The following is a 70,498-nucleotide window of genomic DNA, read 5'->3' as shown; positions in this document are numbered from 1 at the left end:
CCTCTTGGAGAGTGGGTTCCCTGGGCCTCTCCTCCCCCCCCTGTCGCACAGCAGCCCTCCGAGTTGCCCTGTTTCCCTGGGCCTCTGTCCCCTGGACGGTGTGCCCACTCCCACTGCCCCCAGGTCCCTGTTGTTGTTGGGTTGGTGGGTTACCCTGGGGGCCCTGTAGTGGTAGACACACCGCTGCTTGACCTGTCCTAGAGACAGAGGCATGGGCCCGCTGGGTGGGAGCTGTGCTGTTGTTCCCAGAGGGGGTTGGGTCTGCAGTGGCCTGTGTCTGGGTGAGGGGAACCGACTGCCCAGAGATCCCCGATGGTCCGGGCTGGTCGTCAGGTTCCAGGTCGACAGAGCTGCTGTCATCACTAGGGGCCTGTTCCGGGGGTGGGATGGACATTTCTGGTCCCTCCTGACCGGTGTGTTGTCGTTCGGGTCCTGCATGGGGTAAGAGGGTATGGTTATTGTTTCTGTGTGTGCATTAGCTTGCGTTTCATGGGTGCCCTTGTCCCCCAGTGCTGGCATTCCCTTGGGGGAGGTGTTGTGAGGGTGTTTTGTGGGGGGGGGGGATGGGTATGTGCAGTGGTCATGCTTAGGTGATGGGTGTCCATAGTTTGGGGGTGGCATGCAGGGGTTGGTGTTGGGTGGGTTGTGCTGGGGAGACATTCTCAGGGAGGATGTGTGCTGGGGGGTTGGGGGTGAGGGTGGGGGTTAGCATGCTGGGGGGGGGGGTGAAGTGGTTGGCCTTGTACTTACCAGAGTCCATTCCTCCGTGTACTCCAGCGAGGCCATCAGGATGCAGGATGTTTAGTACCTCTTGCTCCCATGTTGTGAATTCGGGTGGAGTGGGTGGGGGTCCCCCGCCAGACTTCTGGACTGCGATGTTGTGTCGCGAGACCATCGAGCGCACCTTCCCCCGTAGTTCGTTCCATCGTTTGCGGATGTCCTCTCGATTTCTGGGATGCTGTCCCACCGCGTTGACCCTGTCCACGATCCGCTGCCAGAGCTCCGCCTTCCTTGCTATGGTGGTGTGCTGGACCTGTGAGCCGAAGAGCTGGGGTTCCACTCTTATGATCTCCTCCACCATGACCCGGAGTTCTTGGTCCGAAAAGCGTGGGTGCCTTTGTGGTGCCATGGGGTGGTGTGTATGAGGTGTGGGGTGGTGTATGTGATGATGTGTGTGTTGGTGTGTGGTGCTTTGTGCTTCTATGTGGTGTGTGTGATGTTGTGGTGTGCCTCTGTGTGTCTGGCTATCTATTCTCTGATGTGTCTCTCTCTCCTTCGTCTCTGGTTTTTGTTGGTAGGGGTTTGTGGGTGATGTGGGTGTGTGTTTTATATGGTATTGGATGTGTGGGAGTGGTGTGTGTATGTGTTTCAGGTGTGTGCCTTTCAAATTGTCCAATGTGGTAGGGGTTTGTAAAGGTGTGTGTATTTTGACCGCGGCGGTGTATACCGCCAATGGAATACCGCGGTTGAATGACCGCCGCGTCGATTTGCGGGTCATAATGGGATGGGCGTATTTCTGTTGGCGTGGCGGTGGAGGTTTGGTCTTCTCCAGTTTACCGCTGGCCGCTGATGTGGCGGACTGCAGTGGAGGGCGGATTTTCGGAGGTTTTGCAGTTGTGGGTCAGAATGTCCGTGGCGGCTGACCGCGGCCGCGGCGGTATTGTGGCGGCCTTCTGACCGGCGGTAAGCGGCTTTTACCGCCGAGGTCAGAATGACCCCCTATGTATTCAAACTAGGGACTGTTTTTATGATTGCATTTACATGGCTTAAAAGTCTCCAGAAGAACACCAACATGGCTTGCTCATTTACATAATAATGCTAACAGTGTTTATTGATCACAGTGCACATGTTTTATTGACATTCATAAGTGCATTTACTCCTGATGATAATTATTGATAATTACATTAACCTAAAAAATGATGTCTTTAACATTTGGTTTGTTTATCTTGAACCATTGGCCAAGCCAATAGACTTGCCTCACATGTTTGCATGACCTCTTTAGGGAGGTCAAAGGTGATTATGTAATGTCATCTATGGCATTTTCCATCTGTATATTTGTAAATTACTGCATAGTATTTAGTAATGTGTCCATTATAAATGTACTTTTCTACTTCTAAAGAAAAAGCACTGACTATACAATCAGTTATCGAGTGTTATTACTGTGAGTCAGTGAATGATGATTACTAGCCAATGCCATCTCCACTGAGTAGTCTTTGGACTGCTCTTCTTAGCTACCCTGAGAGAGACAAGTGGATCAATGGGGAGCTTGGTTCTCAGTAAGAAGAATTGTGGACCTATTACTGTGCAGACCAAACAACTAATAACCCAAACTCCTACAGTGCATAATTGTATAATTACCAGTAGGTTATCATAATGGTCATATACTACCTAATAATATTGTTCCCACTAAACACTGGCTATTAATGTCTAAAAAGTCAGAAATCGCTTCCAGTGCCACTACAATTGCCCATTCTCCGCACACACTATAATACTGCCAACACAAGTCCTTCACTGGGCTAAGGTTGCAGCCCCATGCATCAACCGTCAAAGCATATGCTGTCTATCACAGGCATACTAGTCAAGAATGCTTGTACTGCCTGGCTGCTCCAGCCACTGAGCAGCTCACCCATCAGCAAGCCACTGACAGCCAGGGCCGGTACAAAACATGGTGCTATATATCCTTGATGGAGTTCAACAGAAGAATTACAAATCAGAGCCCTTTTTTAATATGATTACAAACTGCCACATGGCAGGCAACTTTGTGTGACATGCGCTGATAATTATTTTAACATAGAGAGCCATGTTTACTACTGCTTTCTCTGACTGCATTTTAAGGTATTATGTTACTTTAACTAATGCCAGCTCTACTGGTTTTACAGGTGAAATGAGAAGGCCACAGAATTCCAAAGGTTTTTTAACACATAGGCCCATATTTAAGAAAAGTGGCGCTTCACGTCGTGAAGCGCCACTTTTCTTGTGCCCCCCTAATGCAACCATGTGTGCACCGTATTTAAGATACGGCACGCCATGGCGTTATTAGGAACAATAGCATCATATTTTGGACGCTATTGTGGCGCTTTGCTCCACTAGCGTCAAAAAGTCTAACATTAGTAGAGCAAAGTTCAAGGAGGCCCATTGATTCCAATGGGTGCATCCTGTTAATGACTGCTTTCAGCAGGTGATAAAAATGATGCCAAAGATGTACATTTCATTGCACCATTTTCGTGGGCCACCTTGCGCCGGAACGCCCCCTTTGCATACATTATGCATGTTACCTACTGGCGGTTGCCAGTAGGTAGTTGTAGTTAGGACCAGGTTTTGATAGGAAAAGCATCTTTTGACTTGCCTATATCTTTGGCACCGTTTGACGAATCTTCCCAATGTTTCCCCAAAAAGTGTTGCAGTGATTCTTGTTGCACATGGAAATTTTCAGGGTGATCCATCAGGCGGGGGGCAAGAAAAAGGGGGCTCAAAAAATGTTGCGTTTCCCATGTTAATTTCCATAGGAGTATTTAAACACAATTACCAGGCGAACCACTGGACGGAATTACACCAAATTTGGCAGAAAGCTAGCTATCGGTACGCAGAGTATGCTTTCGCTTATTTGGAGTAAATCCATTTAGTAGTTTTTGAGAAATGTAGGGAAATTTAAAATTTGCATATTTCTGGCCATGAAGTATTCGCAAACAAAGATGAGCTCGTGCAGGGAAATGCACAGCTCTGATTGGCTGCCTACACTTTAAACCTGGAAGTGTTGGCAGTCATCATGGGACTTGGCTTGAGCTGAGTCCCAGAAAAAAAGTAAAAATAAAATAAAAGGGGCCAGGGTAGGCACACACCCCCCAGAGCAAAAAAAACATTTTTTTTATTATTTTTTTGCCGCAAGTTCACAAGATTCGTGGCATAAAAATGAAAAAAACAAGAGCGGGCTCCTGCACTTGTTTTTTTAATAGGCCCCTGGCTCCTTTCTTTTTTATGTGAAGAGGGACCCGTGCCCCCTCCCCCCGCTGCCCTGGGGAACGACACCTCTCCAGGACTTCAATTATTATATATGGGGGGCCTGCAACCCACCGGCGTCCCGGGGACCATCACCCCTGGGGGTTCTATTGATTGATATGCGCGGGCCCGTGGTCCCCCCGCTGTCCTGGAAACTACCACCTCCCAAGGGCTTCAATTTTTATATATGGGGACCCGCCCCCCCACTCCCAGGGGAGCACCACCCCGGGGTTTTTATTGTATCATATACAGGGGCCTGTGGCCCCTCCTCTGCTCCAGGGACCACCAATCCCCAGGCAAAGTGTAAAAAAAAGAGAAAGGGGGTCCCTAGGGGACCCCGTGCCCCAGGGAACACTACCCCAAGGACTATGCTCTGTTGGAGGAAGGCCCCTCTAGTGGAGCCACTGATGGCCCTATGGACCACCACTCCCCACTCCTCCTGCTATTTTCTTGGGTGCTCACCCCCAGGACATAGCTGTTTGCAGTGGATTGGCTGCAGCCAATTCATCTCTGTCCCCTGCACACGTGCAGGAGACAGAGATTTAATGGTTCAGCAAGCACAGAGATGCTGTCAAAGCAGCTCTGTGCTTGCTGAATCAATGTCACTGCTGGGGAAGCCTCAAGGCTTTCCCTGCAGTGCCAGATAGCCCGTAAAGGGCATTTTACTTTTTTTTAAAACTAATTTAATTAAAACTACACATAGGGACTGCCTGGGAAGCCCTTGGGGCTTCCCACTTGGTGCCAAATTGCCCGTAAGGGGATTTTGATTAATTTCTTTTTAATTTTCAATAAATAATATGAAAACCCATAAAGGTCTAGAAAAAAAAGAAAAAAAAAACATATCTCAAGTGTGAAGGTCACAGACTTTCACACTGAGCCATGGGGGTTCGAGTCCAGCTGGTCTCAGTTCCATTTCTTTTTTTTTTTATAAAAAAATAATATATTAAAAAAACAAAACTTTTTTTTATTTTAAATTGGAGACAAATAACAAATTCAAAGTATATCAGACATCGAAGCCAAAAAAACTTTATTTTTCTCCCTCTCATTTTCTTTCTGTCTCTCTGTCTCTCTTTCAATTAATTCTCCCACTCACACACCCATGCAGACACTTACGCACCCACTCACACACCCACTCACTCACGCACCCACTCACAGACCCACTCAGACCCTCATGCACTCACTCAGTCACTCAGTCACTTCCAGTCAGTCCCTCATGCACCCACTCAGACCCACTCAGTTACGCACTCACTCACACACCCACTCTGACGTCAAACACCTACTCCCAGACCCACCAACACCCTGATGCACCCACTCACAGAACCAAGCACATACTGATGCACCCACTAAAACACTGATGTACGCACTCTTACACCCAGACACTCTGACAGCCACTTTTACCTCCAGATACAGCCTCTCACACCTATTTTCACACCCACAGAGCCCACAGCTGACTTCCGCTGTGCATGTGCAAAGGGCCGCAGGCCATGCTCGGCAGTGGTTGGATTCACGTCTAGCAATTTAAATTACTATGCGTTAAAAAAAAAATAGAAATTCACTGAAAAAAAACAAGGTTACAGGGACGTTATAGTTAGTTTCTGAATTTGCTCATACAAAACCATAGAAATTCAGCAGTTAGAGTTCTTTCAAGTAAGTAAAACTTGCGCCTAAGGAACTATAGCTTGCGCCTTTGCACCCACATACCATAGACACATTTACATATATATACATATTATATAATTGATGACATATTCTATGCCATCTTTCATAATCTCACTGCAATATTTGCAATAAACTTACTCTAACCACGCAGCGGAAGCGTAGGGAAGACTGGGGGTTGTGCGTAAAAGAATGGTGCAAGTCAGGTTAGATTAAAAAAAATAAAATTACTCTAACCTGACGAGCATCATTTTTTGATGCACAAACCCAATGGAAATGACTCCTGTCTTAGCAAAGACAGGAGTCAAGCCCCCCTGCCCATTGGCCCCTGGGCATGGCCATTGGGCACAGTGGCATGTAGGGGGGCCCAAGTTAGCCCCCCCATGCCACTTAAAATAATTTAAAAAAAATACGTACCTGCACTTACATGCACTCACCATGGATGGGTCCCCCATCCATGGGTGTCCTCCAGGGGTGGGCTAGGGTGGCAGGGGGTGTACCTGGGTGCAGGGAAGGGCACCTGTGGACTGCTTCCATTGTCTCCCACGATGGGAAAGAGCCCACAGGACCCTTAATGCCTGCCCTGACCCAGGCGTTAATTTTTTACACAAATTGGGATTTACAGCATTTTACGGCTCCGCCTTCCTGCCGTGTGCAATTTTTGCCCGGTTGGATAAATATGGCGCACGGGTGTTTAAGTCATTTTTGGGACGGGAACACCTACCTTGCATGTCATTAATGCAAGGCCGTTTCACGCATCCAGAAAATGACGCACACGGAGATATTTTGACGTTAGCGGGGTCTAGCGTCAAAGTATAAATATGGTCTTAGTTTTGCTCCGAATTTGCGTAAGTAAAAAACGATGCAAATCTGGCACAAGCAGAGTATAAATTTGGGCCTTAGTTTCTTGAAAGAACTCTAACAATAACTTCTGAATTTCTATGGTTTTCTAAAGGGAGAGCTGCTACGTTTTTGCAGCAACAGTTGTAATGCAACATGAAGTTCTGCCTGAACTGAAGCCTCTTATCAAACACCTGACTTCTGCGTCAAGTGGACTATATCCCGATCTTTACCCTTGTGCTTCAGTAGACAGTGAAAAAAAGTCCAGCTATCATCCTCATTGCCGATGTGACACTTGTGTACAGTAAACATTATGTTGCAGCCTTCACTTGTCCAGTATTTTAGGACATGCTGTACTTGGGTTAGCTTTATAGCTTTGTTAGCTTTACACTCTGTTCCATTTAAGACAACTATAACCATCCTAACCAACATACTTATGTTCACATCCAACAAATGCTGTTTTTTACAATCCTTACAGCAAATGTAAAGGGGGCAAAAACATACATGTTGGCAATTTGTGGTGTAATTCAGGTTTTCATATATTGTGTGATATACTTTTTCTAGATTTTGAAATTTGATAATTTCCTTACTATCTTTATCAGCACGTCAATGTTGTCGAGCGACGGTTCTTTGCCTATGCCTGTGTTATCATTTAATAAGGCTTGAAAAAACAAATACATGTTTAATCAACAAAACACACTGATGAAAAGTCCTGAGGAATGTGTTTCACTTGAGTTGCTGTAATACTCACTGAAACTAGTCTGCTTTATATGTTTGAGGATCACTAAATGGCAGTTGAGGTCTGCGGTTTGACGAATTTGATTTTACGTATGCCATTTGTCAGGAATCGTCACCGAGTAATCATTTGCATTACAAAGAGTGCCCCCATCAATCACTGGAAATGATGTCTCTTTGAAGACTTGTCTAGTCCCAGTAGAAACGAATCAAATCCGAGCCTTAATTTGTAAAGTTTGGGTTTCTCCCATTTAATTTCCTTAAAAGAAATTGAATTCAGGGATTCACAGAGTGTGAAACTCGCATTCAGTCAGGTGGCTTGATTAATGACATGCGTGTTCTTTGAAGTTCAAGCCCCTCCAGTTTGGAAGGTCTTGAGAGGCTTGAAATCTCAGTGGCCATTTTGGATTGCTTTATTATAATATGTGCCATTCAGGTTCTCGGATCTTCGCATTAATGGAGGGGAAAGAAGTTGGGTGCAGGCCTCCCCAGTTGTGGGTTCCAGTTGTCTATGGGTTCTAGGCTTAAGCATCAATTCCCAGCAATGAGCAACAGCTAAATTAAACCCTTTATGTTTTCACTCTAAAGGATGGTAATCATTTCTGATACTCGGCAAAAAGCTTGTTTGGTAGTATTGCAAGGTGAATGCGTGATGTGCATTGTTTTACCCAGAGGGGTGATGACTCTTTTTGAAAAAAATTATCCTGAAAACTACTAACCAGTGATGTCCAGGAAAGTTCAGTCCAAGAGATTTAAGACTAACCCTCAGATTGTAGTGTGAAGTGAAAGCTGAATTTGATTGTGGGGTTTTAAATGACAAAAGCAACCTTACGATTTTGAGAAATGTAAAAGGAAAATATTGAGCATAATGGACAATTTTAGGTTAAAGCTGAAAGCGCATGTCATTGTAAAGCAACATGTAAAGTGTTGTTATAGTTCTTTCTGCACATGGGAGCCTTTAGCGTGAAGAAACATCCAGGGAAGAGTAAAGTCAGAAAATGCAAAGAGAACGAGAAAAATGTTGGTGAAGCTCTTTGCTATCTCCTTGAACGAGTAGACATTCACCGGTGAAAATGTAAAGATGGTTATCAAAGGTAAGCTAAGTGATAACCTCGACCCCCACCCCTCGAATATTGTTGTTTAAACGGGAGGTTATCTAGCAGAAATCCAAAAAATACAGGGCGGAAGCTGGTCCTCGGTCCCAGAATAACTCATTCGTGGGAAAGGAGAGAGTTAGCACCAGTGCTTAATTTGTAAATAAAGAGGTGCCGGTGCTCAAAGCCCTTCTCTTAAACACGAGACTGCTGTAATTCAATCTGCCAGCACTGAATACTGAGGCAGCGTAATCCTGAAGCCATCTCGGGCCTCTTCAATCCATTTACGGCCACCCCTGCCCCTTCAGCTCATCCTGCAACTTTCTACTTTCTCCCTCTATGACGCTTTTTAGTTTTTTCTTCTTCCGTCTTTCCCATATGTGTCTTTTGCTCGCAGCAAATGCTTGAGGCATAAGAATAAATCCGGGCCCTCACAAGTAAATCCCAGTGCTCAGCACCGGAAACAACAAGCACAAATTAAGCACTGGTTAGCACAAGTAAATAGGCAATCGAGAATGACGCCCTGAAATACTGAAGTAACAGCACCTATTCTTCTTTCACTTGGAGACGAAGGGTCCATGCTGCCTCGGAGACAACAACGATACTGACACCATCACACAGATATCATAGCAACTATGTAGTGTGAATTGATTGCCATTTTTATAGTTTGTGCTTGTTCCAGGTCTTTATATATTTGTTAGCATATTGTAATTGGTCTGGATAGTTAGGAGTCACCCTGGATCGCTATGTAACACAAGCAGCAAAACAAACAACACACACAATACTTCACAATAGGGTCGAAGGAGATACTAAGAGTTGATTATGCACAACCTATAAAATAATGTGTGGGGCAAGATCTGTGGGAAAGAGATTAATTGGTATGTATAACATTTTCCCATCCAAGATTTGAGGGGGCCATTACAACTTTTCTGTGTGAAGGTATATTCTCTAGTCTGTTATTTCATCGTTTTCTGACTAAATATATGAGTCTATTAGTGGAATGAAGGAATACATATTCACCTTTGTATGGAAAAAAACGTTCTTGGGAGACATTGACTGTGTCTGTTCTGTATCTCTGTGTTATACCAGCTGTTAGATTTTCTCACATGATATTCTGTCGTATCCTTTCGTGGTTAATAATTCTCTGTGGGAATGTGTCAGGGTGTGTTCACATGGCCAGGATAGGAATAAAATACTACGATGCGGTTCGGAGTCAGTAGGGAATGGCGAGGTGTGGGTGTGAGAGTGGGGTGCTCAGTGGGATACAGAGACTTGTTTGAGGAAGTCTCGGATCCTCTAGGAGTGGTGCAGGCTGCTGGAAAACCTGGGTTTAAGACTTGTGGTCAATGCAACATTTGATGTATTTCTCAAGGCTTTGATCCACCTGTTACTGCTTTGCGGACCATATCACTCAAGAGGAATCATGCATACTTCTGACGAAGATTTACAGAGTGAAACGTCTGGCAGAGTCAATGCTTGATTTTTTTTTTATTTAGGCATTCAGATTAATGTTGTTTATCCTTGTTCATTACAATGTTGATTAATAGTGAAACGTAGAATTCAGCACGCAGGTCTGCCTCCCTTGCAAGTAAAATTTGGCTTAAATGTGTATTTCCAATTATAGCTTTTCCTGTTTGCCTTGAAGCAAAGTGCCGCTGTCTTGTCACATTCACAAGCTTTTCGTCCACAGTTATTTGAGGAGCCTCCTGCAGAAAGCAAAACAACAAAAAGTAATTCTGAACCTTGCTGCGAAAGTTCAAGTGATTGAAAACATCAGCAAATAGGGAACTATGCGGCTCCTAAGGAAACAGTTATACATTAGGGGTATATTTTTGAGGGGTGTGCACCATGCTTACAGCAGGCAATATGGCACATGTGTTGCACAAACCACTGAGTCAGATTTTTGAAGCCACGCAGAGCCACTTTGCATGGCTTTTAATGGCTTCAAAAATAAGGAGTAAGGCAATGTAGCTCAATTCACTACATTCCCTTACTCTGTGCTGGTAAAGTTGGCAATGTTACCTTACACAAAAAGAGAGAGGAAAAGTGAGTCCTCCACACATCCCCATAACATCAAAGCAATACAAAAAAAGATGTAGTGGAGATAAGCTCAATTGCTATGGTCACAACCGCTTTGATTATGATCCTAATGATGCTCATGATCTCTTCTTGAAACTGCTGTGTTGATATCTATGCAGGGAATTCCTCCTTCTAGAATAGATGGTCTCACACTCTTAATCGTGTCATGCTTCATCACAGACCACCTATCCCGACCCTGGTAGGACTGTGCCACCAGGGCGGACTCGACCTCACAGTCGACTACACCAAGAGGGAGTTCTTAGAAAAAGTTTGCTGGATAGTAATGGAATGCAGTTCGTGTTTAAAAATACCTAGCAGACTACCAGCGTGGTACAACTTTAGGATTATTTTTGTGCAGCAAGAAGCCCCTTCTACACAAAACAGGTCTGCATGCACTGCAGGCACTCTTGCAGCATGGTACAAGGGTCCCTACATTGGTGCTAGGCAGCCAAAAGGACACCAGCACAGGGGGAAAGGACAGGAATGCACCATATTCAATAAAGTTGGTGCATTCTGCCCTTTCCCTGTGACACCTGGCAGCACAGCATGGTGACCTGCTGCGCTGCCCTGCACCACAAAGCCCATAAATCTGGGCCTAAGTTTAAACATACTCATAAAAGCAAGGGAAAAAGTGAGTGCTAAGATATATTTGCCGTTTTCATTGAGGGCACATTATTGCAGATGATGTAGACAGCTACACAAAGTATGGATAATAGTTACTCTGGGTTTAGATAGAAATACACCTTGAAAATCAAAGAAGGTTTACTTAGAATTTGTTTGTTTAAAAAAATAAATGTCAGGTGGAGCTCCTGGCAAATATTTTAGGGGTGATTTCAGACCTCGTAGTGCCTCCTTCCTCCACATTAGCGTAATTTTTTTTTACACTAATGTGTCAAAAATCGCTGCACCAAATTTACAAATTGGCGCAATGCATGCATTGCACCACTTTGTAATCCTTTGCGCTACATTATGCCTGCACCAGGCATCATTTATGCAAAGGGGGCACTCCCCCATTAGGGGGGGGAGGGATATACGCAAAGAAATCTAAAAGATTTCTTTGTAATTTATTTTGGCACTTTTAACGTCTGCTGAGAGCAGACATTAAAAGGGGCCATGTCATTGTTTTCAATGGGCCTCAATGGGCTTTGCAGGATTAGCGTCAACATTTTTTACACTAATCCTGCAAAGCTCCAAACTAGCCTAAAATATTTTGACGCTAGTTCCCTTACTACCGCCGTGGTGCGCCGTATCTTAGGGGTGCAAGGCGTTAGGGGTGCGCTAAGGAGTGCAAGAAAAGTGGTGCTGCACTTGGTGCAGTGCCACTTTTCTTAAATCAGGGCCTTACTTATCAGTTAAACTGGCTAGAATTGTCTATAGAATGGAAAAGCAGGATGGGAAAGTGCTTAGGGCCATATGAACTATGGGTCAGTTTGCACAAAGCGGTCACATGTTGTGCACTGATGTTTTGCAGATCGAATCAGATTTTGCAACTATCCTATGTACTAGTAGATTGGTTTACATAACAGTGGGTCACAGAATGACCTGCACTACTAATATTAGGCAATTCACCATTTGCCACCCCCTATGGCTGGCTGCAGTCGAAAAGGGGGTTGGTTGCAAGAGATAACCCCTGTGATTACATTCCAAAACAGAAAACTTCTATTTTAAAGCGGCCCGTGATTCCTAAAGGAATGAGGCTGTTTTGAAAAAAACTTTTCTGTTTTTTTAAACTTTATTGGGAGCAGGGAGTAGTCCTCTGGACTACTACCTACTCACATCGAGGCTTCCTCCTAGATCCATAAATGGGAAGTGGTAAAAAAAGAATCCCTTCCACTTTGTGAGTCAGTTACCACCCCAACTTTGGAGTTTGCCATTTATCACACGTTTGGGACTGAAACTGTGGTCACAAACCATTCATTCATACCATACCAGCTCACAATTGGAAGGAACGTCAGTTTCATTCCCTTTACAAATCATGATTCGATACAGGGCGCAAACCCCATTTTGCGATTCTGAAAAACGTTTCCATATTGCAAAATAGGGTAACTATTTAAGAAAATGGGATTTAATGGATGCAGGCCCTGTGATTTTGTGATTTGCAGGGTTTGCAACAGCAAAATTCCATAGTAAAGATGCCCCTTCATATTTAAGAGCTCACTAAGCTAACATGTTATGGTGAGAAATATATGCAGCACATGGAAGGTACACAGTTGGCTTTATGTACTTCAGACCCATTTAGAAGGAGTGGTTTGAGCTTCAGCTGGACTGTGCTTACATTTTACTTGAGTCTAAGTATGTTTTTAAATGAGATTACTGATTGCTGTGCTTGGTATTTACATTTTGACTAGGATTTGTCTGTGTTAATGCTGTGGGTGCTTTAAATCAAGGAACACTCTAATGTTAGTCAGAGTTGCAGAGAATATGTTATTTTATTAAGGAATGGTGGGATGATTTAACTGAAAGGTGTACATGTTACATAGCTGGAGGTCAGTGAGAAGGAGGGCAGTGAGCTAAAGAATTGGAAGGAGCTGTTCCATGAAGTCTCACAAAGAGTCATTCATCATGTAGTCCTGAGGTCATTTTTGAATTAAGAATCTTCCTAGGGACCCCTCTAATGAGAGAGTTTCTAGAGTTCTGAATTGTTTCCTCAACACAGCAGTACCTGTGCTTATGCTATAGTGTGGCTGTGCGATGAAAGCTGAACCCTGTAACCACACTATTATAGGCGAACCCACAGGATCCCAAATTAGGCAGCATGAACAAAGGTTAATTCCAGATGAAGATGAATAGGGCGGTAGGGAGGACACAGTGAATGAGGGCATGTGATACGAAGGGACTATTTGCTCACTTTGAAAGCCAGAGCTACCAACAACATAATATAGGGACACAAAGTCTGAGGCAGTCTCAGTAATACCGCTATGAAAGCAGGATAAAGGGATTGATTTAGAGCCAGACAGAAAGTCTATGTGCCATTACAAACAGCACGAATACCCTGTCCGCCTTATTACACGTGCCATAGGATGTAATGCACTTGTAATAAGGTGGGCTGAATATCCGTCACATTTGTGACACAGTAACCCGTCTGTCAAACTCTATATGAGGCCTTGTGTGTTGGAGAGGTTTTGGCTGCATTCGGTGTAGTGTTCAATCTGGAAAGAGAGAGTTGTCTTCAGACATACAGAAACAGGAGTATCTGCTTTTATAGTTGCATTTATAAGAGGTCAGATGGACACTTCAACAGATCTCTGACCAGGCGATGATTCTCATTTGATTAATCTCTTGGGTAAATGTAAACATAGGATGCAATAGTGAGACAGTGCATTATGTTTTAATAATAAATAACCCTTTTAGAGTCTTACCCTCGTGGTCTAAAAACAAACGCTTTACATAACCTGAAGAAATATGTTATGTGAGAAAGGTTGCAATGGTTGTTATCCTCCTAAAACATCACATTTTTAAGCCCGCCCGCCCGCCAAGGGAGCACAATTCCAACTTAGAATGCTCCATGTCATCAACCAGCTCCTACCAGTGTCTGACTTCAAACAAGTCGTCAAAGTCCTAGCTTTATCAAGAATGGATAATGGCAACCCCCAGCTAGTAGAAATCATTAAAATCCATCTGCACTGGGTTTCCACAAAGAAACCTTACACTCAGACGCCAGACTGGTCACTGGTTCCACAAAATGTGATTGTATCTTCTCAGTAGGCATGTCAGGAGGCCTGGCATACTGATTATGGACCAGTTGGTGTGGGGGTACAAATCCTCTTATGCCGAGTCCATTTCATAGAAGGAAAACCTGGGAGGGGTCACAGAGTGTCAGTGCTGCCTGGTGTGAGGAATGCACTATGCTTTGATGCCTGCCGACAAACAACTTTTCCTACCAGTCCTTGAACGTCCACATTTTTTTAGAGATCATGCTGAAATGTTGCTGAAGCTAGGGCTTGTTATCTGCATTCAAGATTTCGTTTTGTAGTCTGAAAATCAAGTTTTGTTGAGAAATTAACTTTGAACTATTTTAAACCTTTGAATTTAAGCATTTTGGGCTAGACATGAAATGGTTTCATGTAATTTGGAGGTTTGATCCTGTGAAGGAACAGAAATAATTCTCACATCAAGGTAAGGATTACACATGATCTGAATATGCATATGGAATAAGGAGCTCTTAGCACGTTTTATGCATGTGTCAACAAAAGAGATCACAGAATATTGTCACCTGTTAACTACTTTCCAGTGGCATAAGAATCCGATATTAAACCAAGCTTATTTTCATTAGGGTGCATAGTTACAAAGCTTAAGGTAGTTGCTTTACCAAAAGAGATAAGTGTTGACGAACATATATAAAATACTGTTAAACAGGCACTTAATTACAAAGGTACAGTGCAAGGGCAATGTGATCTATTTGGTGCAGTTCCAATATCCAACCGCTCCTAGAATCCCACCAGGCATTCTTGGAACATAAAATGGCATACGAATGTCAACATAACATAAACCCGTACACCATCCCTAACCATTCATACATTAGCCCACAACACATCGCCCTCTTTTGAACAACATTTTTTTAACACAAAGTTAATACAAGGTTTAACTTACCACCTCCCTCTCACATATAAATTAACCTAATTACATAGAAACATTGCAACCCTAAATACCTAATGCGCAATACTTTCCTATGTTAAGAAAAGGAGAAAAAGATGAAAAATAAAAGAGAAAAACAAATAATAAAAAAACTTCACTTACAACCTTCACAGATATCCTCTAACTATTTGGGTGGTTTACTTAGTCTTGTATCCCCTCTCTCCTCCTCTATAGTGGGACGTGATACACTTCCATCTGGTGTTCCCTCAGCGCTTTCTTCTGATACTTCAACAACATCACCAGATGGCAAGATCTAATCCTTCAATATTATCACCAGAAGTGGTTAACAAGTGGTTCTGGGAAGGATCTACTAATGGTTTCCCGACTTCCTCCAGTAATTTCCTAGCTACACCATCTTGTGTCTCTGAATTGACTCTGTTGTCCTCCATATCTAACCAGTCAAAATTCTCTCCTGTCCTGTTCCCCATCCTTCCATCCCTTAACATTGCTCAAAGCTACCCGTTTGAGGGTCCATACCTTACCATTGCTCAAACGGACCGCATTGTGCAATACTTACACTATTTCTTCTGGTTCATAGAATTTACTGCCTCCTTTATTACAAACCCTGGTTTCCCCTCCAAATTAAAATCCTGTTCCAAAAGTATCAAAACTGCATCAGTGTCAGCATTCTGCACCACTTTGACCATAGACCACCTAGAGAAAAGATCCATGATTACTACAAAATATCTTTGTGATTGTCAGACTGGTCCTATAATGTCAATTCTAGATAATGCCACTCACTCATTGGAGGCCTAAGTGTTTGTAGAGATTTATCAGCTCTGGAGCACTCCATACACTCTCTGCCCATGTGTTCTATTTCAGAATCCCCTCCTTGCCACCAGAACAAATTCTTTACAACTGTTTTAGTACATTCTATGCCAAAATGGCCCTCACAACACAACTGCAGTACCCTTTTAAAAAAAGGATAAGTGGAGGAACAATTTTTTCACCCCTCAAGATTTATCCAGCATCAAAAGAAAGTTTGTTTTGCACTTCCCAAAATGGTTTATCCCTGCCCGACAAGTTTCTTGTAATGGGCCACTGGCCCCTTAATGAATTTGGCTACCTCTTGTAATCATGTGTCTTCCCTATAATCTTGTTTCCATTCTTCTTTTTTCATAGCAGAAACCCAATGTCATGTATCATTACAACATGAAACTCACTCCATTTCTCTTCCTCACACTCCTCCAGCTGTGTTGCCATTCTGGGAAGAATGTCTGCCACCACATTCTGTGCCTGGCATGTGTATGATCTTATAAATAAAGTCATGCATCCATATTGAAATTATGGCTATTGTAGCCAATGCAGTGACTGTACCATCAGTAGTCAGTAATCTCACTAGAAACTTATATTCACAGTGCATTGTGATAAGTCTCCCACACACGAATGCCCTAAAATATTCTAGGGTCCAAGCACAGGCTAAAGCTTCCTTCTCTATAGTGATATATTTCTCTTCAGCAGGCGTTAAGGATCTTGATGCAAAAGCTATTACACTTTCAATACCTTTGCCATCAATTTGTGTCAGCATTGCACTGAAACCTTTGTTACTAGCATCAGTTGTTATAATACTATCAGCAGTTGGGTCAAAGCTTGGTTGCCCTTTTGATACAATCATTTCTAATTGAAAAATCCCTCTCACATTGTTGGGACCACTCATATTTGCTCCCCTGTTTCAGAAGTTGTTTAATATAGTAAACTTTGTGGGCAAACGTTGGTATAAATTTATCACAATATTCTGCAAGACCTAAAGCAGGCCGTACATCATCTTTAGATTTGGGCATTTCTGCATTCCGGATGGCTTGCACCAAAGATGGTTTTAGGTTTAACCCCTGACTCATCAATCACATGGCCTAGATATGTTACACTTCTCTCTGCCAATCTACATTTTGAAAACTCTACAGTTAACCCTTTAGATAGCAGATTAGGCAAAGTTTTAGTTAACTTGGCATTGTTTTCTTTCTTGTTTTTCTCAAATATCAGATTGTCATCATGATAGAAGACGATGCCCGTTTCCTTACCGAAAAGATTAAACATTAATCTCTGGAAGGCAGCTGAAGCTACCCGAAGGGCATCCATATGGACTGGAAACAAGAGTTGGGGATAATAAAAGCTGTGTACTTTTTTGAATCAAGAGTCAGAGAAACCTGGCGATATGTGGATGAGAGGTCACTAGTCAAGAACCAGTGGGCATCTTTAAGTAATGAAACCATTCATTGATTTTTGGTAGTAAAAATCTGTCTGTAATGTTGTTATTCAAATGGCATAAGTCGATACATAGGCTAATCTTGCCATTACTGCGCCATGCTGCCACCACCGGAGAAATCCATTTGGATGCCTCTATCAGTTCTATTACTCCAGATGACAGCAATTATTCCTACTCTTTAAAAACTTCCTCTCATTGCTATGGGTACGTTCCTAACCTTATCCTAACCTTATGTACTTTGAGACAAGCAGACTCTTTCAATCGAATGTTATGTTCAAATCCTACAAGGTTACCGACTGCTTCTTAAATACTGTAGGGAACTTCTTTAACAAAACATTCCCCACAGTCGTACTGTCATCCAGGTTAATGACTTGTTCTTTGCTGTTTGGGTCCAGGATGATGATATGCTGTTCCTTTTGATCACCCAATAAAAATGGACCACTTTTCGCTACATAGATTTTCCATCATGACATTCTGGGTTTAAATTTAAACAGAAGCCATCCGAATCTCAGCATCTCAATTTTTGTTCTCCACCAAAACCTTCTGGGCTTCATCGGATTCAAGTAAGAATTCACCAATCTTCCCCACAAGCCTCTGTCTCCAGATCTCCTCATTCACAATGGTGTAGGGAGAGCCAGAATCCACATAAATGGTAATCCCAACACCACCAATCATCATCCAACATTCCCCTTTTCCTTTGCATGCCGTATCACTGACATTTAAAATCAATTTGTCCTCAACATCTAACACCATGTTGCGTTTATCATCCTCCGCATCCAGATCTGACTTATTTTGCTTAACATTTCTGTGATTTTCATGTATGCACTTAACACATTTTTTTCTTCTACATCCTTGTGCATAATGGCCCATGATACCGCAAGTTACTACAATTCTGGTTTAGGGAAGAACAACTTTTGCTATAAGCAAGTTGATCCTTGCTGTCACACCTATAACATCTGCTCTTATCTGCTCTTTCTTTCACTTTACCTATGTCCTTACCTTGTTCTTAGAACTGTAACTTTTACTTTTAAAAACCCTGTTCACTGTGGTGGTCTCATTTTGTTTCAATGCAGCTGCACTCTTTTCTGAAATTGCATCCTTCTTTACTATTGCTAAAATGATTTCTAATGGAGAATTCCCATTTACCCACAATCATTCCTGTACAGCCAGATTTCTGTCATGCATCACAACCTGATCTCTTATCAAATCATCTTGCAATGTGCCAGATTTGCAATCACTCACCAGTTTTTATAAGTCTACAACATATTCATCTGCTGTTTCTATTTTGGGCAGCTTGCAGTGATAAACATTTATATCTACTGATACCAATGCATAGGTTTGGTGCAAAATGTTTGTCCATATCATTTAACACTGCCACAAAAACATTTATGTCCCCGACCACAGGTGTCTTAGTTACTCGGAAATAAATTTTTAACCATATAGGACGCAACAAGGGTTAAAGGATCCTGTTCTTCTGCGCATCATACATTTCTTCTGCAACACCAATAGCCTCAATATAATTTGTAAAGTGCTCGTTCCATTCTATCCATTTTAGAGGAGGTTTGAGGCCTGAAGACCAGAATGCTTGAGGAGGACTAATGCTGAAGCTTTGGGTACTCATGCTGTTAAATGGGCTAGTACAGTGTTATTCTTTCCTTTTTTCCTTTCTACCACTGTCCAGTCTTGACCATTTAATAATAATCCAACAATAACACTTACTTTCAGGCACTAGCAATTGAACCATTTAAATACTTCCCTTAAATTCCACAAAAATTCTACACAGCAATCGTATTACTCTCTCTCTCGACTCATGTGATGACTCCTTATCATAAACTCTGCTGTGTGCCCAAAACAAATATGACGCTTACATTGAGTCATGTAGAGGGGCCTAGTGGATAGCCTTGCGCTAAATAGCTTCACTGTGTTGCTAGATGACAGGTTCTCCAGAGCATGCACATTTGTAGGCTTCTGCGTCACGCGCAATAGCTTCACAGTGTTACTAGGCAAGAGGTTTCCCAGTGTGCGCCTGTATGGAGGCTTCCGCATCTGTCCATGATCTGTGCTCATGGTATTTCATGCGGCGAGGAAATGGCCCGGCTCACGAGTCGGAGCTTCGAAACCATGGAAAGCCCTAAAAAAAACTATTTCAAACTTGGAAGAGCTGTGCCTTCAGTAACTTATGGTTGCTTGATCATGGTTTGTTGCTGAATCATGTACAGTGACACTGGTTAGGCAGGGCAGTCTCCAACAGCATAAAGCGGCAAAACAAAGTAGAATCCAAAAAGCACAATGGGTCCAAAACTGTACCTTAGGTCCTCATCACCAAATTGTAGTAATACTCAAGTCATGTTACTAGTAAACAGGTAATTTGTTATTAAGGTACAGTGCAAGGGCAATGCGTCCCTCTTGGTGAAGTTCCAACATCCAGTTGCTTCCAGAATCCCCCCAAACATTCTTGGAACATAGAATGGCATACGCATGAACTTAACACGAGCCCGTATACAAGCCCTACCCATTCATATATAAGCCCACAACAGATATTCATTTCTTGTTATGCAAAAACACATGGTATTTTAGTGCTACACTCTAACTTAGACATCTCAAATTGCTAAAGACAGATTTCTGGCTTAAAGATCTCCTTTTAGGCTTGTACCCTGTAAATATTTAAGCCATAATCTATTCTGAAATTTTGTTACAAATGTTTATTCATAGGTACTCTTCTTGCCTGCGGCTCTGCTATACAGAAACGTTACATCACACATCTACATTTTGCTTAGTTTGATGGGTTGAAATATGACTGCGGCAAACCTGCAGATTACTGATGAAATTACTCTTGAGTAAAGCCTGATGTCTTCCTTGGATGTTGTCTGCGCTTTACAATTTTCCAAATAAATAAATAGGAATTAAGTAACTGTATCCTCTTCAATTAACTCTGTATAGAATAGTTGTCTCTTACTCTAAATACGGACACTAACGATTGACTTATCAGATGAACAGCTTTAATATGTCACTAATTTCAGAGAAGTTGAATGGTGACATTCACTAGAGACAATTCATAATAAAAGAGGTGACTAATGCCTGGGTTATATTTCTGTACGGGATATTCACAGGCGATGATTTAAAAGAAGAAAATATATATTTTCATTATGAATTCAAATATGTTTGAGTTATTAACAGTTTCTGAAACTTAGAGGCACATTTACTCAACTTTCATGCAATGCAGGGCAATAAGAAAAGTTACTGCACTGCATTTCGTAAAAGGTAGAGAACAGAAATGCTCCATATTCACAAAGATATTGAGCATTTCTGCTTTCTTCCTGCACTGGCGCATTGTGTGCAACCTAGCGCTCCTGCAGGCACCTTTGTACAATAGTGTAATAGAGCCTGCATTACAGGAATGATTGTTTTTGCGCAGGAAGAAACATCTTTCAGTGTGTGTTGCACAATGCTGCACACACCTGAAAGGAGTAAATAATGAGGTGAAAGACAGATTGTATCCTTGTTACACCTCACTTGGGAATCTGTAGCATTTTGATGCATCCCCGGTTTACAAGTCTTTGTCTGGGAGTGTGATTTAAAAATGCTCCTGCAGGAAGGGATCAGACTTGTGTTCTGTTTCCCTGCACATAGAAGTGTAGGCAGGGATACAGAACACATATTGTGGAGAAGTGTGGCACAATGGTTAGAGCAGCAGACGCTGATGCAGAGATTTGGTCTGGGACCAGAGTTCAATTCCCACCTCTGTGGGTCTTGGGCTCAATTCCCTTGGACCAGATTATTCTCGCCTGGGTGTCTAATCTAATTAATGGGTCCCACTCTGGGCAATAGTTTGATTAATCTCCACAATGGCCCTCACAGAGCTTGGATGCTTGGCTTCACCCTGGGGCTGTCCAGGAGTGGGTGCCTCACAGGGAAAAGCCAGGAGGGGTTCCACAGTGGTATGCGTACAGCGCCTTGAGACCCTAACGGGTGAGTAGTGCGCTATACAAGTGCAAAGTTTACAGTTTATTGTTCCCCCCCAGAGGGAGCAAGCATAAATAGTTGCTACCTCTGGGTGGAATCTTTCCATCTCCCACACTATCTGGGGAATTGACTTGGGCCGCGGAGGCCCTGGGGCTACCCTCACAGTCCCCAACGTGTGGTATGAAGGTGTCCCGGGTCGAGCACCCACCACTGGCCCCAGGGAATGGAGTCCTCAGGACCTGAAAAGGCTTGGGGAAGGGGACACATGGCTCCTCTCTCCTTTAAAATTACATACGGTCATCGGGAATGGGGAATGGGGACCCCAGGGCCTAATGGGGCTTGAGGAGAGGGACTGCATGTACCCTCCCTTTTTAACTGTATTTGGTCCTGGGGACATCGTCTCTGGGACCTAAAGAGGTTAGGGAGAGGTCCTTTGCCTTTTCCCCTTTTTTATAGGATTTGGCCTTGGGAGATGGGGTACTCAGGGCCTGTTAAGGCTTGGGCAGGGGGCTGCATGCTTCCTCTACATCTTTGGCCCAGACAATGGGATCCCTGGGGCCTGAAGGCCTACCCTACCCCCACATTGCCAAAGGCTGTGCGTGGAGTGGGGTTGGCAGCCTGTGGGGTGTTGCCTGCCTTCAGGTTGCTCATAGCACCGAAGGCTGTGCAGCAAATGGGACCGGCTGTCTCGGGCAGGGTTGGCCACTACTCATGGCCAAACGCAGTGCAGAGCATGGGGTTGGCTGCCTGTGGGAGGTTGACCGCAGTGCTTGGCCTGATGCCAGGCCCTACAGCCAATCCACTAGGAATTGGCTTTATGTACCTGAAAGTGTGCGACAGGCAAAAATGTGCCCGGCAGGACAAAGAAAACTGCAGTTTTATTTTCTATATTTAATTTTTTTTATTTATTTTCCCAAGTCTTTTCTCACGTTGCACTCATGTTTTGTTTTGTTTTGTTTTGTTTTGGCTCGTGGGCACTGTTCTCAAAAGCTGGCGATTATTTTGTTCTAAATATTGCAAAGCGACATTGTTTATTTCCTATGTTTACTTTACAAAAATATGCTTTAACAAACACTCGTACAGTACACCCCAATCAACCCAACTCCAATCTAATCCACCCGACTCCAATTCACGCCAATCCACCCCACAGTAATCCACCCCACTCAATCCAATCCACCTCACTCAATCCATTTGACCCCAGACCAATACAATCCACCACACTCCAAACTAAACCACTCACCCCAATCCACACACTCCAAACCTTCCAATCCACCCCACTCAAATAAAAAACAATTGGTCCCACTCCAATAAAAGACAATCTGCCCAACTCCAGTCCAAAACAAACTGCCCCTCTACTATCCCAAACAATCTGTCCCACTCCAATAAAACACAATTTTCCACTCTAATCCCAATCTCCCTCATGCCTATCCAAAACAACCTTCCCCGTTCCAATCTAAAACAATCTGCCCTCTCCAATCTAAAACTGCCTACCCCACTCCAATCTGCCCCACTCCTATCCAAAACAATCTGCCCCACCACAATCCCAAACAATATGCCCCACTCCAATACAAAACAATCTTCCCGAGTCCAATACAAAACAATCTGCCCCACTCCAACACAAAACAATCAGCCCCACGCCAATCTGCCCCTTTCCAATCCAAAACAATCTGCCCCACACCAATTCAGAACAATCTTCCCCACTCCAGTCTGCCCCACTCCATTCCATAACAATGTGCCCCACTCTAATCTGCCCCACGCCAATCCCAAACAATCTGCCCCACTCCAATCCAAAACAGTCTGCTCACTCCAATCTGCCCCTCTCAATCCAAAACAATGACCCACTCCAATACAAAACAGTTTGCCCCACTCCAATCTGCCCACTCTAATCCAAAACAATGTGCCCCACTCCAATCTTGACGCTCCACTCCCAAACAATCTGCCCAACTCCAATCCCAAACAATCTTCTGCACATCAGTTTAAAATATTCTGCCCCACTCCAGTCTGTCTGACTCCAATCTAAAAAATCTGCTCCACTCCAATGCAAAACACTCTGCCCTACTCTGATGTGCCCCACTCCAATCCAAAACAGTCCACCCCACTTCAATTTGCCCCAATATAATCTAAAACAATGTGCCCCACTCAAATCCCAAACAATCTGCCCCACTCCAATCCCAAACAATCTGCCCACCCCAATCTAAAGCAGTCTGCCCCACTTCAGTCTAAAACAATCTGCCCCACTCCAGTCCAAAATAATCTGCTGCACTCCAGTCTAAAACAATCTGCCCACTCCAATCCAAAACAATCTGCTCCCTCAAACTGCTACACTCTAATCCAAAGCAATCACCCCAGTCCATTCCAGAATAATCTGACTCACTCCAATCTGTTGGACTCCAATACAAAACCATGTGCCCCACTCAAATCCAAAACAATCTGCCCCACTCCAGTCCATAACAATCTGCCTCACTCCAATCCAAAATAATCTGCCCATTCCAATCCAAAACAATCTGCACCACTCCAATCCAAAACAACCTACCCCTCTCTAATCTATCCTGTACAATCTAAAACAATCTGCCCACACCAACCCAAAGCAATCTGCCCCCCTGAATCCAAAACAATCTCCCCCCTCCAATCCAAAACAATCTACCCCACTCCAATCCAAAACAATCTGCCTCACTCCAATCCAAAACAATCTGCCTGACTCCAAACTGCCCCACTGCAATTCAAAAGAATCTGTCCACTCTAATCTCAAACAATTTGTCCCACTCCAATCCAAAACACTCTGCCCCACTCCAATCCAAAACAATCTGCCCCACTCTAATCTGCCCCATTACAACAGAAAGAATTCTGCTCCACTCCAATTTTCCCCATTACAATTCAGAACAGTCTACCCCACTCCAGTCTGCCCCAATCCAAAACACTCTGGTCCACTCCAATCCCAGGCAATCTGCCCCACTATAAAACAAAAGTCTGCCCCACTCCCATCTATCCTACTCAATCCAAAACTATCTGCCCCACTTCATTCTTCCCCATTCCATTCCCAAACAATCTGCCCCAGTCCAATCCCAAACAATCTACACCACTCCAATCAGCCCCAAGCCAATCCAAAACTATCTCTCCCACCCCAGTCTAAATCATTCTGCACCACTCCAATCTAAAATAAATCTGCCCCACTCCCATCTGAAACAATCTGCCCCACTCCAATCTGACCCACTCTAATCCAAAACAATGTGCCCCACTCCAGTCTGACCATCTCCAGTCCCAAACAATCTGATCCACTCCAATTCCAGACAATCTGCCCCACTCCAAGGCAAAACAATCTGCCCACTCCATTCCAAAACTATCTGCGCCACTTCAGTCCAAAACAGTCTGTCCTGCTTCAATCCATAACAATCTGCCGCACTCCAATCTGCCCCACTCAATCCAAAACAATCTGCCCACTCAAATCTGCCCAAATCAAGTCCAAAACAATCTGTTTCACTCCAGTATTCCCCCACTCCAATCCAAAAGAATCTGCCTCACGCCAATCTGCCCGCTCCAGTCCAAAACAATTTACCCCATGCCAATCTGCCCCTCTGCAATCCAAAACATTGTGCCCCACTCCAATCTGACCCATCCAATCCAAACCAATCTGCCCCACCTCACCCCATTCCAATCTACCCACTCCATCCCATTTCACCCCACTCCAATCTACCACAATCCACCCCACTCCAATCCAATACAGCCCAAACCAATCTACCACTCTCCAATCCAATCCACTTCACACCAATCCAATCCATCCCACCTCACTCCAACCCAGTCCACCCCACTCCAGTCCAGTACAATCCACCCCACTCTAGTCCAGTCCACCCACTCAAATGTACCACAATCCTCCCCACTTCAACCCAATACAGACCAATCCAATCTAACACTCCAATCCAACCAATCTCACACCAATCCAATCCACCTCACACCAATCAAATCCACCACATCCCACTCCACCCCACTCCATCCAATCCAACCCTCTCCAGTCCAATCTATCCACTCTAGTCCAATCCCACACACCAATCCACCCCACATCAATCCAACCCACTCCAATCCAGTCCTGTCCACCCCACACCAAACTAATCTACTCCAATCCGACCCACCACTCCAATCCATTCCACCCTTTTCCAATCCAATCCACCCCATCCAGTCCACTGCAACCGTACCCACCCCACTCCAATCCATCCCAATCCAATTCACCTTAATCCACCCCACTCCAGTTCAATCAACCCCACTTCAATCCAACCCATGCCACTCCAATTCACCCCACTCCCATCCACCCCAAGCCAGTCCATGCCACTCAAAAAATCCACCCCACTCCAAAATGTCCACCCCACTCCAATCCAATTCACCCCACACAAACCCAATTCACCTCACTCCAATCCACCCGACTCCACTCCAGTTCAATCAACCCCACTCCACTCTAGTCCAATCCACCACAATCCATCCCACTCCAGTACACTCAAATCCAGTCCACTCCACTTCAATGTACCTCAGTGCAGTCCCTCTCACTCTAATCCACCCCCAATCGAGCCCACCCAAATCCAACTTACTCCAACCTAATCCAATCCACCCTATTCAGTCCAATCCACCTCACTCCTGTGTATCCAACCCACTGCAATCCAGTTCACTCCAATTTACCCAACCCCACTCCAGTCTAATCCACCTCATTCCTCCACCCCACTCCAGCCCACCCTATCCCATCTAAACCACCCCATCTAATCACACTCAACTCCACCCAACCAAACCTGCCCCAATCCAGTTCACCCCACCCCACCCCACTCCAATTGATTCCACTCCAATCCACCCCACTCCAGTCCAGTCCAGGCCAAACGAATCGCCCCACTCCAATTCAATCCACCCCACTTCAATCCAATCCACTCCACCCCATCCTACTCCAACCCAATCCAGTCTACTCCAATCCACCCCACACTACTCCAATTCACCCCACTGTACCTCAGTCCAGTCCAACCCATCCAGCCCACCCCACTCATATCCAGTCCAATCACCCACTCTAATCCACCCCACTATAGTCCAATCCACCGCACTCTAGCCTAATCCGCCCTACTCCAATCCAGTGAATCAAATCCACCACACTCCATTTCGCCCCACACTAGTCCAATCCACCCCACTTTAATCCAATTAATCCAACCCACCTCACTCCAGTTCACCCCATTCCAGCCCAGTCCACACCAGTCCAATCCATTCCATTACACTCCAGTTCAATCTAATCCACACCACTCCAATCCAGTATAATCCACCACACTCCAGTTGCACCCCACTCCAAAAACACCCAATTACAATCCAGTCTTCCCCACCCCAGCCCAATCCACCTCAGTCCCATCAATCCAATTCAATCCACCCACCACAATACAATCTACTCTACCCCACTCCAGTCCACCCCACTCCAATCCATCCCAGTCCAATCCCCTTAACCCTATTTCAGTCCACTCCAGTCCACCCCACTTAGTCCATTCACTCCAATCCACCTCACTCTACCCAATCCACCCCACTCTACCCAGGCCAATTCAACCCAATCTACTCCAATACAATCACCAGATTACCTCAATCCACTCCAATCCACCTCCACCCTATTCCAGCCCAATCCACTCCACTCTACACCACTGCACCCAACAACACTCTCTACGACTGAACCACTGACCTCTACTCCCATCTTCTCGCCTATATGACACTGCCCCCCTACTCCACTCTATGGCACTCTACTACAATAAATCCACTATGCAACACTACTCTCCCACTCCACTCTATGACACTCCAAGCCACTAAATTTTAGTCATGCTGGACAGCAGCCACAGTGGTGTGCAACATGGCAAAAACACATTGTTAAGCCAGTAGCTCCTGTACAGGCGAGACCTAATGGCTTTACCAATGCTTGTTTTGTGCTTGGCAGCGGTAATGAATGCCAAAGTAGAGAGGTATCTTATTTTCCTTTTCGTCTCCGCAGTAGCACACAACATTTGTTTTAGGAATAGCATAGTCTTTTAGTACCTTGAGTCGTATGAGGAATTTCTGTGTTCTATTTCTCCTATTAGTACACAAAGAGACCAGCCATAGTTTAATTGAGTACACTTGGAATGACCACTGACAGCAGATGCTTCAAGCACTGTCTGACTCCTGTGAAGATGAGAGGGGTAATTCTACACCTCCAAGAAAGTAATTTACTCCAGTAGAAATAGAAATAAATAGAAATAGAAAACCAATTGATTTTTTTAATTCTTCTTGCTAAATAAGGTGGCCAGAAAAAGACAGCTAGAGTTGTATCCTGGTATACTTGTACCATGGGGGACAACAGAGATATTAGCCAAAAGCCTGCAGAACAGTTTTGCTCAAGTGACCTATCTGCAGATTGTACTACGCCTGGAAGCGGTCAATTAATTTGCTCTTTGGTCTTTTGTCTTTCTCTGTAAATAAATGCTTCATATTTATTTACACCTAGTTTTTAGTTTAGCTTTGCTTTGTTAAGAGAAAGAGTGAATGTGAATTTGAAAGGACTCAGGTACAGACAGCTATCTAGTTTGTGCATATCTTCCCTTTGCCTTCACTTTGTGCGTGCACTCTATTCAATAGCAGTTTCTTAAAAAACCGCTGACCCTCCTTTAGATCTCTGGGAAAATCATTATGTTACCAATATGTCTTACCGCCTGATTTATGTTACCAATATGTATTACTGCCATTTTTTTATGCACAGGTGTCGTAGTGTGCCAGCCCATATTTACAAGGCCACGCAAAGCCACCTTGCGTGGCTTTTCATGGCCTTGTAAATATGGACCCCTTTCACACATAACACTGCATCAAAAGGGTGTTCCGTGGGTATCGCTTGAGGTGTTCACATGCAACACCCATGGAAACCAAAGAAATCTCACGCATTTTTGGATTTACAAGTCTGGGAATGCGTCAGATTCCTATACCTCCTCAGCGGTGGCGTTAAAGTAGCGCAACAGGGAGAAATATCTTTATCACCACTTATGATTGTTTTTGTGCAGAAAGGTGTCTTTTCCTCTGCAAAAACAATCATCCCTGCAAAGCGGGCATCCTTGCACCATGATGGAGCTAGGCCGCAATTTGTGCTCCAGCGCAGCGGGAGAGGACAGAATGCGCCACATCTTTAAAATGGCGCATTTCTGCCCTTTCCTGGTAATGCAGGGCAGCGGTACAAGGTACTTTTAACGCTGCCACGGGCCTCGTAAATGAGGCCCTTTATTGTTAATACCAGCACTTATGACAGCTGCCACATGGTGGCACTTTTTGTGTAATTTAAAGATTAGCAGAACAACAACTGTTTATTAGTTCAATATACATTAGAAACAATTAATACCTGCAGCCTGAGCCAACCTTATAGATTTGGGGGCCTTGAACAGTCTGAATTGTCACATTTGTAACAGTTTGATGTTAGTAGTTGTGCAGGCACTGTCATTTGCAGCTCTGGCAGAGGAAAGGGATGGTGCAAGCTGCGGTGGACTCTCGAATAGGGCCCAGGAACTTTTTTTTTGTTTTTTTTTTTACAAATGAAGCACTGATTTTATCATTGACTTTTGTGCTTTTTCCACAACGCTAACACAGCCACATTTTACAGACAGTAATGGGACACAGATTTTCTGTCTCGTGTAGTGGCACTCGTATTTCACTAGTATATCACTATGCCACTAAACGAACGGTCTTATGCTATACTCTGAATTGGTGTTTGCAGGATAAATAAGTGGTGATAAAGCCGAGCACAAAGACAGTAGGGCCTAGAAACGGATAGTACAAATAAATGGATAGTGACCAATTAGGAGAAAAAATACAAAATCATGTTCTAAACTGGCAAGATAAGGGACTTCTGCTGATTTATTTGTAATCTGTGAGTCATGTGTTCAAATGCGGGTTGGGACAACTAAGTAAAAAGATAACACTGAGTGCCCTCTCACTCTCTTCTACGCTACTGAATTTAATTCCGGAACATCGTTTAAGCACCTTCCTCAATGTGAATGTTTGTTACAAATGATATATTTAATACAAATAAATATTTATAAATTGTTCTGATTTATATAACATAATAATTATTAATTTTATTAATATAATTAATTATATTTATGTTGGTAGATGAATAAACATGTTAATAGATTACATTTATTTTACATAATCGATATGTGTTCTTAATATACTTTTGAAAATGTAAAAGAATTCTATTATTTTTAATTGTTTCCAAAAATACAAATGTATTGATATATTAATGTATTTTATGTTTGAGTAGAAACGTTTTAGAGATTTAAGTCTATTTTTAAATTATTAACGATTAGTAAAAATTTCAATTTGTATGTATTATATTGTTGTACATATTGTTTTTGTAGTTAATTCCGTGGTTAATTGTAATATTCATTTTAATTGTCTATAATGTTGTATTCAATAATATATTTTTAACTGTATTTTTGGATGTCGATTTCTTGGAAGTAGATGTTTATGGGATTTGAATTATCAGTATTAGATATCGATATTTTGGCAGTAGACATTTTCACCTCAGTATTTTTTAGGCTGATAGTTTTGTAGTCAATATATAGGACTAAAACCATATGGTTCACTTCCTGGAAAGCCCACACTCTGAACCAGCTAAACCTTCCTATATCAGGCTTTTCCTGTTCCTGTACCTCTTTAATTCTAAACATGATTTTGCTCAGTATCCAAAACCCACTTATGTTAGAGGGATATGAAAAACACAAGTTCTCACCACATGCAACGTTCCCGCCGCTCATGCTGAATCTGTAGCTGTCGGTCTTTGGCTTGCATCCTCTTGCTTCTAATTTTATATAGCAGCAGTCATGAGATCGGCAGCACCTTAGAAAGGAAAATCCATTGAATGACCACTTGAACACAACAATCAGATTATCATGCATATCCATACACTATATACTGATATTGATGTACTGAACTTAACACTGGCATATCCTTTTGGTTAGGTCAGCTAAACTTACCTTCGCACATGCCACAAAGAGGCAACAAGTGTGCATAGAGGTGTTGATTACATTGGAGCTCTCAATGCCCCTTGGGGTAGGGCTCTGAAGCTTAACGCCCTCTGGGGTGCTTGCAACAAATTTCCAACATAGGTACATAAGTTCAAAACATTAATTGTAACAACAATAACATCATGCCATTTAAAATTTTTAACTACAGCATCAAGGAAGATGTTATTGCCTGGTATACACAATTTTAAACTCAATCTTATATTCAATGGATGGGAATGCAGTCTCGCTGGGATGACCCCGCTGTGACAGGGAATGTGGTTACACCATGCTGCTGGCCTGAAGGTTTTTGTGAGGTGGGACAGAGTGAAAATCACTCAAATTGGGGATGTCTGGCAAGGTCATACTGTTGTTTCAGGAAATGTAGGAGCAACGCCAGCTCTCCCACACACTGTTTCATGAGTATCTGCAACTGTGGCAAGCCTTTTCATGCACATTCCACCAGACAGACAAACTCCTGACTTCAACCCTCTTGAAGCTATGATCTTAATGAGAAGATTGGGCAAGTGAGCCATCTCTAGGTTCTAGCACTCTCTCATCATTAATGCTCCTGACCACTTCTTATGGCTCTGTGCATGGGGGGAGACATGGGTGGGTGACCTTGATGACGATCACAGGAATGAAGCCAGATTAGCCCCTAAGGAAATGGCTATCTCCTCGCTCCTTCTCATTGTCCAACTTAGCTATCGGCATCTTGCCTTTATGACTCACTGACGATTTCACCGAGCCGGCAGGGCCTCCCAGGCCCAGTGTGCACGATGCTCCCTGGCAGAATCAGATTTCTTCCACATGTCTTGGGCTTGTCCACAACTGACCCCCTTTTGGGAGTGGATAGAGGAAAAGCTTTCCATGGTTTTGGGCCGCCCGATTAACTTTCACCTCAGGAATGCCCTGCTGGGTTTATTAGAAGAGGTGGGTGACAGAGGATGGAACAGACCTTTATTGGGGTAACAACAGTGGTGGCTAAGCACAACATTATTCACAAATTGAAATCCCCAGAACCCCCTTTGACAGAGGAATGGAGGAGTGGTGTAGACTGGTGTGCTCAACAGGGATGACCAATTTACGAGGCACGAGCTGCATTCAAAAACATGAGAAGATCTGGGGCAAGTGGTGGGACTGTCATGGCTTGGATGTGGAGACTTCATAAATGTATATTGGAATTGTGTCTGCTGTGTAAAAGTGTAGAACTGGTCATATTGTGTGTCATTAATGTTAAAATCAATAAAAATTGCTTATAGAAAACTATTATAAACTTTAGTCATTGCCCCTATACTTTCTCATATGGAGATCACCACCTCAGTGGCGGATCTCCATCTAGGTGAAGATCTCCACCAATAGATGAAAAGTCAGTAGTAGTAATTGTACACTAGTAAATTCTGTTGTAAGATGCTCCACTCCCTCATTTGATGGGGTGAAGACATGCAAGTATTCACCTTGGTATAAATCTCCACTTGAAAATAGCCAATAGCAAAAAAGGGGAGCATTACATCTAAGAGTAGGAATAATTATATATATGATGAATATACATGTATATATACCTTTGTGAAATGGGTGCATTGTCTACAATACAATGCACCGAGTGGGCTTTGGGTCAGTACCTAGCTTATGAGTTGGTGACTGTGTTGTGTACCTCAGCATCTATTCAATGTTCAATGGTTTTCCTCGCTATTATTGTGTTTTTTCCCATCCAGGGAGCATTTTCTCTCTATAGAGTGTATAGTTGTATGTAATAAAGGTTTGAGATGAAAGTATGCACTTCAGCCCTGAGTACATCGTCCTGCTTAAGGGAACGATATTTACTGCAACCAGTAAATGCTAATAGCCCACGGCAAGGCACTTAGTGGGTGGGCAAATACCTCATATGCCAAGATTTCTTCTAGAAAAAAAAATAACTACATGAGGAATCTGATTTTCCAGACCAAACATGGCCTGTATCAGGATTGAACTAATACACATTTTGCTACAGTAAATTCCAGCAGCACTAACCTGGCCAAATGTACCTGTGCAAAATTGTGGGCCTCGCTGTAATTACCCCATTATTAATAATTCTGAGAACTGTCAAAACTCTGATTTGCAGATGAATCGGAATTTACGCTCGAGCACCCAAAGTCCAAGGGGGAGAGTTATAATGTAAAACTAGATCCCTATTTCCTCTTAAAATATGCCTCTCTGTGCCCCAAATGCAACGTATGTAAAAAGTGAAGACAGAATTACTAATTTACCATAAGAAGTTCAATAAATACAGGCCTAATTGGAAAATTAGGTTTGTTGCCCTGAAGTCAAATATATGACTGCAATTAATCACGGGTAGTAAAAGTCATACTAGTGGCACAGAATGTGGCTTACTGGAAAGCAATGTGAAACACGTCTTGCAATAACTAGCAATTGTGTAATTTTATAAATAAGTAACAGCACTGAGCTTCATGAGGATATTGATCTTGAGAAGATGACCAAATACATGAAATCATTTAAGGCTCCCATTCTAAGTTGCCTGTTAACCACGTGGGGAGGTAGTGGGGTGGGATATAGGATTCTGTTTTTTGGAATAGGAAATAACCTGTCTGACCCAGAATTGCCGAAGGTTTTGTTGTTCTGCTTTAATTATGATAACTTTGATGCAATGCTGAAGAAGCAGAAGCCCACATCCACGAAATACATATTGAATGTTCATAAACAAAAGCAAAACTGAAACAGAAAGCACATTGTGTACAAAGACGATTTTTGAACCAGGTAAACAACACAAATGTTATCTTTTCGGCAGTGGTTTGGAACTTGCAGAGTAAAATCTTTTATGACTTGTAATAATTGAAGTGCCACATAAATGATATATGAATTGTAATTATAGGTGACTTTTGTAAAGATGTAATTAAAAAAACTATTTTTCTCTAAATCAAATGGCAAATGAATTTGCAGAATTTGATAAAAAATTTAAATTGATTGAGAATGCATGGCTAAATATTAAGATACCACTGATTATTGCTCCCCACCACCCCAAATACTCTTTGATGCTCTTTGTTAATTAATCTATCCAGACCCACGTGCATGGACAGTTCCAGTCCTAAGAACCACAGAAAGTGATGACACCTAGAAATATTTAGGTCTCACTACAGATAATAATCTTAATTCTAAACACAACTGCATTGAATTGTAGATTACAATCAATAGCGTTTTCAGTGGATTAAATGGTTTTAACAGGCTTTATAGTGGGTTGACAGTACGACTTTTTAAAATATCCTAATTTTTAAACTAATGTCCCTTGTGATATACTGTGTTCAAATCTGGTGACCATATAAAAATGCAATCTTGATCATTTCCAATATGGAAATAGTCTTTGGGCCTTTGTAATGCAGTACCTATTCAAGGACTAGACCTAGAATTAGTGATATAATCAATGCCCAGTCCATACTACTAACTTTACATAATAAAAAAGATCACTCCAAAGCTTTGTTGAGTCTAATCCCTGAATCTGTGGGGCATTGTAGGGATATGTGGGCTATTGGAATTGCATATTTATGGATTGCTGCATTGAAGCTGGACTGAATACAGTTGCCACGCCAAACATTGAGATGTAGTGAACCAGCCTCTCACCATTTAGAGTAAGGAGGCAGACCTGGCTAATCAGCATGAATTATCTACTGATCAAACATATGTGAAGATGTACGTGTGGTTATGGAAGAACAGCCAATGGAAAGGATCTTATGAGAACCTGATGTCATGTTGACTGTGTAGAATACTAGAGCAGTTAATCATATAATTTTTGATCGGGTTCTACCATCCTCAGTGATCCTTTTTCTACCATTTGGTGTCTAATGTCTGAGGACTGTATAATGGCTGCACTGCTTAAACTCTGTCACGTCAGAAAAGCAAAGAGCACAATTAGCTTCCTACTTAAGGTCGACTATCACAAAATGATGTGTTCAGTGATTTTCTGATATACTATTATTTCTTTTCTTTTTTTGGCTGGAATCTTTAAAAGAATGAATGTATTATGATAAATACATGTATGTATGTTTTTAAGCAGATTCATAATTATGATTTGTATGATCAATTAATTGACACTTGTATTATACTTGATAGTGGGCCACTGGTGGAGTTTGTAAATTTTTACAGTTAGAATTATTTACTGTTCGGCAAAAATAATTTAAATAAATAAAATCACGAAATAGAGAGTTCTAGCGCACCAGAAAAATGGCCAGTTCGTCTACTTTCTGAAAAAGATCTTCACCTGAAACTGCCAAACTGAACGATTATCAACCCTTCACTGCCTTGCCATTCATTGTCAAAGTCATTGAAATATTTTTCTCCAGGTAGCTTGTCAAATTTACTTCATGTAGCAGTTTCCAAGGGGGCTTCTGTCTGGGATACAACATTAAAACCGATCCCTTGCATATCTTGGCTATTGTACTCTGTATTCTCAAATAAGCATTCGCGAAAGACATGCAAACACAGGCATTCATTCACAAATGGTATTTTCATGCATGGCATGCACAAATGGTGTTCATCAAAATAAATCCTGTCTTATTGGCTTTGCCTTTGCTGGGACACAAAGCAGCAACAGGGATCCTTCTTGTAGAGAGTTTACATAAGAGATAAAGAACTGAATGTAACATACAGCATGATAAATGGGTGATCATTTCAGATCTAAAATAGTCCCTCTCCCATTTTAATAGAAGCACTCTCTGAATGGTACACCAAAACGTCAGTAGCGTGAAGTGAGACAGTAACAGTCAATCCCACCCTATGAATATTTCGTATCAATGGTAACAATACGTCTTGTAGACAGCTGTGAAAGCTGTCACTAAAAAAGAGATGCATGTCTTTTCAGTCTCCTTGAGGACTCCGCACGTACATTCCAAAAAGCCCCTATAGGAATTGAATGTGCAGTCTTAAAGTGGCCTGCCTCTCATATTTAAAAGGATTATTAAGTCCACATCAACAAATCGACGTCCTCTGCATGTGAATACCATATGGAGTCTTAAAAGGTGCCCGTCTTCTGCACTAAGCTGTTTAATGCCTTTGGGAGTGCCAGGTCTAATGCAGGACACTGCACCTAAGTACAAGAAAAGCGGTACCTGATGTTCTCCGAAGGATTTGGCAAAGTTGCCTACCTATGGAGTCACTTTAGCTTGTTTTCAGTTCAGAAATATAACTTAATTTGAGGGCGTTGTGGTTACTCACCTGTCTGTGGCATCCACCGGTTGTCCTCTTCCTCCCAGGCCACAGTAACACCCATAGGTAGTGTAATCAGGGATTGCATTCTTTCCAGTAACCTTTTTAATCATGTCAGCAAAGTTCACTAGATTTCCGTGGGCCACTAGGCAAACTGCAAAGGAACGAAGATAAAATAGTCAACAGTTTGAAAGCAGGCAGAGGTGGAATCTTTGTTATGCAAGTGAAAACTTGCTTATTTGCCGAGTTTACTGTTTCTGTTATTTTTGTAAAATGTTAATTTTTTCCAGCAATTATGCTTTATTGCATAATGTTCTCCTGTGAGAGACAGGTTTGTATAAAAAAAAGTCACATGAATCGGCATCTGTTGTGTGTAGGGCAGTAAGACATTTTCTGCGCGAACGATTCTTGCACCATTATCTCACATGATTTTATATAGAATTGCGTGCAACTTTCGAGCAACAGACTAGCCGATTGCATTTCACGTAATTTTCCATAATTTTTGTTAAAAAATTTATCTGTGTACAGGAGGTAAACATTACCTAATACTGCCCTCTCTGAAGGGGAAAAGTTCGGGCCTGAGTGGGTGGAGAGGCAACTGCACGTGCAGAGCTCAGACCAGGATGTTTTGAGAGACAACTCAGGCATGTATGAACGAAGATAGACTTGTAGGGGGGCAGCTTGGGCCTGAGTGGACCTAGATGAGTATGCAGATGGAGATTCATAGCCTCGTTGAAGGGAGTGTTTTCTGTGTAGGACGAGTTTTGATGGGGAGGGTCTGAGAGGTGGTGCTTAGACTTGTGTAAATGGTAAAGGATTTACGAGGTCTGTGTTTTAGTCAATGTGTCTGGGCGTGGGTTCTACTTATGATGATCTCTAGCGTGGAATAAGAGTGTGAGGTTGGCAAAGGGTGAGCCTGAATGGATAGTGCGGGCCAATATTGGGAGATCTTCAGCATGGAGTGAGGCAAAGAGGGGAGCAGTTAGAGACATCAAGGATAAAAGAAAGGAACAGATTCTGCAGCGGTAGAGCTCAGGCCTGTTTAAATGGAGAGGGGAAACATAGGCCTGGATGAAGCGATACAGGTCTGCAGAGAGAAGACAGCTTATGCTTAATGATGGCCTGGATGGACGTACAGCAAACATCATCTCCCCTCAGGTGGTTAATGCAGTAAAGTGGAGGAGTTTTGTGAGGACAAGTGAGTGGCTTCGAGAAGCGTAGTGCCACGGAGTGACAACAGTCACAGGCACAATCTAGGTGCATTAGGAACATGCATGATATATGCATGTGCTTGGGAATGGACGCCTGAGCAGAGAGCGACAAGGTATCCCATAGGCAAGTGGTGCTGTAGGTCTCTTTTACCAGGCAGGTGGAGAGTAGGTGAGCAGTGAATGCAAAAGAGAGATGTCAATTAGAAAAGTAAAAGAAATGAGAGAAAGTAAGCATGACAATGTGCGAAGTCATTGAGGTGTTCCAGACACCTTTACCTCTCACGACAATGAAGAGAGTGATAGGTCCTATGTGACTAGGCGCAATAACAGCATTAAGAGAATTTTGTGATGTTTCTGGCAGGTGTGTTGGAGACAGGATGTTGCAGTGACAAGTAGGAGAATGGGCAACCAATTTGGCAGAAGGTGATGGCAGATAGTAGGAATGGCATGAGGAAGAGATAGAATATGAAGGCCACGGACAAAGTTGACATGGAGGGGAGATCGGACCAGAGACAGGAGGGGTGGGGCAGGTTGAAGTTGACACTAGGGTGTAGGGTGTACGGTGAGAGTTTTGGTTGATGTCAGGTGGCAGAGTTGACCTGGGTGACAGAGGACAAGGGACCAGGATACAAAATGTTATGTGTGCTGAATGGACAGTTGGTGGCTATGTTGTGGACAGATAAAGGCAGATGATGGGTTGCTTGTGAAAGAGCTACCAGAAGCAGTAGGGTAGAGAATTAGTGAACAAGGAGAGTATGGGTGGTAATTAAGAGTGTTGGACTGTATGTGGATATGGGGTTGGATGGCTTGAGAAGGACAGTGGAGAAAGGAGTGGATATTAAAACAGCAATGGGCTGTAGCATGGATTGGAGGAGTGTAGGTGAAGCCAATGAAGAAGAAAAAGAAAGGGCAGTGGAGCCCATAGAGGAAAAGCAAATGGGAGAGACTAAAAAGTTGGAAGAAATTGCAGTGGGTGACGGCTTAGGAAGCAACCATGCAAAGTTTTAAAAGTTGCCATACATGGGAGTAAAAAAGACACTGGGTTCACATTTTCTCTTAAAATAGAGAAAGCATTGAGAAAGGAGAATTTGTTGATGTATTTAAGTAGATGCACAGGGAAGTGAATGCAAAGAGGGCTCTAAATAGAAAGAGTACAAACAGACAGATGGAGTAGATGATGATAGAACGCTGAACATCTGGTTTCTGATATATGCAAGCGTGCACCGAAAACGCTACCTATATGAGCAATTCACATTATTAAATCTACACAGATAAATCCAACGTCCCAGAAACTGATTCAGAACTTAAGTTCTAGCCATTATACTCTTGTGTCTGCATGATGGTTATGGTGTGCTCCATGGCCTCACAGACTCAACACTGCCCCCCCTCCTCCACTCCCCAGGGGACATCCTACTCCCCGCAGGAGGTCTCATACAGGGCCTGAAGAAACATGACAACATCACTTGCTTTATATATTTATTTACTATTTTATTGCTGCATATTTTTACTGGTATTTACAGAGCGCAGTCCAAGCCACGGGTGCAGCAGGGTGTTTTACAGAAAAAGTTCAATTAATCAAAACATAAAAAAAGAGAAAAACATCACATATGTGTTTTTCACCATCATCAACTCTCATCCTGTTGCCTTTCCATTGATTCTGCTTGCTGGCCTGCATCATCTTCAAAACCAGCTGCATCATTTACAAAGCCATCCCACTACCACCACCCCACATATCTGGCCCACCAGCTCACCGTTTTCAGTGGCTGTTGTCACATTCACAGCCAATACACCATCAGATTGGATGCAAAGAAGCACAGTTAGGAAAAACAAGGCAACAGAATTCCTCTGGCTACGCATCACAGAACTGGTACAATATGCATGTGCCCATCAGGACCGCCCCAACCATGATCCAGTTTAGGAATGAATTAAATAAACATATTTTTTAAAGAACAGTACAACACAAAGTAGTTCTAGTTTTACTCACAAAACCCAAGCACCTCCCCTGTCACTTGCTGGCTGTATATTTCTCTTCGACCCTTTTCTGCATTTTGGTTAGGTTTGGTATATACAGATACCACAAACATGTATACAGATACCATAAACTGGCGTACGTTCAATAATATGATTTCAAAGCCACAAGTGAATTATGTTGGTTTGCTTGGGTGCAACATGAAGAGAAATTTAGAGCTAGGATGGATGAGGATCAACAGTGATCTGCAGGGGAACTGGGTACAATGTGACATGACTTGTGGCTTCATGCTGATTTGGAAACTAAACTCAGCCCTGCCAAACGTTTTGAGACCAGCTCACTCTCAGGGAGGCTGACTACAGGGACTAAGGGGGCTTTCATGGCTGGGTTATGACAATCCTTCCATCTCTGAAATCAGCCTGCAGCCAGACAATAAAAATGCATAAGTGCTAATCCAGCAAATTGTATCTGAAATTAATGGTGCCAACAAGCATGACGATAGTGACAAACATGTAGAAGAGGCCTCCAGTTTCATTTTGGTGCTTCTTGGGCCATGCCAACCAATCTGGAAGGTAGGGACTACAGGAGTGCCAGTGGGTGGATCATGCTCTGTACATAACCAAGAGCTTTGGAACAGAGCAGTGTGCAAATTCAGGAACAAATGTCTAAAGTTTGGTGTAAGGAACCGGGTTGTTCAATGTTGTAGCCAGCTGGGAGGATGGAACACCTGGAAACAGAGCATGACTAATAAGAATCTAGCAGTTATGAGTGGAGGTGTGTACCCCAGTTAAGGATGAGACATTGAAGTGTTGGCTGGAATTATATTCATATAGTGAAGCAGCAGCAGTTTGAGGGCAGTGTTACAAGATACAGTTTTTAACAGCAATTCAAAGAAACTCCAGAAACATGCTTAGAAGAGAATATAAATAAAATTGGCCCAGCTGAGTATGGGTCGAAAGAAGCAGAAGGAGAGAGTCTGGTGGGACCATTAGGTGTCTGGTAATTGGAGAATTCAGCTGGATTCCAAGAATTTTGATATGAACTATAGGATCTCTTGTATTTGCCATCAGACCAGTCAGTTAAAGAAGTTGTTCCTGAGGAAGACCACAGAGGTCTATATGCAAATTATGCTATTAAAAATGCAAACTGGTTGTAGTGCAAGGGTGGAGATGGAAAAATGAAACATTAGGGGAGTATTTTCTGCATGTTCACCTGCAAACCCTTCCTTTGCAGACTTCATTCATGTGGACAAGTTGTTGCTAATGCGTTTCTCCATGTCATGCATATTGTTTTAGCACATAGTTTGTTTCTAACAATGGATTTTCTATATTGTAACAGGGTCAGAGAAGAAAGCTTATTACCCGGATGCCTACATTTATTTAAGAAAAAAAGAGGTGGAGCTGTATGCGGGAAGACAAGGGGGGATTTCTGGGCATGATGGTAAGATAAGGCATGCCTTTGACAAGTGAGAGACAAAGGTGGTGATGACCAGGCTTACATTTTTAGGCACTGAATTGAATTAAAAAAACTGGAGGGAAAGGATCCCACAGAAGAAAGTTTAGATTGTTCTTATATAGATTGTGGAGCTGCTGAGCTTAGGAAAGTTCAGCGTTCTCTGGGCTATGTGAAATCTGTTTTGGAGTGTTAATAGGAGGATGAACATTTCACATGAGACTGCTTTGCAATGCTAGTGGCAGTGCTGCTATATTGAAGGGTTGGTATGAGAATGGTTGTGAAGCCGGAATCAAAAGTCTAACAACAATTTTGAGGAATTTTGATGGATTGAGTATATGGTTCTCTGAAGATGAAAATTAATATTGAGTCTAGTTACTTTCAGATGCAGTAGGTGCAGTCAATTTTGCATTAGACTGGAAATGGTAGTGGTGTGCCGAAATATTACTGGTGAACTTGTTGTACGCAAAGAGGCGTGTAGCTTTTGGGGATTTTGTTTCTACTTGTGGCTGCTTTGGTACTGCGGAAGTGGGGGATTTTAGCAAACAAGAAGGTGACTTTCAACACTGACAAGGCAGTGGTGTCACTGGTGAGCAGGGAGGCATCAACAGACGTTAATGGTTGAAAGCTTCCACATATATTCAGGTTGGGATATATGAAACACAACATTGCTTTTATCTTGAGGAATGACCCCAGTGTGCAAAAATGGCATCAAGGAGGAACTGCCTCACTCACAGTGGCAGAGGTTCTGTGGGCTGAAACCAGAAGAAGATGCTGTCATAATTAAGATGATGCCCAAGCTTTAGGAGTTAGAAGGGTGAAGATATTGCAGTTCATTGAATGACCGTTCACATTTTCAACAAGGAAGTCACACCATCAAGAGTGGATGTTTTTTCTGGAATGGAATAGTAAGGTGCGGTGGTTGGACTGCAAGGCGTAAAAGCGGAGAATGGATGTAGGGCCAGATGTACAAGAAAGTGATGCATCAATACTCATGCGCCACTTTCCTTGCGTCCTCCTTGCCTCACCTAATGACACCATGTGTGAGTCATACTTATAACACAGCGCACCATGGCGGTCTTCAGAACAATAGCGTAAAAAATTTTGACGCTTTTCTACACTAGCATCAAAAAATTTGACACTAGTGAGGCAAAATGCAAAGAGGCCCATTGATTTCAATGGGTGCATCATTTTAACACCTGCTCTGAGCAGGCGTTAAAAATGATGCCAAAAATGGCACAGTGAAATCTTGTAGTTTTTACTGTGCCATTTTTGCGGGCCTCTAACGCATACATTATGCCTGATGCAGGCATAATGTGGCACAAGGGATCACAAAGTGGCGCAATGCATGCATTGCACCACTTTGTAAAAATGGCATGGCGAAAATTGCCTACTTGAGCCACATTAGCATTAAAAAAATGACGCTAATGTGATGCAAGGAGGCACTAGGGCCGTGTAAATCTGGCCCGTAGTGTTTTATTTTGGCCATGACTAAGGTTTATAGTCAATTACGTTGCAGGACAATTGACAGACTAGCATTTATGGAAAGAGAGGATCTAGGAGAAAGTTTGGGAGACTAATGATAGATTTTTTCAAACTGATGCTAGGACTGCTGGGGTGTTCTTCAGAGGGGACAGGTGTGCTTTTCAGATTTTGCATGGCATTGATGTTTTGGGGACCTTTACATATTCTAGCTAATAGGAGTCAAATGGAGTGAGTGCAGAAACTAAGAAGAATTGGGTTAGTGGATCAAAATGCTAGTGAAGAGGTCGAATAAAGATCAGGTTGTTTTATGCTAGGACATGATCCTGAGGAGCATGAGTGACAGAGACATTTGCAGAGTTTTTATTAGATCTGGGCGAGGTGTTTATATTTTGGGCTGATAAGATTTCAATTGAAGATGGAATAAACTGGGTTGCAGTATGGGACTCGTGCACTTAGGATTTGGGCAGCAACTTAAGGCAGTAAACTAGAATTTTCACACATGCAGGTGAGGGTTTTTAGGAGCTACTGGAGGTATATTCAGCTGGTTCCTGTACTGGAATAATAAGGCTAATGTCCTCTCCATTTCAAAGATATGAGCAGATAGCATGCAGGGACCTGGGAGAAGTATAAGTAAAGACTGTAGATCCACAGTTATTATTTCATGAAGGGGACGGCCAAGAAGGAAGAGAGAAGACTACTTTAAAGGCAGTTGGGTGTAGGGTGGACAGAACACAAGTAAAGTGGTGGGGAAAGGAGGGAGGTGCTAGGGGCAATTGTTACTCACATTGGCACAATTGGAGAAGGCTAGGTGGTGCCTTGATATGCTAGTTTCATTTTTATGAAAATGAAATGGTGATGGCGGTTGATGGTGTTATTGAAATGATGCAGGATATGAGAAACTCAAATGGAAGTAGGCTGGTAAGTGCATTGTTTGAATTGAGCTAGTGATAGGGCAAGAATGGAGAGGAAGGCGAAAGCCACAAGCAAACTGAGGAGAAAGCTTCCTAGAGAAAGAGTGACGAGAATTGGGTTCAGAGACTTTAAATTTAAGGAGTATGGTTAGCTAAGGGAAGATGGGGTACACTCATCTTTCCCTAGGAATTAATATTATAATCTGGAATTCAGGGATACAGTGGCAGAACTGTTGCGGGGCTCAAAAAGAGAAGACAGTAAGTTACAAAATTGACAGCTTGTTACAAAAATTGTTGAGACTCAGCTGCTATTTACGGCCTTACATGAGAATGCAATTGCCATTTCTTGCCTTCTTCTAAGAAGGTTGCTCCTTTACATTCATCAAAAGGACTGGCTCTGTTTGGGGTGCACAGAGAGTGCTTGGGCGCCACAGAGCCAAAGGACCGCTGCTTCTATGCCACAATTTAGAATGGTGACTGTTATGGGAGCCAGTGAGTCCCTTTGATAGAGCCATATATTAGTAGACTGGGGTTCCCTTAATGCACCTTCTTCCACCTTCTGATCACCAGGTAGGTTAACCTCCTTTGCAGATTGGTACCACAAGGTTAGCAGGTCGAGGTCTATCTTCCAAGGAAAGCAGCAAACCACAAGACTGGCATCGTGGCGGGACAGGAAAGGAGAAGAATACTCTAATTTGGACAATCATTAATCCTGGCATTTCTCATGTTTATAGAATTTCTTAAAGCAGCTGTGTAAGGAAATGCCTCCTTGGCATGGTTACCCCCTGACTTTTTGCCTTTGCTGATGCTATGTTTTGAATTGAAAGTGGGCTGAGGCCTGCTAACCAGGCCCCAGCACCAGTGTTCTTTCCCTAACCTGTACTTTTCTTTTACACAATTGGCACACCCTGGCATCCAGGTAAGTCCCTTGTAACTGGTACCCCTGGTACCAAGGGCCCTGATGCCAGGGAAGGTCTCTAAGGGCTGCAGCATAGCTTATGCCACCTGGGGACCCCTCACTCAGCACAGACACACTGCTTGCCAGCTTGTGTGTGCTGGTGAGAACAAAACGAGTAAGTCGACATGGCACTCCCCTCAGGGTGCCATGCCAACCTCACACTGCCTTACAGCCCTAAGGCAGGGTGCACTATACCATAGGTGAGGGCACCAGTGCATGAGCACTGTGCCCCTACAGTGTCTAAGCCAAACCTTAGACATTGTAAGTGCAGGGTAGCCATAAGAGTATATGGTCTGGGAGTTTGTCAAACACGAACTCCACAGCACCATAATGGCTACACTGAAAACTGGGGAGTTTGGTATCAAACTTCTCAGCACAATAAATGCACACTGATGCCAGTGTACATTTTATTGTAAACTACACCCCAGAGGGCACCTTAGAGGTGCCCCCAGAAACCTTAACCAACTACCTGTGTAGGCTGACTGGTTCTAGCAGCCTGCCACACTCGAGACATGTTGCTGGCCCCATGGGGAGAGTGCCTTTGTCACTCTGAGGCCAGTAACAAAGCCTGCACTGGGTGGAGATGCTAACACCTCCCCCAGGCAGGAGCGGTAACACCTGGCGGTGAGCCTCAAAGGCTCACCCCCTTTGTTCCAGCACCGCAGGGCACTCCAGCTAGTGGAGTTGCCCGCCCCCTCCGGCCACGGCCCCACTTTTGGCGGCAAGGCCGGAGGAAATAATGAGAATAACAAGGAGGAGTCACTGGCCAGTCAGGACAGCCCCTAAGGTGACCTGAGCTGAAGTGACTCTAACTTTTAGAAATCCTCCATCTTGCAGATGGAGGATTCCCCCAATAGGGATAGGAATGTGACCCCCTCCCCTTGGGAGGAGGCACAAAGAGGGTGTACCCACCCTCAGGGCTAGTAGCCATTGGCTACTAACCCCCCAGACCTAAACACGCCCTTAAATTTAGTATTTAAGGGCTCCCCTGAACCTAAGAATTTAGATTCCTGCAACTTACCGAAGAAGAAGACTGCTGAGCTGAAAACCCCTGCAGAAGAAGAAAGAAGACACCAACTGCTTTGGCCCCAGTCCTACCGGCCTGTCTCCTGCCTTCTAAAGAAACCTGCTCCAGCGACGCTTTCTCCAGGACCAGCGACCTCTGAATCCTCAGAGGACTGCCCTGCTTCCAAGAGACCAAGAAACTCCAGAGAACAGCGGCCCTGTTCAACAAAGACTGCAACTTTGTTTCAGAGGAGCAGATTTAAAGACCCCTGCAATCCCCGCAAGAAGCGTGAGACTTGCAACACTGCACCTGGCGACCCCGACTCGACTGGTGGAGAACCAACACCTCAGGGAGGACCCTCCGGCGACTCCGAGACTGTGAGTAACCAAAGTTGTCCCCCCTGAGCCCCCACAGCGACGCCTGCAGAGGGAATCCCCAAGCTCCCCCTGACCGCGACTGCCTGACTCTAAAATCCCGACGGCTGGAAAAGACCCTGCACCCGCAGCCCCCAGCACCTGAAGGATCGGAACTCCAGTGCAGGAGTGACCCCCAGGAGGCCCTCTCCCTTGCCCAGGTGGTGGCTACCCCGAGGAGCCCCCCCCTTGCCTGCCTGCACCGCTGAAGAGACCCCTTGGTGTCCCATTGACTCCCATTGGAAACCCGACGCTTGTTTGCACACTGCACCCGGCCGCCCCCGCGCTGCTGAGGGTGTACTTTTTGTGTGGATTTGTGTCCCGTCCCCCCGGTGCCCTACAAAACCCCCCTGGTCTGCCCTCCGAAGACGCGGGTACTTACCTGCTGGCAGACTGGAACCGGGGCACCCCCTTCTCTCCATTGAAGCCTATGCGTTTTGGGCACCACTTTGAACTCTGCACCTGACCGGCCCTGAGCTGCTGGTGTGGTAACTTTGGGGTTGCTCTGAACCCCCAACGGTGGGCTACCTTGGACCCCAATTTGAACCCTGTAGGTGGTTAACTTACCTGCAAGAACTAACATTACTTTACCTCCCCTAGGAACTGTGAAAATTGCACTGTGTCCACTTTTAAAACAGCTAAATGTGTTTTATGTAAAAAGTATATATGCTATTGTGATTATTCAAAGTTCCTAAAGTACTTACCTGCAATACCTTTCAAATTAGATATTACATGTAGAATTTGAACCTGTGGTTCTTAAAATAAACTAAGAAAATATATTTTTCTATACAAAAACCTATTGGCTGGAATTGTCTCTGAGTGTGTGTTCCTCATTTATTGCCTGTGTGTATGTACAACAAATGCTTAACACTACTTCTTTGATTAGCCTACTGCTCGACCACACTACCACAAAATAGAGCATTAGTATTATCTCTTTTTGCCCCTATCTTACCTCTAAGGGGAACCTTGGACTCTGTGCATACTATTCCTTACTTTGAAATAGTGCATACAGAGCCAACTTCCTACAAGCTGTTTCTGGTGACTAAAGAAGGGTAACTGGTCAGTCCTCATCTGGAAGTTCACAAGCTCTGCAGCTACTTTTTATTGTTCAAAAAAATAACTAAATTTCCCCATTAAACAAAGAAATATGGGGCTTCTTTTCAGTCAATGTATCCACATTGTATTTACCACATTCAAAGCGCTAGTCATTTCTGGCCAAGTGCTTCTCAAATACAACTCTTGTAGCGCAGGTCTTGGGAGGAATCTTTGTGAATACCTCACAGTGCCTATGTGAGAAAATCCATGTAGTCTCTTGTAATGCTACACGGAAGTATGAGGGAGAAAAAGGCAGAGTGTACGAAATGGAACTGTTTGCAGTAGTGCCTCCAGGCACGGCAGATTTGTTGTCTAAGGTATTAGTAGGTGTAACTGAAGGCAAAAGGTTTTTGGTGTTTAGATCCATGGTGAGTATACATGTAATGCTCCAAACATACACTAAGCTAGTCCACAAACTCCAAATATCTCAAAACTAACCAGGCTCTGCTGATAGTTTTGCACACACAAAGAATCACCATGCGTTCTGAGTTGTGGAACGAAATCCTGTCTGCAGACAGACTGCATATGTTGAAGTCTTTCTGTAGTGAGTTTTCCAATATTATGTTGTGATACCTTATTTGTATCACCTGCTAGGGAGTTATTTTTCTCCAGATTTTAGCGATTATTGGAACCACCTGCCAACATCAAGAGTATCAAGTGTGAGCCTGCTGAAGACGGATACGTGCTCTGGGGTGGAAAGTAAAGTCCCTAAGGCCTCCCTGGTGTTTTAGGGTAAGTTAGCCTAGCACAGTCTATCTGTAAAGGGCGTGGAGTTAAAGAACCCCCCACTAAAGAAAAAAGCATCCTTTCCCCCCGGCCACTGCATGCCCCACTGTGCCAATTACGATTTACCACTTGCTCCACCCAACTGGGCAGTGTTTGCAGATTTGAGCCTATTATTTTCCCTGAAAGAGGGAAAGCATGCAAAATGAGATCCCTTTATTACCGGTCCCACAGGCTACTCCTCATTCTAGGATGTTATCACACGGTATCATTAATCCTAGCCCAATTATCTCCCTGTGGAGATAACTGGGAACTCGTATTGGGACTGTAAGTGACATACTTACAAATGTTGATCATGGTGAAGGGATAAGAACACCCAATGATAACAACTTGCAAATAAAGGAAAACATTTTGCACCAAAAAAATAAATATTAGGAATCCATGGGCATACTATACTCACTTCTTCTCTCTCACAGGAAGACATAAAGAGGCCTCAGGCCTGGCTGGAGAGGGACTCAGTAAAAATGAATAGCGAGAGACAAAAAGCTTTTATTTCCAGGGCAGCAGCACTGTGGTTCTGTGCTGTGACAGATTCATGCACCCTAAGCCTGACTCTTTGGTCTCTGCATTGTGGTTTGGATAAAGACCAGAATGATCCTGAACAGACCATTGACTCTCTAGTTGAGGGTGCAGAGTTTAGTAATGTTCACGTTCACGGAACCTGTATTCTGATTTCAAGTTCCCTGGCGGCGGGTGAAAAACAACTGGAATTTTTAATTGACGGTCACTGCTTGATAGTGCACAGAGCCTCGAGATGATGCAGAGACCTTGGGTCCCTAGCTAGTAAGTGGCACTGTACCATGTGCGTCATTTTCTGTCATCACAGACTTTCAAGTCAGCAGCAACTACTGTGCCGGTTTTATGTTTTTCAACCAAGTGTTGTTAGCTGCAAAGCCAGGGCTAGCTGAAGGTATCACACTCGACAGGGGTCCACTTGATGGGTATGCATGGGAGGTACAGAAATAGAATGGTTGGGAAAGTGTAAGTCTTACTTACTGTACTTCAATGCAATTATTTTTTAGAAAATGTAAAAATAAAATATCCAAAAATTGATTGATAATGTTGAATTCACCTTTCATGAATGTAAACTTGGAAAAAACATGAACTGTAAAAGATTTTTGAAAATATTAAATTTTTTATTTTTGTTTTAAAATGCACAGCCAGCCGTGTCAAGATGTGAAGAGCATTCAGACAGCCACCAGGTAATCAGACAAGGAGTACAGATCCGTGTCCTCCTGCACCATGCTGTGGCATACTGCACAGATCTGTTACCTACCGTCTCAGAGCCATCCCGTCCTGCAGAGGCCATTTCCCTTCAGCACAGAGATGAGATCTGCCCCCCTAATTGTATTATCCCTTGCCTTTCAGGTCAGATAAGTGGCCTCTTGTGAAACCCATGCGGTCCTGCAGATCCAGCCACTGCAGACCTATGCGCTTCTTTATAGACCATTGCGCTCTCCTCAGAGTTATCATCTGTACCGACACCTACCTGACACAAAGCCAGGCCTGCCGCAGGAGTGTGGGACTTTACAGGATATTGATTTCCTACACAGATACCTAAACTTATGCACCACTGTTTTTCTGTTGAGCACCCTGTATTTCTTCAGAACCCTCCCTTCCTACCAAGCACTGCTCCATTAAGGCTGATGCTAGGCGTTTGTTTTTTAGGTCGAGCCTTCAAGACCTCTTGTGTATACTTCTTTGTAGACTTCAATTCCGCCCACTGCTTCTCATTAGTTTATGTCACTGTCCTTTAAAAATCCTTGCTAATAAGTGGCTAACCTTTCCTATTTGTCCCACCTTCTCCTCCTTTGTCTACTCCTACGGAGCACGCCCCTAGTACTTGTACCCTTCCACTCGTCCCATTATAGTACCTTTGTCAGGGACTTTTTTTTTCCCTGTTGCTCCAAGTGCTTTTCAGCCAGAGGCAATGTTGTTATCTCCTCCAAGCTTGTTGTTGATCCCCTGCCTGCAGAGTTACTTAATTTTAATTATACTCCTAAATCACTTAATCTGCCCGTGCCATTCCTCCCCTTGCCCAACACCTCCCACACTTCGCTGCTGGCATTTTATTACATCCTAGATCTGCCCATGACTAGCCCCCCAACCACCTTTGCTCCTCGCTGCTCGTTTTTTTTTTTAGCATTTGGATGAAAAGGCGCACAGTTGGCCTTTTAGTTAGCTTTTTTTAAACAAACATTTAAAGATTTTATAAAAGCAATTCAGACAAAAACACACACACACAGACATGAGCATGGAGTCAGGATCCCTGAAAAACAAAAAAAAACATTTTCAAAGTTAGCATCGGGGGAGCACTTTCTGGTCACAAAACAAAAATAAAGTTGATTAGAAAAGCAGAGAATGGCATTTCGTTTAGTGACCAGAAAGCGCTCACCCAAGGCAAACTTTGACAAAGGTTTTGCTTTTCCTGGGAGTCCGACTCAGTGATCTTTCCTCTGTACGTGTTTTGTTTCGAACTGCTTCCTGGCTGAAAAGAGCTCACTCACTTTGAGCTTATTTCCTGAAATCTTTGCATGCCTCTGTCAGTGTACACCCGTCCAATATGTGCGTTGTACCCAGTAAAACATAAACCTGTGTGGTTTGTTGCCTTTACAAAGCATTTTTTTTTATTTCTGGCACAAAAAATGTGAGCTTTCAAAACTGTTTTCTTTTTGCTGGACCTCTATCACAGCGAATTGAAAACATTTTTGAAAACTCACGTTGGGTGCGCATTTTTCATTTAGAAAGGAAAGAGCTTTGTAAAGGCTCCAGAACATATGGCTTGCCAATAGAAAACACTCAAGCAGCAAGGATTGCTGTTTTGTCTATAAATTGTAAATAAAACACGATTCTTAAAAAAGCCTCAAATGCTGCTTTGCAATTACAATTGTAAGTAAACAAAATCGTTTTTCTTGCTTCACTGTTGGACAAAGCAAGGGATATAATTTTAAATGTGCTTGTTGTTGGGGAAGGTTTACAGTATGTTTTTCTTTTTAAAAGAACATATATCCAAGTAGTTAATGTGCATTTTGGTGGAAAACAAATGTTTAGTTTGGAAACACATGTTGTTTCTGACAGTGATGACTATCTTGGATGCTTTCAGCATTTACAACCTTTCACTGGATAAGACTAATTACTGGTGCATGTGGGACACAGACTCAGAATACTTTGTCTCCTTTGTCTCCTCATAGCAGGGCTGTCTCCAAAATATTTATTAAGAAGTGTTAATGCTTTAATTAAAAGCGGGGTTAGCATAGACAAAAGGCTTGCTGGGACAGAAAGGTCGCCTGCAGCCTCCTCCTCTACCCGTCTTCAGTAATTTCAAAAACATAACACCTATCCTTTACTGTGTCATCTGCACCTACTAATCTACTCTGTTGCCTTTGTAAAAGGCGATAGTTTTTTTCTTTCAAATCTGTGCAGTCACAGCACTGTTTTCAGTAAGCAATGATTATTTAAGGTATGGGGTATTCTTCAATTTCTCTCTTTAAACAGTCAAGCACTCATGCTGTCACTTTGACATTGCCTCTTCCCCCAAGGCACATGCTCACCCTGTCACAACATCCAAGATGCATCAATTATTTGGCAAAACATGAAGGGCTATTTTTAATATTTCTGCTCCGGGCCTTCCCCCAGCATTTCTGTTAGTCAGCCAGCAACTCTGATGGTGGGGTGGTGAAAGTGGTATTCTATTGTAATTAGCATGGCTGATTTAAATTAGAATGCTAAATGGCAATATTTTTATTTTTTGTTGTAGATGGAGGAAGAATGTAAATGGAAGTGCTTTAGTTATATGCCGGGCCACAAGAATTATGTGGCAGAGAGGACCAAATTATGTGGCAGGGTTGACCAATTTATGTGGTAAGAAAAGTCCAGTTATACATTTACAACACCAATAGCTCCAACTCTCACAAATGCGAGACCTATTGCATTGCAAATGCTTGTCTGATAACTGTAATGTAGCCTTTCCAAAATCCTGCCCGTTTGTACTTACGGCAACTTGAGAACACGGCCAAAAGGAAGGCAGCCTTCATCTTGAGACAGTCTCTGACAGGCACGGGCTCGACGGCGCCAAAGGCAAGTACTCTGTTCACTGGCTAAAACAGCCTGCGTTATTCCCAGCGTGGGCTGCCCCTGTTTAAATACAGTCTGTGGCGGCATCATCTTAGGACGTTATCAAAGAGATCCTGAGCAAACAACAGGCGCAGAGCGGAACATACGGGCATTGAGCGGTGAACAAGTTACCTCTGCAGGATTGTATGCTGAGGAAGCGAAAGACCCGGATGCTGCTCGCCCACTCACGCTGTCAGGGCAAAGTAAGGCTCGGAACCTGCGTGTTATTCCAGGATGGCTTTGTCGGCACTGATAGTCGACACAGCCTCCGGTAGTGCCCAGGTGACAGGTGTGAGGTGGGATAGATTAGCACTTAAAATACAGTTGTTAAGGGGAATTGGCACTTACACATACTTAAAAGCCCAGTGCCTATCCCCTCAGTTTACAGTGATATGATGTTACAACACCCACTGCTAATCCACTTCAAAGTCATTCGTATCTTCATTTATTACATTTCAAAGAGGAGTCTGATGCGTCAATCTAATCAGGATTCCCTATCGTACATGTGCGCGTGGCCAGAAGTGGTGCTGCTATTAGAACAAACAATGGCAAAGCCAGTGTTCGCTCTATTTAAGAAAGGTCACTCCATCTAAATTATTATTAGGATTATGCTAGAATCATTATTAACAAGATAATGCCAGAACCAGCATTATATATCAATGGTGAATTTTAATGGTTTACTTATGAATGTTATAGTGTTCTGGCAGATCAGTACAAGATGTTTTTGTTAAAATATGAATTTATACTGTGCAGTTCTATCAATATTGGAATGGATGTTCGCCACCATAAAATGTACTTTCTTATACAGAAAAGTGGACATGTTTAATACCGTTTTCTCATTCTTGTTAGAGATGCAGTCCCAGGTCGTGTCAATTATCCCCATTGGCCTAGTAATGATATCATAAACAACCACTGCCAAATCCAATAGACGCAGCTTATATCTGAAAATGTTTGGGGTTTCCATTCACGTTGCCACTGATTCATCCGTTCATGCGCTCAGTAACATATCATCCATTTACTGGGTTCTGTACCTGTCGCCGAAGGTCATCTATAAATATACCCTTCCTGAGAGGATATCTGTCTGAGGTGTCATGAGAAGGAGGCAAACTTTATACATACGGTATGGAACAGTGAAGTATTGAAGGAATACTAGGAAAACCTTGTATCAAAGGTACAAACTGTGGTGGGAAGAATTGCGGAATGTCAAACAGAGAACTGAATCCCGGGTCTGGTGGCCTATTGGATTAATGAGTCCACTATAGGGGCTTGTGTCGGACCTCATGGTCACAGGTTCAAATTCCCTTTTATCCTTCTGGGGTTGATAAATTGAGTTGGGGAACAATAAAAACATCTGTCATTCAGCACCAAGATACTCTTCTGGGTGAACGTGTATTTTACAAACACGTTATGTTTTCCTATGGTTACATGGGAATCCTAACTATGGGAATACGAGGTATACATTTCATTGCCTGTGTTTAGTACTGGCTAAAATAAAGATTGACGTACATTATCTGCAGGGAGAGGACCCATCTATTGATTGGTGGTTTAGGGATGTTCTTGAGTGGACAGTGACCTAAGAACTGTGCATGCTTTCAGTATAAAATGATCATAATGTGAGGGAAGAACTTGTCATATGAGGGGGAAGACACATTTGCAATCTTTGTCATATGACAATTTCCCATTGTAGAGAGCCTATTACTCTATCCCTCAAGGGTAGGAAGTATCCAAGGGATGCCGTTGAATGGATATACTGACAGAAAGATTGAATTTGGTGATAGTAAGAGTTTCGACCCTTGGGTACATACAACATGAAAGTAGTTGGAAACTGGGTTACTGTTTGACGGGGATTGAAACCCTACTCAAGCCTCAACCACAATTCTAGTCAGGGTGAAGTCACAATTAAACCTCAAATTAACATGTGCTTAACCCTCTTGTAGCTTGGCACAAAGCAGTCAGCCTTAACTTAGAGACAATGGGGGTTATTCTAACTTTGGAGGAGGTGTTAATCCGTCCCAAAAGTGACGGAAAAGTGACGGATTTACCACCAGCCGTATTACGAGTCCATTATATCCTATGGAACTCGTAATACGGCTGGTGGTATATCCGTCACTTTACCGTCACTTTTGGGACGGATTAACACTCCTCCAAAGTTAGAATAACCCCCAATGTGTTAAGTATTTATGCAGCACTTCAAACTGTGAAAAAGTGAAAACACAACACACAAAAAAACCCTCACCAATTTAGTAAAATAGGGTTAAAATTAATAAATTATTTGCGATCTAAATGACAAAAATCCATCAGTAGAAACATAGTTGTGCAGTTTTGAACAGTTAAGTGAACACAGGGACAAAAAGTACAAAGTGCCAACATTGGTTATATGGTTGTGCCGGACTACGTCAAAGTCACAAGTTCTGGCCAACAGCAAAAGAGCATGTGCCGGATACAGGGACCAAGATAGGCCCGGTGAACAAAGTACCTTAAATCCTGGTTTGTGGAGCTTCGCAAGATTCCATGTCTAGGATGAGTCACGCAGCTGGGGTTCCAAGGAGCTGCAGGGCTGCCATGCTGAGTCATTGTAGAGGATGCCATCATCAAGGGGCTTGCGATGTGAAGCTTGGCATCGAGGATGCATTGTGCAGCGGTGGTTTCAGAAGAAGATGTGGGGCTGCAATGGCAAGTCCTGTATCGTCGCTGAGGATGCCAGTGATGAGGGGCTTGCGATACGAAGGCCTGCATCGAGGATGCCTAGTGCAGTGGTGGTTCTGAGGAAACTGTGGGCTTCAATGCAACATCCTGAATCAGGCATGCATTGTGCGACAGAGGTTCCAAAGCGGCTGCAAGGAGATGCATCGTGCTGCATCAGTTCTGCTCACAATACCACAGCTTGGCAGCAGTACACCTTCAGGCTGTCTTCCAAGGGTCGAGGACTGGAGTAGAACCATTTAGGGGTAGGGCTCATAGCAGACAGCGTCCAGGCGCTGGGCTCAAGGTGATTGAAGACTTTTAAGTTCCTGAGGCTCTGATCAGTAGGACAGCCAAGTATCCAATAGGGTCACTCTGTAGGTACTGGGTTAAAGATGCAGGTCCAGTCCTTATCACTCAAGCAGCGGAACAGCACAGCAGCAGGGCAACACAGTAGCAGTCATCCTTTCAGAGCAGCACAGAAGTTGTTCTGAGTCTTCCATAGGTCCAGAGGTGTACTGAAGATTTGGATCTGAGGGTCCAATATTTATACTTAGTGCCCACTTTGAAGTAGGAGAAGGTTCTGGAGGGTTCCACCCCCAGAGATGTTTGGAATTTCCTACCTCCCAGCCCTGGTCCCAGCTTGTTTGGAGTCACAAAAGAATAGCGCCAAACCCTTTGTGAGTGTGCTGGGACGAAGCTTTGCGATGTACAAGTGTGATAGGTGACAGTTCCTCCCCCTCATCAAATTAGAGATGGCTCATCCTGCCAACACCTATTCCCTCTTTGTCTCACTGTCTAGGAGCCATACACAAAGGTCAGCTGCCAGCTACACTTAGTCATGAGACCCAGGATACAGGTGCCAAATGGTGGAACAAGGTAATGGCAACTTTCTAAAAGTGGCATTTTCAGACTAGTGACTTAAAATCCAACTTTATCATTAAGTCGGGTTTTAAAATACAATTCTTTAAACAGCAAGCTTGATATTCCTACTTGCTCCCAGTTGAAAGCTATCACTTATTAAATGTAATAAGGTAATCACAGCGTTAATGCAGTAATGAAAAAACAACTTACGGGTTTTTCACAACCAGGACTTGTAAATCTAAAACTATAGGTCCAACTTTTGAAATACACTGCTCCCCAGCCTATTGGCTGGTTAGAGTCTACAGTAAGGGCGACATATATGTATTAAAAAGAAAGGTTTAGGCATGTCAAAATGTTTACTTTGCCAGGACGAAACAACAGTTTAAAACTGCAGATATAGGCTCAGTGGTAGGCCTGATACATGTTTAAAAGGGTTACAGAAGTGGGTGGCACAAATAGTGTTGCAGGCCCACTACTAGCATTCAATTTACAGGCCCCGGTACATGTAGTATCACTTTACTTGGGACTTACAGGTAAGTTAAATGTGCCAATTGAGTATGAGCCAATTTCACCATGTTTAAAGGATAAAGCACATGCACTTGGTACTGGTTAGCAATGGTAAAGTGTACAGAGTCCTAACACCAACAGAAATAAAATCAGAATAAAATGGAGGAGAAAGGCAAAAGGTTTGGGGGGAAGACCACCCAAAGGCTGACAGGTCTAACAAAAGTTATATGTCTACTGTTGCCTCTCTTGCACTGAACTGCACTACGATATTTCTGCGTAATAATATTTTGTGTTATTTCATTTAAAAACCAATCTAGGTTTTCTAATCCATTCACTAGGTTACTTATTCTTCCTGCGGTCTGGGCCCCTTGGGGTCCGTGAATCCTACTCAGGGGTCCGCAACTGATTATAAAATTGAATAGTATCATCAGCTTAATAAAGTGTTTATACATTTTTAAAAAAAGCAAAATCGAATGATGAAAATTTTAAAACATTCTGTAACCACGAAGGAATTTGAAATTGGAGGCTAAGAATTAAGTTAGTATACTCAGACTGATTTGTGCGAGCAGTGCACATTCATTAAACATATTATAGCATGGACAATGAGTGGCCTAAATTGAACTTACAAATCTCCAACTTTCTGATTAATTTTTTTAATAATTTTTGTGAATTAATAAAATATTTCATCATTGCTGCACTTGTTTGATGAATGCTTCTTTCTGTAATTTTGTGTATTGTTTTGCAGTTCAAATAGTTGCAAATGCTTAGGCCATGTTCTACGAAATTTGAAATATAAATGAGAAAACATAATGCAACAACAGGCAGCATCAGAAAGTGTTACACAGCTGTATGTAATGAAAATACACTGTAGGCCTAAATCTAATAATGACTGGACTAAGGTGACAAGGTCACTTGAGGATATAATGGAATAAGTAACTTGAAAAGGTTGCAGTTAAAGGACAACTTGTGTTTAATAAGCACAAAGAAATTCATGACTTAAACACTCAGGGTCACTGGCACATACTTTGTGTTTTCAAATAGATTGCAACTTGATTAGACAATGGGTGTAGGAAATCTAATGAGTTCAGAATATAAAGAGGTCTTAGGTTCCCAATGATAAAGTACACATGCCATTAAAACTGTGTTTACCGCAAATATATATGCATTCAAGAACGACAAATGGTTTGTTTGCCAAGCATTGTTAAAGCTACAATGAAGAAGGGGTAGGGGATTAGGTTAGATTTTGGGATTACGGGGTCACGGGTGCTCTAGTGTTTTTCTATTTTCAATATATAACTGATTAATCAATTATTATTTGCTGTTCTGAAATGAAGGATGTTTAGTCATTTAGGTTAAAGTTTAGGGTCAGAGTTGGGATGATGTTTTTCCACAACTAATGTTTAACTATGTAGTAATTCACTGTTTGTCATTCTGTAGTAAAGTATTGTTTGACTCTATATAAAAGAAGCTGCCTGTGAAGCAGCAAATTGAGATCAGCTTCCTGCCTGTGTGAGGTGGGTCAATCTCCCAGTCGCAACAGTAAAGAGCTGTCTTTATATTGCCACATTTTTAAAGTTTTAACAGCCAGTGTCCCTGGCTTACGTTAATATTTCAGTTGGGGTCCCCGGGTTCCAGTAATGATTAAGTGGAGGTCCACAGAAGTCAAAAAGGTTATGAAGCTATGCATCTGTTTATCTACCAGCTGACTCATTTAGATTACCATGCAAACACAAGCTCACCAATCAATAGTGGATATTTCAGTTATAAGTCAGACCTATTAGCTATGCTGCTAGTCTGTGAGAAGGATGAGAGTGTCTGGTAAGATGTGACTGCTAGCCTTTGAGGGATGTTGCAGTGTTTCCATTAGCTTGTAACTGCTAATCTGTTAGAATGCTTCCAGGAGTGTCCAATTGCAACAAGTGCTGTCTGTAATGTGTGACTACTAATGTGAGAGAGTGAGTGTGCTGTCAGTAGTGTACAACTTCTAGACTGTGATATATGTGAGTGCTGTCGATAGTGCAAGACTGTTACTCAGTGAAGAGTGAGAGTGTTGATTTTATGTATGCATCTATGCATACTTGTACATGTGTTTACATAGTATGACACTAGCCAAAAGATAGCCGAGCTCTGAACAGGTTCCAACAAAGTATAATTGAAGAAATAGATGTTTTCTAGGAGTGAACGTAGACTGTTAACTGCATCATGATGCAGTGTTCTTTAAACAGTCTACTTTTTCCTAATATGGAGCAGGTTTGGGGTGAAAATGATGGATACAGGGATGTTGTCTTGTTTCACATTTTTTTGCACTTAGTCGTCTCCAGTCTGTTGTTGTCCTGGCTGCAGGTTTGTCAAGAGCCACTACAGACGGTGAGCTTGTCATCAAGATAAACAGGGTTGCTAGTTGTCATGGCTTTGTAGATGATGCTTCTGGTTTTAAGGATGGTGTGGGCCACAATGGAGGCAGTGCAACTCCATCAGAGTGGAGGAGATGTGGTGTATTTCTTCAGACCCTTGATGATGCATGCTGCTGCATGAAGGATTCCCTCAAGAGATGATGGCATATGGTGTGGGGGGAGAGGAGTACTGTTTTGCCAAAATGCAGATGGACAAGTACGAGGACTTGAACAGCAAAACTAAAGTCACATGTCCGTACGATCGATTTCACTTTTTCTTTTAGTAAAGAGTGCTGGTAACAGGCAATCTTACTTTTTTGGCAATAATTTCCTTGAGCATGAGATCCATGTCCAGGTTGAACCTGGATGACTAGATATTAGGTGAATGTCGGGGTTCAGATCCATCCATGCACGTCATGAGCCAAATTTGGACTGGTTGCTGGAAGTTTTTCATGGCGAACAGCAGTATGTCTGTTTTGGTGGGGTTAAGCTTCACGTAAGCGCTGGGCATCCAGGTTTAGATGAGGTGTAGGCATTGTTTGAGCTGCTGGATAGCCAGAGTAGAGGAAAACTTTCAAGTAAAGTTGTGGATCATCTGCATATTGGTGAATTTTGATGCAGTTATGCATCAATAAATCTCGAACTGACTCCATGTTTAGGATGAAAATGGCAACAGACCACGGGGAACCCTAGGTAACTTTGCAGGTGAATGGGATTTTTTTGGACCAGGAGGTGTCCAAATTAACAAAATGGTTTTGGTTGGATCTGTAGAAGAAGAAGCAGTAAAGGGTGTTTCCAGTGAATCCCATTTGAGACTTCAGTGTGTGGATGAGGGTGGGGAAATCAACAGTGCTGAAGGAAGTTGATGGGTCCAGAAGTTTTAGGAGGTAGTGCTCATCTTTATCTCTTGTCAGCAAGACAACATCAGTGCTATATGGACAGACCCAAATCATCTTGTGACATATGAAATGCCAGCTGAAGACCTTTGTCTTGAGGTTAGCAGCTTTGTTGGTAGCCACTTACTGTTCCTCTTTTATCCATCATACATTAGTTAGATCCCACAAGAGCCAGGACAAGATTGGGGGGGAAACCCCCAGGTTCATGTAAATGAAAATTGTTAAAAAGTGCTTTTCTGCGGTGTATTTGTACAAGCCGGTAAATTTGCCCAATATGGGGATGAGTAGAGATTTAATTCATACAAGATCATACAGTTTGCCTGGAAGCAATCCAGGTTTGTGTGATATGTAACGTTTACACCACAGTATTAACTATGGTGGACGTTAAAATGCTAGTCTTTACAACACATTTAAGTACAACAAGTGAACTTTTTCTGTAGTTTACAACACTTTACAATGTAGGTAAGTGTTCTTACTTATCTGTTAGGGGAAATAAGGTAAATGGCAGGTATAAGTAATTTAAGCAGGGTTATGATCAATATTTAAAATTTACTTGTTATTGAGAAAGGCCGTTTCAATTCTATCAAGGACATGGAGGCAAGGACTATGCATCAACTTTCTTCATTTTACTAAATAGCATTAATTTTCTTAATTCCTAAATTCATTCCTTTAACTGTTATGAAGCTACCCTTCTTAGTAAATATCAGGAAAGAATAAGAAACAAAGGCCCAGATGTGCAAGAAAGTGACGGGGCGCCATGCTGTGCCAAATTTGGCAGCGCTCCATCATTTTCAAAATGCAGGGATGCACCGTATTGAATAGAATACAGCGCACCCCTGTGTTGCCCCTGCGCCAGCGCTAAATTTGCTGCAGAGTGCTAACGCAGCCACCAATGCACCATGGTGCAAAGATAGCTGTGCTGTGGGGGAGATTGTTTTGTGCAGGAAGACACACCTTCCTGCACAAAAACAATCATCAATGGCCTTTTGCTCTTTCTATGTGTGGTGCAGAATACAGCAAACATAGAAAGAGCAAAAAAGAGGAGAAATGAAAGCATTTCTCCTCGTAGCACCATGATAACACCACCCCTGGGGTGGAGCTGGATTTTGGTGTTGACTCAGGTTACAGAAACTCGTAAGTCTGGGGCAGCGCCAAAATGCAATGATTGCTGCTGTGGCACACCCACAGGAACACCCATTGCACGCCCCTTCTCCGCAAAGTGCTGCGTGTGAAGGGGCCATATTTACAAGGTGGCATTAAGCCACAAAAAGTGGCTTAATGCCTCCTTGTAAATACGGCGCAGTCCATAGCGCCACTGGAGCGTCACAATAGAGCATTGTAAATCTGGCCAAAAGTGTCAATAAGTCCACCATTCACATAATCCAGTCCCATTTAACTTTGTATGACATCCCTTTGTTTTTTTCTTTCTTCACCCAATGATCTCAAACTGTTTTCCTCCTATTAATCATTCTTCTGATCTGCGTATAGGGAATTAACAAAAAATCCCATGATCCAGTTATTTAATTTTCGGCAAATATTCAGCATTACTTGATAACAACATGTTGCTATTGTTATCTATTCACACATTCATCTGAGAAGTCAGGATATCAGAACATCCTCAAACATGATTGACACTATATAAACACAACCGTAAAAATGTTGAGCAGTTTATTACAATAGAATGATAAGACAAGCTTCCTTACTTGCTGCTGTCATTGTCCTATCCAGGGAGGGATTGCATTTTCTTCAGAAAGATTCCTTGGTGGGATAATACTGATCTCCTTGTCCTAAATAGAATTCATACTTTCCTTCTGGATAGCTAGGACATTTTATATTTTACGTCAGGACTGGAGGAAAGGCTTATGCGTGTTCAAAGCCTACTTAACAACAGCGCTGCTGCATGAAAAATGGATTTAAATTGAATTTCTGAAAAGTCGAGTCTGATGACTAATCTGCAAAATTCATAATGTCCTCTACCCTTCCTCTGACTGCAATTACTTTGGGACCCATTGCACCTCCAATCCAATGAACCCTCAAGTTTGACACATCGATTCAAGTCTCTTGCATGGTCCTCCTAACCCACCTGACAACGGATGAGGTCGTTACAGCATTAAAAGGTTTCTTCAATGAAATGATCAATTGTCTCTCCACTGGTGGTCTTAACTCTGCTCTCATAGTCTCATATGATTTAGGACATTTGACCACACACAGTTTGGGTTCATCTTGAAAAGCTGGGTATGGCTCCAATCTTGTGTTTTTTTCATCCTCCTGGCAATTGTAAAGTTTAAAATATGGCTTGAAATATCTAATTACCTGATATCAGATACCCCCTTGAAAGAAATTATACATAGCAGTATATCCAGTTTTGTCACCATTTCATTTCTGGAGAAATATTTATTATCTTGCCAAGAGTGGAACATATTCAGAACCACGTTCAAAACCCACAGTCTGGAATACCCTGGTTCAGGAATACTAGACAGTCAAATGTCCTTCATCAGTTTGCACACCCAAAGATGTTCACCTAGTTTGTTATCAGTCATTGAGGCATGTTCTGTTGAGATAGAAGAACTGAAGGTATTGATTGTTCAGTAAGCTAGATCTGCTTTGGCTCAGTGTGAGAGGAAGTTCAGTATGTGAACAATCCCTGCCCCTGTCAGTTCTAAATATCTCTCCAAACAGGAATGAGACCATCTTCCCCATGCCAATCTGTAGCTCTTGATCATGCCATCTGCTAATGCTGTCTAATGAAATGTGAAGTGACTTTCGAAAGTTCATTGTTCATTCATCGTCTCCTGAAATCTTCTAGGCCATCAACCATCAGTTTGATATGTCTCTGTGGTTCCATGGGTGAGCTGACTGCGGAAAATCTTTATGCCTGGAATGACAGGCAGGGCTGTGGGGAAGTCCTGTGATAGTTCCATCAGCATCGAAAATCATGCCTGTGACTTCCAAATGGGAGTCACTAGAAAGAGATTCACTTTCTGATGTCTGGTTTGTGTCACCATCCTCAAAATCATGGAAATGTATGACTCTGACTGTATGATTAATCCTATAGAAATGCATCCACCACAGCCACTCCTGGGTCTGGTTTCCACCGTAAGTACTCTGGAAGATGATTGTTCAATCAGGAGGAGAACAGGTCCATCTTGCACAGACACCAACTGTTCATCAGAGCTTCAGCAGGTTCTTCAGTCTAATTTCCAATCGTTGGAGTTGTCGCTGAACCTGGGGTTCCAGTTTGCCATTTTATCTGGAAATGTAGAAGATTTTCCTGCCATTACCAAAATCTCTCTCCCAGACAAAAGTGCCGGGCAAAATTGCCTGAAGTCTTTCATTGTTTCTGTGAGATTCTGTGATCTTATGCTTCCCAGGCAGTTTACATATCTCACCACTCACACATTGCCATCTTCAGGAGCAGGAGATTCTGTTCTTTATCATGAGTCTGATCGCAAGGGAACCACCAAGAGTTCAAAACAATGTATTTGAAGCTTCAGTTCTTCCTCTGACCATCTTCCCCGCACTGAAACGTCTCCGTACCTAGGTCCCCAGTACCCATCAGCTGATATCTGAATCTATAACCAAATTTGGAGAGGATACGAAGATAGCTTTCCCATAACAGGCCTCCATGTAGTCCTGCTAAAACGGAATCTCTGTCCTGGCTTCCAGTTGTAAATAAGTCATACCTCTCCTGAAGAGGGCTGTTTTGAGTCTCTAGAAGGCCCTGTAATGTAGGGCCCCGGTAGGATTGTTTGTATTGATGATGACAGAAGGCCCACAGTCCTGGCCGATAGCATGAGAGAGATCCTATACCTTCTCATGACCGACTTTAGTTCTTTCTTGACATTCAAAATATTCTTCCCCATAAGACTCAAATGGCTGTTGCCAAATCTATAGGTAAACCCAGAAAAGACATGGTCTGACTTGGAACCAGATCCAATTTTCACTGATTTACCACAAAGTCCAGGTCCTGTAGTAAGACAAACGCTGTGGTCAGACTCCATCACAATCTTTGGGGACATTGGTCCATCAATAGGAAGTCATCTATATACATTATTAGTCTCAATCTCCTCATTCTCAGTTAATACAAGACAGGACACAGTTTCTTTGTAAAGCACCACAAAGTCAATGAACGGCAGTGCCAGAGATTCATAGACTTGTCCTCCAAAGGAACAATGGAGCTATTGGAACCTCCTGTGAGAAGCAAAAATGGGAACCATTTGGTATGCATCCTTCACATCGAGCGTGACCATCCAGTTCCCTGGAAGGAGGACAACCTTCAGGATGTGAAAACCATTCATCCTGAAATTACTATAAATTAGCCATTTGTTGTGTTCTTTCAGGCTTATCACTGGCCTGAACCCCTTGTCCTTTTTCTGCACTGCAAAGGGATTGCTCAGAAATCCCCAGATATGATTTACCAACCTGTAAATTGCACTTTTGTGCTACAGATCCTTCATATCATTTTGTATGAGTTCCATTTCTTGAAAAGAAAAGTAGTTGGATAAATTGGATGAAAAGGAAAGGGGGAGTTTGAAAAGGATGTTTAGGAGTTCATAGTCAGAAACGTTTGGGACGAGTCAGAAAGATAAGGGATAATATAAAGGGTGAAGGAAATGTATTTTTTTCATTAAATTTTTATGCTTATTTTTTAAACAAATAGAAATTAACATATCTGTAATATAGAGACATAACAACACATCTGAATATGTGCTGATATGTATGCATACATACGCATATATACACAGGCCACTTTTTAGTACCCAGGTATAGGTCCCTCTGTATATACACACTCGTATGTACACTCATATGTACATAGAAGCAGCAATATTTACATGATCTGAAATACACATGATTGTGCTTAAGTATACAAAGCGTGTTTTTTTTCTCCTCAGACTTATATTAAAGTATCTGGTAAGAAATCGAAGCATAGTTTCATATACAGGGACACATATAACAACAACCTCACCTCCATATCTTGGCATGCATGTGTTTTAGCATAATTTCACCATAAGACGTTGAGAAGGGTGCTGGAGAACAAGGGTTTGACCGTGGAACATAGCAAATATATTTGCAGTTCGTTCTGTCACTTATTTGGGACATGACACTGGACAAGATTGTTTGAAGCCAGGAAGGAGTTATTAGATGAAATTAGTGATATTCCTGGGCTGCAAGAAACTGAATTTTACATCACACTACCTCGGTTTACCATCCTGCTGGAAATAGGACAGAGGAGAGGTTTAATCATGTATTAAAGGAAATGACTGGAAAAAGGAACTGCAAAAGTTGGGAGCTGGAGGTAAAAAGATGATATGGGATCACGGTGTTACTCCTACATTGACAGAGTATAGTCTGTTTGTCAGTATGCATAACAGAGAAACGTTTGCCAAAATAATGTACATTGGAAGTCAGTGAATAAGAGGGTAGAGTAGTCTCCAGCTGTAGTTAGAGAGAACATTACTAAAGCTCAAGTGGTCTATAAGGGTTACTACCATTTAGGTCATGGAGGTAATGAGCTAGACAGCAGGTGTGGGTGAAGAAAGCAGGTTTACATACAACCTTACTATATGGTGGACGTTTCGAAGAATTCTACTAAATTTAGCAATGCCAGAATGCAGAATATGAATCATCTGGCCAAAGCTGTTGAAGTGGGTGATTAAACCATGCTAGTGAGAATAGATAATGATTTTGATTTTGGTTCAGACTATGGTTTGAGTTTGATGTATGGTGATGTGAATTGTGGTTTGGATGGCATTCCTTTGGAGTGGTGTTGTGATGGTTCGGATGAGTATTCTGATGGTTCTACGTCCCAATTAAATGTTTGCAGGGATGATCAAGGACAAGCTGTTCATGAATGTTTACAAGGTACTGGTATTTTCCAAGAAAATATCAGAAGAACCAGGCTTGGTTATCCTGTTGGAACTTCATGCAAACATGGGATGGGATTTTTTGGTGGTTTCTACTAGGTATGGTTTCGGTGCTCCTACGTTTCACTAGTACTAGTTAGCCCTTCGATGCTACGGCCAGAATGTGCTCTATAAAATATTTACAATGCAATACAATACAATACATTAAAATCATCTATCACAGACTTTAACTGTGCAGTGTGATGGTATCTCATTCATATACTTGTTTTTGTTTATATTACTTAGTTACATTTTCTATGAATCTGTTTCTTACGGCTTATCTAATTGTAGGATTTTGTTGAGATTCACTTCAGATTTTTTATTTTTTAGGGTGACGTGTGTACTGTTCCTTAGCGTAGTATCTACCTCGAGCTCTCTACGAACCATGAGACTGTGTGTGAGGTTACATGTGGCCAGCCTGCCGGAAGCGAGGGACACTGCCAAGGTTGCAATAAGGGTGCCTTTGAGGGAATTCCAAAAGAGCAACATACATGCGTTAAGGTTGACGAAAGTTTGCCTTATTTTCGAGAAAAGGTTTAACAAAAATCGCATCATCTGCTCCGTCACTTTATTTTATTTCTAAAATTTCAAATTAGTTCACTCTGATACCAACATTCATAAATGTGTTAACCGTCGGCGTGTCTCTAATATCCCACGCCATGATGACATTCTTCTTTCACTCGACATTCTTCATTCTCTGAGCCACCCTTGTACACTGCCATTCTGACCTATCATTGAGCTTTGTACTAAGGTACCCATATATCACCCAAATAGATAGCCTGTTGCCAGGCCGCCAGCTTTCGGCCCAGAGCTTTCTGTCTTTTCTACATATTGGCGTAGCAGTCCAAGGGCAAGAGAAAACCTGCTGAAAGGACAATGACTTACTAATTTCAAAACCCTTTTTACATATCTTTAAGCACCAACAAACCAACAAACGTAACTCCCGATGAACAAAGTTGAGTCTACCGTTCCTTTTCTTGTCAATTTAAGAAAGCCACCCACCAAAAATCTCACTTGATGCAAGGACACTTGACCTCCACTGAGTAGTTCTATGTCACAAAAAGAAAATAGCTTTTAAAAATTAGGTACTTGTGATAAAAAGGCATCAATGTGTCCCTGAAGGAGGGCAAAAGCCAAAGCACACACAATGTCACAACTTGTTATCTTGACACACTACTCCGCTTCTGTTCACATACACTCACTGTGCATTTTTGAGTGTGCAGCAGACCAGTGGCTCCATATCGACAAAGCATGCAGTGAATTCCCTGTATTTCTCCTTATGCCCTTATTGAGAACCAAAACAAAGGGCAACTCACGAAGGTGCCCCACGGTATGTACGAGAAAGGACTATCCAATCATCCTTCAATTTCCCCACTTCTGCATTTCTCCCCAGCCTGATAAGGCACCTCCAAACCCGTCTCGAAATCCGTGCGTCTTGGGCACCAGTTTGGATAAAGTTTTTTTTCCTTTTTCCTTTTCTCCTAACTAGAGTAAGAGCAAGGCTGCATTTAACCTCACTTTCTATAAATGTTGTTTTGGGACATCACTTTCCCAATGCTTGCAATACAGAACAGGTGTCTCGTAATTGGATGTCACTGTGCACATAAACTTTTACCGGGAAGCAACACACAACACAGAAAATTGAACGGAAGCCAGCTGATACATTCTGTTTGGCAGGGCATCAAATAATTCATGAGAGCTAACTATAATAAACAACTGTAGGAAACTGGGTTCTGGTTGCAGTACCCCCCAACTTTTTGCCTGTTGTTTTTATGTAGCTTTGACAAGTGCACTGGGTTCCTGCTAACCAGGTCCCCAGTGCCAGTGTTCCTTCCCCAAAACAACACACCTGGTCACTTGATCCCCAAGTGGCCAGGCGCTTTAGTACATTCTGTAAGTCCCTAATAAATGGTACCATTGGTACCAAGGGTATAGGTACAGAAGAGGGCTCCTAAGAGCTGTAGCACAGCTTGTGCCACTCTAAGGAAACCAGCACCAACCTTATGCAGACTGCCAATGCAGGCTGAGTGACAAGGTGCTCCCTAAAAGTGAAAACACGACATGGCACACACTCTGTTTCCATGTCCCCTAAAATACTGCCTGTAATGTTTGTAAGTCACCCCTACTGCAGGCCTTACACCCCTAAGTCAGAGTGCTTTATATTACATGTGTGGGCATATTTGCAAGAGCAGCTATGCCCCTGCTATGTCTTTGTCAATTCTTAGACATAGTAAGTGTGCAGTGAGGCCATTTCAAATACATGTGCTGGACACTTGGTCAATACGAGTTCCCCGGCGACATTATGGCTTCACTGAAGCTAGGGATGTTTGGTATCAAACACTTCATATTAATAAGCCCTCACTGATTCCAGTGATGGATTTATTAATACATGCACCCAGAGCCTCAGAGGTGCCCCTGAAAACTAACCAACTACTGGTGAGCACACTGACCAGTTCTGACCAGTCTGCCACCAACAGATGGAACTCTGATCCCCCAGGGTGAGAGCCTTCACTATCTGGAGGTCATAAACAAAAGCCTGTCCTGGCTGTGGTGTGTAACACCCCTCCACACAGGGTGACCTGAATTCTAAAGCAGGGAGCTTCAAAGAAGTCCACAGCATCTAGTATGCTAATCTGTCCTTCCTCAGAGGAAGATGCCAGCCCCCCTGCCCCACAGCCCATCTGGCACCTGGTCAGGTGGGAGAATTAGCTGTGCAGGAAGTGGACACAACCTGGGAAATTCCACCATCTTGTGTGTGGTGGAATTTAGGAACTCTGGACAAGGTGATGCCCAATCCCCACAGGAAGTGTACATCTAGGGGGTGTAGTGGCCCCAAGGGTAAGTAGCCCATTGGATACTACCCTTCCCTCCCCTTAAAGCCCCCTACATTTAGTAATTAGGGGGCCCTCTGATACCAGGCCCTCAGATCTTTGCTGGACACAAAAGAAGGAGTGGACAAGAAGTGGACAAGAAGCCTGCTGAACCCAAGAACCGAGGAGCACGGCTGACTTGGCACCAAGCCTGCCGGCCTGCCTGCTGCACCCGACCCTCAAAAAGCAGCTGACCTGTCCTGCCACTGCAGCCTCCAAGAAACTGACTGCAAGGAAGAACTCCCCTGGGGTACAGGAACTGCTCCCCTGTATCTGCAGGCACCCAAGATAGAACTGTGAGGGCTGGGACCACCAGAAACCGGACACTGGACATCACCATTGCACCTGAGCCACCTAGCCTGAGCTGAAGTGGGCGAACAGTGTCAGCGTGGTCCCCAGGCCTTCCAGAGACGAAGCCCATCCTCAGTTCACCCACTATGAACTTCGAGACCGCGTCTGAAACCTGTTTCTTCAGACCCCCCCAGCAATGGCAAGAGACCAGGAAACAGAAACCTGATACCTCAGGACACCTCTGCAATCATCTGCCCCGTACTGAGGAAAAGAGAACCCATGTCCCCATGTCTCTCAGCCCTGTGAGTCCTGAGCACACTTGTTGGCTTGATTGGACTGGACCATGCCTGCTGACTGTTTCTGCAGGCCCCCCCTGCAACCATGAGGGAGCTCCCCCTGACTCCAACACTGGACCAGTTGCCAAAAGACAACACTGCACCCAGGCCCCAGAGCCAGAGGAGAAGTGGACTGATGGTGTCCACAAGTTCCGGAGGACCTCAAGGTTCGAGCCCCCACTGACCCAGGTCTGACCTTCCAGTCCCAACTTGCAGCAAATTTCCAACAGGACCATTTCCTATTAAAGTGAATGGGACACCCGACATCATAACACACCTCTGCACCCGGCTGCACTAGAGCCTACTGAGGGGGCCTTGGACCCTGCCCCATATTCACCTCACGTTCTGGAGAACAGTCCTGTAAGTCACTGTGAAGTGTCAGAATGCAGTACATGTTTTTCCCCCATTGGATAACATTACCGCCAGGGGTGGCTCCTCTGCTATGGCAGAGGCCCTCGCCCCCCACTCCTCCAGCAGCAGCATCTGCAAAACGTTTATAATAAACTACGTTTATTATCGTTTTCCTGTAAAAGGGGTGGGCCATGGGGCTGTGACGAGCAAGAATGGGGAGTGCTGCATGTATGTTTGTCCGACCGTCTCGGCACTGGGCTCTCTTCAACGCAGGCACTACATTGCTAGGTTGGAGATAGAAGGCAGAGACTTTCACTCTGCCTCGGAGCACCCTGGCTGGGCGCTCTGTCCAGTCCTTAGGCTACTTTCATGCTGCCAGCAGCAAGAAAGCAGTGTTAGGATTGGAGGCAGCGAGGCTGGGAGCCTGTACCTGCAGTCGAGGATGGAGGGGCGGATCACGCAGTGTGGTGCAGCAATATAGGTAGGTTTTTAAAAATTATTATATTTTCTTTTCCCCCGCCATCCTTGCGCCACTCCACCCATTTTCCCCACTGTGAGCCGCCACTGATTACCACACCCACAAATTGCTCTGTCAACTTTTAAAATCTGTATTGTGAAACATACTCACCTGATACCGGTGATCTTAGTATGAAAGTTTATATAAAAGTGTATGTTATATTTAATGATTGGTGTTAGAATTCTTTAATGAGTGTCTCTCACTTACTGTATGAGTGTGTGCCTTACATGCTCAGCCCTACCCTCTGATATGCCTAACTGCTCGAACACACTACTCAAAAAGAGAGGATTTGGGATGTCATTTTTGCCACTGTGATACCTCTGCGGATTTCTTGGACTATTTGCACAGTGTACCCCATTTTGGTCCACCATATAAAAAGCCAGTTTCCTACAACAACAATCACAGTCTCTAACAGGACATGTTAGACAGTACATTGCACACATATCCATTAGAGTTCAGGGGCATCTTCTAAATGGACCACGGAGATCTCACAACAGCACCCTACTCTTCACAAACTATATATTCCACTGCAAAATACAGCAAACTAAATCAACACCCATCCAACGCTGCAGGGTTGATGTGGTTAAAGGTATATGGTGGACCAAAACAAGACACCATGCTTTCAATTACCACAGATAAACTTCAAGCCTGGAAATGCACATATCAATTTTCACTGATATATGTATCAGGATTGGTAAAGACCTACTTTTACACACACCAAACACTAGTAACCACTCAATACTCCTAGTTCCAAACGTACACAGTAAAACAGCATTTTATTCACACTAACAGAGCTGACTAACTCAAATAAGTGAAAATCAGACTATGTTTTGTTATTCTAGCTTTGGAAGATACTAACATTCTCATACCGCTGTAAGGCCATACTAATAGCATAACATAACTTAACAAATGAAATGTTGCTACTACAATTATTTGGGTGGGAGGATGTGGGTATTTTGTGAAAGTATCTGACAGTGCGGGCATGACTTACTGGTTTGTTGTTTGGTCATGAGTTGTATACTATAACGTGCTCCCAATATGCCAGTGAATCCTATGACCTTTATGATGGTTTTACTTTTTTGTCCTTGAAATTGGATTACATTCATGTGTAATCATTGGAGATATGGTCCTCCTATTTTAGGATGCACTATATGGTGTTTTAGGTGTGTGGGTATGTTTGACATTGGTAAGTGTATATGGTTGTGTTGGAATTAAGAGTTAATTATTATTACAGCAAAAGCAGTAGCTTAACCTTTCAATTTAATGTCTTTATACGTTTTGTGCTCTAGCCGCAATTAACAACCCCACTGTTCAACCTTAACTTTCCTTTAATTGTATTTCTTTGGGAAATATACATACGCTAGGACAGACTCATCATGAGGAGTTTTATGGTGGCTCCACAGGTGCCAACACTAGAGATTTGGGTGAAAGAGTCCTGTTTTCCTAAGCCAAACTACTCTTAGTTCAGATAGAGACCTAGGTGTTTACTGGTAGGTTTCGACAACTCAGGTAAGTTCTTTGTTATGTTATGATTCTGGTAGAGCGCAGTAAGAGCCAATAACTGGAATCAAATCTAGTACCTCACTGCCAAGACCTGGCAACAATTGTTAACAAAAGCTGTTACCTGCTGTTGCTATGTCACAAATGAGTACCAGACTGCTCTGACTGGACTCTCTATAAACTTGTCAGAGCAGTGCTGGAAACCATGGAGCACTGTTTCTGGAACACAGGGCACAGAGAGTGGTGGGGGTAGGTAACTGGACACAGAAGATGTTATGTATCACATACTCATCCCACTCATCTTCCCATGTGTCCTAGATGAAAGCAGGAGCAGATGATTTTGGGGGGCCATACAAAACGTACAATTATAGATGGGTAAAAAGTGAATTATGAAGATGTTTTTCACCTCAGGGTTCTGAATGACATCACAAACAGAACAAGCTATTTGATGTCACTCAGGATTCTTTGGTGAAAAATATCTCCTTAATTCACTGTTACCTTTCGATAATTCTTGATATCCTCAAAAAAGCCAGTGTATATTACTGGAACTGGTACATAGTGAGAACGCTTTTTCAATGGAAA

At 43.0% G+C, this 70,498-nt stretch overlaps 1 protein-coding gene across 1 annotated transcript; it reads right to left on the bottom strand.

Moving 5' to 3' along the window:
* Nucleotides 1-9,790: 9,790 nt before the first annotated feature.
* LOC138302097 (phospholipase A2, membrane associated-like) lies at nt 9,791-50,820 on the bottom strand. Its single transcript, XM_069242482.1, has 4 exons — nt 50,689-50,820; nt 35,421-35,565; nt 29,948-30,054; nt 9,791-10,027 (listed from the first exon to the last, which is right to left on the bottom strand). The coding sequence occupies exons 1-4, from the start codon at nt 50,726-50,728 to the stop codon at nt 9,882-9,884; spliced, it is 438 nt and encodes a 145-aa protein (XP_069098583.1). The 5' UTR covers nt 50,729-50,820; the 3' UTR covers nt 9,791-9,881.
* Nucleotides 50,821-70,498: the final 19,678 nt, after the last annotated feature.

This window comes from Pleurodeles waltl, chromosome 6 (genome assembly GCF_031143425.1).
Source record: "Pleurodeles waltl isolate 20211129_DDA chromosome 6, aPleWal1.hap1.20221129, whole genome shotgun sequence".
NCBI classification, from domain to species: domain Eukaryota; kingdom Metazoa; phylum Chordata; class Amphibia; order Caudata; family Salamandridae; genus Pleurodeles; species Pleurodeles waltl.
This window is presented reverse-complemented; position numbering and strand designations above follow the sequence as displayed.

Excerpts from the sequence above, each read along its gene's own strand:
- LOC138302097 (XM_069242482.1), bottom strand. The coding sequence starts at position 50,728 with ATGAAGGCTGCCTTCCTTTTGGCCGTGTTCTCAAGTTGCC. Across the intron at positions 35,566-50,688 it reads GGCCGTGTTCTCAAGTTGCC|TTTGCCTAGTGGCCCACGGA; the intron begins GTAAGTACAAAC and ends GTTCCTTTGCAG. Across the intron at positions 30,055-35,420 it reads CCGGTGGATGCCACAGACAG|GTGCTGCCGATCTCATGACT; the intron begins GTGAGTAACCAC and ends TTCCTTTCTAAG.